General features: G+C 40.5%; 1 protein-coding gene across 1 annotated transcript; it reads right to left on the minus strand.

Annotated features, from left to right (window-relative positions):
* Positions 1-36935: 36935 nt before the first annotated feature.
* SLC22A7 (solute carrier family 22 member 7) lies at positions 36936-55626 on the minus strand. Its single transcript, XM_032216071.1, has 10 exons — positions 55252-55626; positions 50999-51102; positions 49079-49233; positions 47669-47837; positions 44703-44826; positions 43105-43220; positions 42791-43005; positions 40616-40724; positions 39601-39807; positions 36936-37005 (listed from the first exon to the last, which is right to left on the minus strand). Exons 1-10 carry the CDS (start codon positions 55624-55626, stop codon positions 36936-36938), a joined length of 1644 nt encoding a protein of 547 aa, XP_032071962.1.
* Positions 55627-63401: the final 7775 nt, after the last annotated feature.

The raw sequence follows: 63401 nt of genomic DNA on the forward strand, positions 1-63401 counted from the left end.
TTAAATATGTCAGCAGTGTGCAACAGCTGCCAAAAAAGCCAACACAGTTCTAGGCTACATAGACAGAGAGGTAGAATCAAGATCATGTGAAGTGTTAATACCACTTTATAATGCCTTGGTAAGGCCACACTTGGAATACTGCATTCAGTTTTGGTCACCACGATGTAGAAAAGATGTGGAGACTCTAGAAAGAGTGCAGAGAAGAGCAACAAAGATGATTAGGGGACTGGAGACTAAAACATATGAAGAACGGTTGCAGGAACTGGGTATGTCTAGTTTAATGAAAAGAAGGACTAGGGGAGACATGATAGCAGTGTTCCAATATCTCAAGGGTTGCCACAAAGAAGAGGGAGTCAAACTATTTTCCAGGGCACCTGAGGGTAGAACTAATCAAGGAGAGAAGCAACTTAGAGTTGAGGAGAAATTTACTGACAGTTAGAACAATTAATCAGTGGAACAGCTTGCCTCCAGAAGTTGTGAATGCCCAAACACTGTAAGTCTTTAAGAAGATGTTGGATAGCCATTTGTCTGAAATGGTATAGGGTTTCCTGCCTAGGCAGGGGGTTGGACTAGAAGACCTCCAAGATCCCTTCCAACTCTGTTATTGTATTGTATTGTATTGTACTGATACTATGCTACTAATTTAATGGTACAACCAAAATTATATTTTATTATGCTCTAATTGATCACATATGCATTTCCTTCTATACTTTAATTCAATAGATTCACATAGAAATGCAACGTTTTCTTTTCCAACCAAAATGCATACAAACTTTCAAGTGCTCCAGAACACCTTGTTAGGCTTTCAGATTTTATACCATCAACTAATTAAAAATTCAGGAGAAAGAAAGTTAACAGACTCTTCTGATGCATATTCTTTAGTCCTAATCTAGGTAATATGTAATGGATAAGAAAACTTCAAAAATACATTTATTTTTGGTTTATTGGTTAGACTATAGCATTTATGAAAATGCTAGACTAGAAGACGCACAAGTTAGAAATAATACTCCTGGGGAAAATATTAAGAATGTGCTGAAAATATCTTTAGTGGCTGGAAGTGAACCAAAGTTTTGTTAATGGTAAAAGAGGATGTTCAAAAGCAATTCTGATGCTTTAAAAAATGTCAGTGGCTGGAAGTGAGGAAACCTTAACTTTTGTTGAAGGTAAAAGAGGAGTGTTCAAAATGCTTAATGCTCTAATGCTTAATATTTTTTTAAAAATAAACTACCAATCCAGTGCAAATTATTGGAAGTACTACAGACTTTATCCTCCTGGGGTCAAACGTCTACAAGAATGGTTACTGTAACCTTGAAATAAAGTGATGTCTCTTTCTTGGGAGGACAACTATGACAAATCTGGACAAACAGTTAAATCATAGAGACGTCATTTTGACAACACAGGTATGTATTTCAAGGTCACAGTCATACTATCTCAGAATATGGCTGAAACATCCGAAAGACTGGATGAAGAAAAATTGATGTCTGTGAACTGGAGAAAATTGCTGAGAGTATCCTGGATTATAAGAATAAGAAAATATTGCACAATACAGGTAGTCCTCCCTTAACAAAGTAATTGGGGGAGCAGAATTTTCCTTGCTAATTGATGAGGTCATAAAGTGCAATGTCACATGACTATGCTGCTTAGTAACAGAGCTGTGGTGGCCCTGTGGTTAATATGCAGTATTGCAGGCTAACTCTGCCCAGTGCCAGGAGTTTGATCCTGACCGGCTCAAAGTTGACTCAGCTTTCCACCCTTCCAAGGTCAGTAAAATGAGGACCCAGACTGATGGGGTTAATATGCTGACTCTGTCAAAGTACTATGAAGCAGTATACAAATCCAAATGCTATTGCTATTGCTACAGTAGTTCCAGCAGTCCCTGGTTATTGTCATTAAGTGAATCCAGTGGTAGGATCCTTTTTTTTTTACTACCAGTTCTGTGGGCTTGGCTTGGTGGGCGTGGTAGGGGAAGGATATTATAAAATCTCCATTTCCTCCCGATCAGCTGGGACTCAGAAGGCAGAGAATAGATGGTGGCGGAGTCAGTCAGAGGTGGTATTTACTGGTTCTCCAAACTACTCAAAATTTGTGCTACCGCTTCTCCAGAACTGGTCAGAACCTGCTGAATACCACCTCTGAGTGAATTGCTATAGATCATTAAGCAAAACCTCACATGATTGTGACTTACAACTTTCTGCCAGTTTCACCATTGATTTTGCTTGTGAGCAGGAAAGATCGTAAATCATAATCCCATGACTCTGGGGCACTGCACTGGTTGGAAATATCCAGATGACAATCATGTGACCAGAAGGGCATTGTGAAGGTAGAACCTTGAGGACTAGTTGGATGTATCACTCATGCAACATCATTATAAATTTGAACAATCACTGGACAAGTAGTCATTAACTGAAGACACTTGCACTACAGTAAATAAAAACAGAAGGTTCACTGAAAGCACTAATAAGGAAGATAAGCCTTAATATTTGGGATACAATGTGGAAGCGAGTGTCGTTAGAGAAGACCCTTTTGATACTTGGCAAAGCATGAGCTTTTAAAAACTCAAGTCAAAGAAACATTTACTGATCACTGCTATGGGAAACTCCTGTTCATCAAATCACAAAAGACAGAACTGATTAAACATGAACAAATGTAGAAATCCAAATTTGTTGGGGGAATAAACCCCAAACATCTTCTTTTTCCGCTCTTTTCACACATAAGCATTTTCTGCAAAGCCTAGCTGCTAATGCAATATTCACAGCCAGATGTCATTCACTTTGACGCTTTTGGCATAACCTGCATGCGGCTCAATTCCACATTTTTACTTCTTTGTATCATTCTTCACAGTTCAGGGTGAGTTCCTTTTTCCCCCTCTATCCTAGGCAATATTCCTTTAAAAGTTTTATTTCATATTTTAGCTCTGGGGCTCTTGTCCAATTAATGAGAGTGTTCCTCTCAGCCCTTTGAGCTTCTTTAGTTCTTTACAAGCATTGTCAGCAGTCTTTTTTTTTTCTTGACATGATTTGTATAGAATCTCAGAGGAGGGTTTTTTTTTTAATGGTGTCAGATCTCAAGCTTCTCAAATATTAAAGGATTGGAAGTCCATTGGGATTTCATTTAGATAAGAATGAACACAATTTTGATTCCCTTCTAAAGCAAGTTGTCCATTCTGAAAGAGGCTCTGCAGATATGCAGGTGCCTTTCTCTTTGCTGGAAATCAATCCTACATATGCTTTTGCTCTTTTCAGCTTTTCTGATGCAAGAATGGGAATTTGCGCCCCAAGAACATCCGTGCCCATTCGCTAATTTTGGCATGGTCCTCTGCCAATGTTACATTCTGGTCAGGTGAGGAGGGAGGACATGGAGGAAGAAGATAGGCAGAGTGAAGATATGAGCAGGGAGTTGATGCAGACAGGGCAATGGAGAGAAGAGAGAAGCTTTCTCTGTGGGTTATCAGTATAGATCTCTGGCAGCAGAGGAAGAAGCTGGAGAGTAAAGCAAAATGGATAAAGAACTTGGGGAGGGTAGAAGCCCCTTGAAGAGGCCTCTTCCTAAAACCCACTCTTCTTCCTACTTTCTAGGAAGCCCCCATTCTCACTTGGCTCTTGCTCAACCCATAAGCGGCCATCAATTATATGAGGATATATTGCCTTAACCGAATAGGGCAGTCCTACTGGTTGGCAAGAATTGACCACAACAAGCAGATTATGGTAAACCAGAGCAATGCAGAGTAAACCCATCAAATGCAAGGGGCATTCATTGGTGACTAATGGTTTTCCATTTTTGATCCTAAAGATTCTTAAACAATATTATCTTGCATCCAAATCTGAATGCCACATTCTGGAACTGTTCACAGTGAAATAAAACAAGCAGAGGGAAGATCCAAGCCCTATATATGAGGCCAAAAGAGTTTTTGCTAACTACTAGAAAGATGGCCTAATGAATTTTCAACTGATAATTCCAGTGTGATATTATAGGGATGTGTTGTCTCAGTGGCTAAGACACTGAGCTTGTCTATCAGAAAGTTTGGCGGTTCAAAACCCTAGTGCCGCGTAATGGAATGAGCTCCCGTTATTTGTCCCAGCTTCTGCCAACCTAGCAGTTCAAAAGCAGGTAAAAATGCAAGTAGAAAAATAGGAACCACCTTTGGTGGGAAAGTAACAGCGTTCTGTGCACCTTCACCGTTTAGTCATGCCGGTCACATGACCACGGAGACGTCCTCGGACAGCGCTGGCTCTTTGGCTTTGAAACGGAGATGAATACTGTCCCCTAGTGTCAGGAACAACTAGCACATATATGCGAGGGGAACCTTTACCTATAGAAGTGAAGGTATTGTACTGGCACCAGGGAGACTTAAGATCTACTCCATCCTCAACCACAGAAGTGGTTTTGGCCATTCTCTCTCTCTCTCCCTCTCCCTCCCTCCCTCCCTCCCTCCCCCATCAGCCTAATGGTTATTTTAGAGAAAATGTGAGGGGGTGATATTGATATAATTTGGTTAAATGTTTTTATTAATTAATTAATTAATTAATTATTAAACAAATTTATATAGATGTGCAACTCATACATAGACGGTGACTTATAAATTTGAAAATCCACTGCATAATAAAAATATATAAATCCTAAGTTCCTTTATCTCTTTCCTGCCATCTTGTGATCAACTGGAATTTTGCAGCCAAAGTATGACAGCTTAGCGACCTGAGAATCTAAACAGGGTTCAGAAAAAGTGGCTGTGTGTGTGGAAATACAATACTTAATTATGCATGATTGTACATCTGCATGATTATTAACATCATTTGAATATTTAATGCCCTGCATAATGTAACTACAGATGGACTGATTAAAATAAAATTGATTAAAAATGAGCCCATATTTAAAAACATGCAGCCACATTTCTGCTGCACCGCCTATTGCAAAATTCATTTAGGTCCAGCTTTGTATGCAGAATCATATTGAGATGGAGCAATTTGTTGTCTTAGGTTACAAACCAAAACATTTCAATTTAATTCAATAATGTTTGTTTCTACACAGATATCTCTTAAGATTTCCTAAAAGAATCCTTGGAACAAACAGTTCACCCCAAAAAGCTGCTCTTCCTGTAAGCCTTTCAACTACTTGCAATTATTTGCAAATAATTACAGTATATCTTACATGAATACAAAAAGAGTTTTCTTGGTGACATTTGAACTTTGAGCTATGCCTACATGAGAAGTAATGGCATCAGAAGAAGGAAAGGCAGATATGAAAGTATTTCGTAAAACCAGATCACTCAAGAAAACTTTGGCAGACTACATCTGGATGCCCAGGCCTACAATTGCATTAAAAGTTAAAAAACAATAATAAATCTTGTCCAAAATGAAGAGTGGACAAAGGGAATAAAGCCTAAACACAAGTCTTTTGCTAGTGATTTCATCAGAATTAAGAACATGAACGATATTTGGCATGATAGTAATTCCAAATAAATTGGCATTGGAAACCTCCACGATTCCTGCTCTAAGGTTTATAAAGGCAGAGATGAGAAAACTATGGGAATATAGGACTGTGCTGAGTAAGATTATCAGTTATGCTTCCACCTATCCATTACTTGAGTGACTCCACTCATAATCAAACACATTTTTAGGCACAGATGCATAGGTGGTACTCAGCCGGTTCTGACCAGTTCCAAGCAGGTAGTGGACATCGTCAGTGCCCCCCCCCAACCAGGCTCTATGCCATCCTATTTAGACACATTTCTAAGCCACGTGCATGATCAAAGCACATGCACAGAAGACCGAGCTCACCTTGGCGAACCAGTAGGGAATGTAAGTGAATACCATTCCTACACAGATGTTTGTGAAGAACGGCCTAAACACATTGATCCCAATGCAAATAGATTTCGAGAGCAGCTTGGAGTTGCATCTCCAAGAGAAGCATATGTCCAGAGATATTTTACAACATGTGCCATTTCCTGAAATGTTTTATGAAGAATAGTACATGTTTCTTCATCCCAATCAGCATGCCCATTGACCTTGTTGACTAGGAATGATAAGATTTGTAATCCAGTAATTATGAACTGACAATTGCATGCAGGGCCTCAGAAAGTGGAAGGTGAATTTCCAGTGAGTCCAAGTCTTTCACCATCACTGCACTCACCAGCTGTCATCTAACTGGGATTGATTGTAAAAAGAAAAGAAAAGCACAGCTTCCCTACAAGCAGGAGGAGCCTTGGTGGTGGAGTGGTTAGAATGCAGTATTGCAGGCTAATTCAGCTCACTGCCAGGAGTTTGATCCTCACCGGCTGAAGGTTGACTCCACCTTCTATCCTTCTGAGGTCGGTAAAATGAGGAGCCAGATTGTTGAGGGCAATATGCTGATTCTGTAAACTGCTTAGAGAGGGCTGTGAAGCACCACAGAGCAGTATATAACTCTAAGTGCTATTGCTATTGTTATTACGAAGCAGAATTTTGTGTGCAACTGAAAGCACCCTGGAACTAATAGCACATCTACCTTAGTATTAACTGCTCATCAAAAAAAGAACAATCCTTGGGAAGAGTTTTTTTAAACTCTTAAAACATTGACTGACATTGTAAAACTGGAATAATGTAATGGAAACACTGCAGTTGGTAACCTGAAGTATGTTAATGTTTTATGGCTGACTGAAAATCAAGGGGAAAGTCAAGAAATATAACACTTCCCCCTCACATCCCCAGTTGTAGAAATAGGAGGTAGCTTAGTTGGGTATTAAGCTCCCTTCTGTACTGATGACTTGGGCAGCCAGAGTCCATAAGCATCTCTTGAAAAAACACTGTAGTTTTTTTTAAATTAAGTGACATTTTAGGAATCTTAGCATTGGGGAAACAAGCCTCCCTGCTGCTATCTTGGCTTTTTTTAAAAAATGAATAAGAGGAGGGGAGTTTGACATGAAATACGAGTACCTTATAGAATTTAGGAGGAGGATCAAGCCAGTCCTTGAGAGACAATAGCTGGTGGGTGGGATGGATATATTTCTAGTTCAGAAGCATGTTACAAATCAAGACAAAAATCACTAAAAACTGGGCCTGCCTTTGTGTAAGAGAGTAATTGGTAAATGTGATTTGTCACCTGAAAAGCCATAAGAAGCACCCTGGGAGGTGGGAGTGGGTGCTTCTGGTGCAGTGTATTTAAGCCTAATTGCTGGAAAGCGAAAGACAAGTAGATGGGAGAGGTGGATCAGGAGAGCATTCTGATGAGAGTGATGTCTTCACTAACTCGGTGGTGCAATGCAGTAAGCTGGGTGGGTAAAATGCTCCGTCTGGATATAAACTGCAAAGAACGAGGGCTGTCAGAAATAGCTGCATAGAAATGCTGGGGGAGAGAGAGAGAGACAGAGACAAAGACAGACAGACAGCTGGCAAGAGAAACTTTGCTGGGTGGAAATAGCTGTCTTCCTGTGGGAAATTCTTGATACTGAAGTTCAATTCATTGTTGCTTTTCATTGTCACAACATTTCGGTTTCATTTTTCTTTTGTATGCAAATCAGGCTTTCTCAAAGAGAAAAAAAAAAAGGGCATGCACCAAGCTCTTGTCTTGCTCCTCCGTGTAGCATGACTGCAGAATGACTCTCCTTTGATCGAGACAGTTTCCTTTTTCTCTTTCAGCCTCCCCAACTGGCAGCATTGTTCAGAGAATATTTAAATATGCTTTAGGTGGGGGTCTCCCTAGAGGCAGATTCTGAAGAGCCAAGACGATACTTTTGACTGCAAGGCATCATTCTGGATGCTGATGAGCAAAGTGCCTTTGTCTGGCTGGAAGATAAAATCCCTTTTTCTGCCAGTAGAAAGCTGCTGCAATTGTGTTCTACAATAGTCCAGAGCTAACTATTGAATGTATTGCAAAAACATCTAGTCTAATCATTGTGGCGATCACAGTATAGATTGGCCATCCCACCCCCATCCCCCAACTGTTCCACAGACCAGTAAAATCAGAAGCACAGAGGGTCCCTGAGGCTCACTAGCAGATTTCCCTTCTTATTGCTCCTTGGGGCCTTTTTCTCACAATGAACAGCGCTGCAGCAGGAATGAATAGATCACCCAGGACACTTTATACCAGATGCCATTTGGGCAGGGTTTAGAGTGGGATGCCAATGGTTTACCACCAGCACCCAGCCCAAGCATTTCAGCAGAGGTTCCTGTTGGTTCCTGTTGCTTCCTCTCAATTTTCTTCATTTTCTGGCCTGTCACTTTAAACAGTTTCAAGCTCCCTCCCCCCTCTCCCCATTTAATGAGCAAACATCATTGTAGGTCAGGAGGATGTGATAGGAAAGACTTGGCTTAAGTTAAACCACATTTAGCTGCTCAGCACTGCATAAAGCTGTGCTGCATAGCCCAAGAACAGAGCCCTGCCAGAGTAGGAGGGAGCCCTCTAGAGCAGTATTTCTCAACTTCAGCAACTTTAAGATCTGCAAACTTCAAGTCTCAAAATTCCCTAGTAATCAAGAAGAGATCAACTCTCCCCTGGCTGGTGGAGGAATTCTGGAATTTGAAGTCCACTCAAACAAAAGTTTCCAAGGCTGAGAAACACTGACTTATGGTCATTTAACATATGATTCATTTTAAAAAAAAATTTTAATTTAGACTATTCATTCTTGTAAGCTATCTAAACAACTTCTTCACTCCATATGTACCAGTGGTGGGTTTCAAAAATTGTTCGAACCTACTCTGTGGGTGTGGCCTCCTTTGTGGGAGTGGCTTGCTGTCCATGTGACTGGATGGGAGTGGCTTGCCGCCCATGTGACCGGATATGAAAATGCCGACGACACTTGTCAGAACCACCTTAAATTATCTCACACTGGCATGCATAAGAATGTGATGTAAACTTGTTTTTTAAAAGGCATCTTTGGTTTGCGTTAAAACAACTTCAACACACGCAATGTTCTGATTGCACCACAAACGTAGTAGTCGTCCTTACCTTTCACAGAGGCACTGAGTTTTATAAATATGAGCATGATAGTATAGAAGAATCATATCCAAGGATCTGTGGTGGGTTTCAAAAATTTTTGGAACCTCTTCTGTAGGTGTGGCCTGCTTTCCGGGTCCACTGGTGTAACCTCTTCTAACCGGTTCGGTAAATTTGATGAACCGGTTCTACCGAATAGGTGCGAACTGGTAGGAACCCAGCTCTGATATGTACCCCTTTTCAATCCTTCTTTTAAAAGAATCATTAGTCCTCTCACTGTCCCCTCTGTGGTGACCTTATGTAGTCCAGTTTAAATCTGTGGAATAGATAAGACAATGGAGGTAGTCTACAATCTATGACTACAATTGAGACCAGAATCTTGGTTGTTGAGTGAGGCAGTCATTAAGTGAGGTGTCCCATGAACACTCACTCGATAATCTCAATCCTAGCACTCCCATTGTCATTGTTAAGCAAAAATCATTGGTCACTAAGCAAGCAGAGTCGTAGGTTTGGTGCCCTGGTGGAAGAGGCCCAATGCGAGCTATGTGCAAGTTGCTGGGTGCTCATGGAGCCCACTCACCTTTGGCTGTTTTTCTCCCACTACTGATGAACGAGTTCTGTTCCCCAAGCTGCCTCAACTGTTCTCCATTCTGACATTTGGATGTCAGACTCCTTCAGCAAGTTCTGACCAGTTCTGGAGAACTGGTAGCGGAAATTTTGAGTACTTCAGAGAATTGGTAAATACTACCTTTGACTGGCCCCGTCCCCATTTATTCTCAGCCTTCCAAGTCCCAGCTGATCAGGAGGACATGGGGATTTTGCGGTATCCTTCCCCTGCCACACCCACCAAGCCATGCCACACCCACAGAACCGGTAGTAAAAAAAATTGAATCCCACCACTGTTTAGAAGCCTCGTTCTGCCAATCTCATATGCCATTCTTTCTCCAAATCACAAGCAGAGTGAAGCTTTCAAACCGTTGCAAGAATTGGATGCTAGCATGGAGAATGCTGTGCTAATGTGTCCGCAGTGGGAGAAAATTGGCTGAAGGTGAGCAGTTTGAGTTGCGACCTCAACTGAGGTTGTAAGTGCAGGCAGACTGCCAAATGCCTAATTTTTAGTCCCAGGATTGCTAAAGCTACTTTTATTATAAAATTACAGGAGCAGAATCTTGAAAGTCTTGACACTTCCCCAATCATGTCTAAGATGCTTCCTCAGATTACAACTTGGGCTCAAATTTCTTTTGTCTAGCTGTTGCCTTGGTTGCAGCTCATTCTCCTGTCCTACTCAAGGTTATTGCAATTGCCCATTATATCAGATATTATGCAAATCTATTCCTTTTTATTTTTAATATTTTTATAGTATTACCACCCAACTGTTTCTACATACTGCAGCTCTTTAGCAGAACTAATTTTTCTGCATCTATAAAGTGCGTAGAAATATGCAGATGCTTTTAAAATGCTTTATATACTTTTAAAGATTATTGGCATTTGATAACCCAAATTTATTTATTTATTTATTAGACTTATATACCGCTTCATAGGGCTTTCAGCCCTCTCTAAGCGGTTTACAATTTTTTTAGCAAATTGAGTCAGCAACTTGCCCCCACAGTCCGGGTCCTCATTTCACCCACCTCGGAAGGATGGAAGGCTGAGTCGACCTTGAGCCGGTGAGATTTGAACCGCTGAACTGCAGATCACAGTCAGCTAAAGTGGCCTGCAGTACTGCACCCTAACCACTGCGCCACCTCGGCTCTTTTTTGACAATATGACAATAAGCCAAATAATAATCCTGGAAGCAGCAAACTGAATAGGGTGGGATGGTTGATAGGACCCATAAGCAATAAGTATCTCACAGTGATTAGGCTCAAATTAAATATAATGGACTCTCGGGAGTTATTTCTTGTATCCTGTAGCATCTCCAAAGTATCATAACATACATGTAATAAGAATATTAATATGCATATACCGGTAATAAGTAACACTTTAACCTTAAAGGTTTGGGAGCCTACAAAGTCATATTAGACATGGGATTGGACTTTCAGAAGAAGGACCCCAATAGTGTACCAATTCCCTGTCCCAAATTCTGTTGGCCTTGTAAGTGATGCTGAAAATATAGGCAGCAACAAACTGAAGGTCATCCTGATGAGGAAAAGCACAGCTGCTCAGAGCCCATATCATCATTAGTACTACTCACAGACTATTTGGACTGTTGCCCAACTTAGAGAAATTGGAGAGACCTGCATGAAGACCAAGGATGAAAGCTAGGGGACAAATAAATGTTCTGGAAGAAATTCTGCCACTTAAAATTTAGTCATCAAGCTTAAGGATTATTCCATGAACACCACAGTTGTATCGTCAGAGACAAAACTACTTAAACGTACTGCGACCCCGCTTTCATTAGTAATAGTGTCAATAAATATTTTCAATATTATATGGATTATTCAAGTTTAGCTAATCGGTTTACGGTTTATTAGGATTTGTATGCCGCCCACTCTCGAGAGACTCAGGGCGGCTTACAGGTAAAACGGGGAGGGGGGACATATAAAAAATTAAAAAGAACAGACATTAAAATTGCACAACATTCATAAAGCTTAGAGTGGGGCTGGATAAATCAACAGCCCCAGGCCTGCCCGAACAGCCAGGTCTTAATCGCTTTGCAGAAGGCCGGAAGAGTAGTAAGGGTCCGGATCTCCACGGGGAGATTGTTCCATAGGGCCGGAGCAGCTACAGAGAAGGCCCTCCCCTGGGGAGTCGCCAGCCGACATTGACCGGCAGATGGAATCTGGAGGAGGCCTAGTCTGTGTGATCTTATTGGTCTCTGGGAGGTAAATGGCAGGAGGCGGTCTCTCAGGTAGCCAGGTCCTAAACCATGCAGGGCTTTAAAAGTAACGACTAGCACCTTGAAACATGTCCGGAGACCAATAGGAAGCCAGTGCAGTTCGCGGAGGATAGGTGTAACGTGGGTGTACCTAGGTACCCCCACTATCGCTTGCACGGCTGCATTCTGGACCAACTGAAGTCTTTGAACACTCTTCAAGGGCAGCCCCATGTAGAGCGTGTTACAGTAATCCAGTCTTTGAGTCCTTTTTCAATATACAAGTGACTCCATATACAGTAAAACCTGGCCTTTCTGTGATGCCACTTGTGCCATTCTGCCTTTGGACATCTCCTTAGAGACCACACCTCTTTTACTTTCTTTCATTCAATCAGTTTCTTTTATTTAAAGGCAAAATAGCATTTCACAAGGCAAAATAGTAGCTTCTCACTTTACTTTTTATATGCAGCGCATCCTATCAGACTCTAGCATCTTCAGCTATTGAACCAAAGGTAACATGACTGGAAGACTTTCAGCTTTACTTCAGAAGAGCCATAAGGGGTCAGAGCAGGCAGGGTAGGCTAGAAACATTCAGTTTAAGAACTTTTGCTCACTTGCACCAATCTATGACTCGAACTTACTGTGTGTTTGTGTGTTTGTGTGTGTGTGTGTGTGTGTGTGCGTGCGTGCGTGCGTGTGTGCGTGCTCTGGCTTCACCATGTTGCTTTTAAACATTTCCTGGACCATAAATGAGACAGCTGTAAAAAGGTAAAGGTTCCCCTTGCATATACGTGCTACTCCTTCCTGACTCTAGAGGGCGGCGCTCATCTCCGTTTCAAAGCTAAAGAGCCAGCGCTGTCTGAAGATGTCTCCTTGGTCATTTGGCCAGCATGACTAAATATTGAAGGCGCACGGAACACTGTTACCTTCCCACCAAAGGTGGTCCCTATTTTTCTATTTGCATTTTTGTATGCTTTTGAACCGTCCCAGGTTGGCAGAAGCTGGGACAAGTAACGGGAGCTCGCTCCGTTACGCAGCACTAGGGATTTGAACCGCTGAACTGCCAACCATTCTGATCAACAAGCTCAGCCTCTTAGCCACTGAGCCACCTTGTACATCATCCTTAATTGTCAAGAGGTTAAAGTAATATTTTCCCACTCATTCTGACATCTTCCAAAAGTAGCCTCAGGGCATAAAAACCTATTAAATTTCATCATTCATTAAATTAGAGAAAAGTTAGGTGATTCCTGCTATTTGAAGCAGAGGCCATAGTGGCAGGCCAGAGAAGAGCAATTGAGGCTATACATCTCACATGAATCTAATTTTCAGTTATCTCAAGCATGGGTGGATACCTCTTTAACTCAGCAGCAGGAAATGCCCTAAATTCACCTTGTGTTCAATTGGCTGGCTCTACTATTTAAGTCTTAAATTAATACTGTTGACTCTGCAATTATTTATTCCCGCAGTAAATAAACATTGAGTGGGAAATAATCTCACCTCTTAAGAGATAATCAGGGATAAATTTGGCAACAAAATTCAGAATGGAGAAATGTATGAATCTGTCCACATACAGTTGAAAGCGCCAAAATTGAAAACATATACTAACTATGTAATCTCTATGCCCCATTCTAAATTGATAAATTTTTCATTGCATTGTTTTCAGCCCCCAATACCTTTACATTGTTTTAAAGCTGGTTCATGAGACCATCTTAAATCACTGCAGACTTCAGAATGCAGAGAACATCCCAATCTGGGCACTGAACCCACCCACTGCATCCAAGCATAAAAGAAAAAAGAAGAAGAAGCAGTTTGATGCTTTGCAGCTGCCTGGTATCTGCCAAAGAGAAGGGCAAAACAGATGGCACCTTTCTAATTTCACCCCAGCTCCTTTTGCCTTGAGTACTGTTTGCGATGGAACAGCCATAGCATCTAGAAAGAGTGAATATAATCCAGATTAATTTCAGTAGAGTTTTAATATGTAATCAACTAGGCAGTGTAAATGTGTTTAGCAATGTGCAAAAATGTAATTTCTAATCTGAGTGGTTGCTGTGATGGGGGATTTGGGAAGCAATCAAGCTATCTTTCCTCTTTTAAGGATTCATAAAAAGAATATTATATCAGCTGAACCGCAAAAACCAGAAGGTTGGGGGAGACAAAGTTCATGCTAATAGAAAAACAAATCATTTAAAGGCTTTGTATAATGTCTGTATAGTCCCCGTCACATAGCTTGGTGTATAATGAGTCAAGAAATCTTAGAACATCTTGTCTATCTTCAAGAGATGCCATGTCCTTATTTCCACTGAGTCTTACTCCCAGTTACTACATGACCAATATATTTAACAAAATCTATCTTAAATTGGATCTTACTTTTATTAAACTTAATATTTTTAGCATGCACTATTGCCATTATCTGATGCAAAATATGAGCATAGTCTTCTGGAGTCCACTGCAATAATCATATTATTGTCTGCTGTTATGTGCAATATATTGCATGCTCAATTTTTTCTCCTCTTCTCCTTCTCTTGTTGAAATAATTCAGCAGAAGACTTTAGCCCAAATAGAAGGCAATGGAAATAACAACTTCCCCAAGTACCATAATATATCCATCACCATGATCACTCTTTCACCTAATCTAAATTCACTTGCTAAGAGCTATCCATATCACACACATCTTTATTCATGCCAAATGATTCAAAATTTATTCATTTGTGGGAATGGTATAATGCTGTCTCTATATAGCCTTATTTAGATCACAAGAATCCAAATATATATTTAATTCATTTTTCTTTTTTGTAGTAATCAAGTTACTAACCCCGTTTGTGGGTCCTGTGACTAGATGTTACTCCTATTTTCTCCATCCAAAATAGTGTCTTTCAATCTATCCAATATAGCAAACTTTTCTGCACTCAGGCATAACAGGAGTAACTTTTGGATCAATGTGAATGTGGTAAGACCTTCAGAGTCACCTAACCCTTCAAACATATCAGATTAAACAGCTATCAGCTAATGCCAAATCAATGGTTTAGCTGTGTTCATCATACCAACCTGCTGAACAAGATGTTAAAATTTCCCAAGCTGTATTTCCCAATGTTGGAATTGAAACATTTGTTACATGAAACAGCAATCTTGTTTTCTTTGCATCTTGGCTTTTCAAATAATTCCTAAGGACTATATAACAGTTCCTCCATAAGCTACCAGGGAAACACTACTCATAATTAATCAGTTTAGTAGGGATTATTGCTGTTTCTTCCTCCAATTTTAAAACCAAACTCAACTTCTTCTACTTCAACTCATAGTTATTAGCGTTAACTTTAAGTTGAGTAACAAAATTTTCAACAGTATGTTGCAAGGCCCAAACAACCAGGTCCATACATGAAGCCTTAGAAATGATTGATGTATTGCTCAAGCTTATACTCAGGAATCTTCTCAGGCTAATGATTTGCATGTGGGTAAAACTGAATAAGGGCCAATAGCATTCAAGGGAGGCTTGGACTTATTGAATTAAGAAATTAAACACACTGCAACATATTCTAATGCAGTATTGCTCCTATTTGGAAACTCATGTTATCATCCTACAATGTTCCTTATTTTGGATTTCTTCAAGGGGTAAACCTACTTTGCTGTCTATTGGGAGGGAACATTAGGGCCAAGTGGTTGGGTTTTTGTGCTCTGTTAAACATCACATTTATAGGAAATAATAAAGTTATAGAAAATTTTTAAAAGATGAAGAAAAACAAAGAACAAGGGGAAAATGTGGTGGGAAAAAGAGAGAGTGAGAAATTCCAATGTTGAAAAGCAGCATACATCAGCAGTCTACTGCTGTAAATCAGATGTAGATTTGTTCTTTTAGTAGCATGTAACAATTATTTTGGCCATTTTCTTGTACAAACAATCTACAATTCTTGGCAAACATTTCAGGTACCAGGGACATAGCCAAAAAGAACATGTGCAGCCCTGAAAAGCAATAATTACCCTGGAGTCACATGAACAGTTCTGTGGATTTCAGCTCCAAATACTATGTCAATCCTAGAATAAAACTAATCCATATAAGCTTATTCCAAATTCCAAACCATGGTTCCAAAAATCCAGCCCAAATCTAGGTTCTCATGTGGTTAAAATGCACGGCTCCTTTTGTAGTATACCTGACAGCTCTGTGCTAGGAAAAACAAAGTATGATGGTAATTTCCAGTAGTCTAATCACTCAAGTAGCAAATCTGAGATGAGAACAGTGAATGAGACATATGCATTGTTCTTGCACATGTTTAGATGGAAATTGCATAGCCTCTATCTTGGAAGAGTCATTATCCTGCTTGGGAGAAAAACAACATTTTTCCTGCTATTTTTTTACAGGACAAGTCCTGTCCAAAGCAGCAACATGACCAAGGTAGCCAAAGATATGGCTAAGAGGTCAATATTTGAACCCAAAGCAAAATTCAGATATGGTTTTCTTTCAGGGGTTCAGACTAAAATATATCTGCCTCTCTCTTTAATTTTGGCTGATCTCATCAAGTCTTGGGAAATTCAAAGAAAACAAATCAAACCTGCAAAATGCAAAAGAACATTATTCCAGTTGTCCATATTTCATGATTACCTGATTCATCTTTGAGACTAGGGGATATTTTTGGTCCAAAACTAAATATCCAGTTATTGGGCCAACAGCATCAGAGAGGAGTCACCAAAGAGTTGTGTATACAAAAGGGGGTGAGATTCGCATCTCAATACTGTGCCCGTCACCTTGCCTTTTGTAATCTCCCTCCCACCAGATGCCCCTGAACCAGAACCGAGGGGAAAAAACATTCACTTAGAATTAAGAAAATACCTACTCATATAAATGTAAAGGTAAAGGTTCCCCTTACACATATGTGCTAGTCGTTTCCGACTCTAGGGGGCAGTTCTCATCTATGTTTAAAAGCTGAAGAACCATCCCTGTCCATAGACGTCTCCATGGTCATGTGGATGGCATGACTAAATGCCAAAGAGACACGGAACGTTGATACCTTCCCACCAAAGTGGTCCCTATTTTTCTACTTGCATTTTTACATGCTTTCAAACTGCTACATAGGTTGGCAGAAGCTGGGACAAGTAATGGGAGCTCACTCCGTTACATGACACTAGGGATTCAAACTTCTGAACTGCTGACTTTCTGATCGACAAGCTCAGTGTCTTAGCCATTGAGCCACTGTGTCTCACATACACATACCAAAATGTGGCAGGATAATTTTTTCATTCATTCTCAGTTCCTCTATATATGGTGCATACAGTAAATATCCTAACTTAGGATAAATGTTTTGTTTTGCTTTGCTTTGCTTTGCTTCTGGTAGTCAAAAATCTTGACTCTAGTATCCCTACATGTAAAATAAAACCCAGCCTAATTTCTGTCCAGTTCCAACATACCATAAAAAAGCCAAACAAATAATAATACTAATAATACTTAGTGAGTATTATTTCATTACAGAAAAAAGCAGAAGATATCAGAAATATATAATATTGTAAGAATGACAGCAAGGGAGAAATTAATCTTGTATTGAGTTTAATGTATAATTACCTAGTTGTCAATATTCAAATCTATACATGATCTGGAAATTTCTATTTATAAAATTATACTCAAGGACTGGGAATCTCCATAGAGACTCAAGGACTAACTACTACTACTGTATATTTGCCTGAAAGGAAAATTATCTGAACTCAAAGAAATTCTCCCCATACAGGAAACATTATATGCGAAAAAGGCCTTGTGTGCCTCCAATATTTATTGATTGGATTTCTATAGTATAGCCACCCATCTCAACAAGATACAAGTTCTCTGTGAATTTCAGAATGCATTCCCACAGTATAATTAAAATTTGGAAAAATAGTCTTTCTTCAAACAATAAAACTCATCAGCCACCCACTGGCTGTCCTTTTCCCCAACTAAGTCACTCAAAGACCTGTAAAGGAGTATACTGGAGTAAAAAGTAAATTGCCTCCCTTTCTTGTCCCAATTTCTGCAATCAAGTTGCTTTAACACAGTCTTCTCCAAGACTTGAAGGTCTCCAGATAGTTGTTGGGATTGAAAGTCTCAGGATTCCAAGGCAAGCTGCCATCAAATCCATCCAGTTGTAATTTATTCAGTAAATTGTGGTAAACAATCTATGCGGAGGTGATGTTCTATATATTGGACCCATTCGCCCGAACCAGTAGTGGAAATCACATTTGGCCCCACCCACCCCGGCTCTATGGCATCCCACTTAGGCCCTTTTTTAAACCAAAAGTGCATGCGCGGAAGGCTGAGTGCATGCGTGGAATTGGCAAATGTGAGTGAAGCACACACTTGTGTGTATTCACATTTACAAACCAATAGGGAAGCTAAGTAAATACCACCCCTGAATCTATGGCTAAGCAGCAACGTGCATGGACTCAATTTGACAAGATGCTGTTAAAGACTAAGAGTAACAACGAAAGAACAAAATGCTGAATTTTTTAGAGTATAAGACGAACCTTTTTCCCCCCAAAAAGAGGCTGAAAATTTGTGTGCGTCTTATACACTGAATACAGCATTATTTGCCTCCCGAAACCCCACCCCCTTCACCCAAATGGCCGTGCATAGCCTTTAGGAGGTTTTCAGAGTGCTGCTGGGTGCTGGGGAGGGCAGAAATGAACGCAAAACGGGCCTTTTTTGCTCAATTTTGCCCCCCTTCCCCCAGGAGCACTCTATAAGCCTCCTAAAGGCTATGTATGCCCTTTTTGGGACAAAAAATGTTCCCGTTTTCACAAAAAACTGGCCATTTTTTGCTTATTTTTGCCCACCCCCACCCTCAGGAGCACTCTACAAGCCTCCTAAAGGCTATTCATGACCCCTTTTTTTGGAAAAAAAAATGGGGCCGTTTTCATGGAAAACGGGCCATTTTTGGGAGGTCTGCAGAGTGCAAAAACTTTTTTTTTTTAAATTGCCTCTTCAAAATCTTGGTGCGTCTTATACTCCAGTGCGTCTTATACTCTGAAAAATACGGTACATAAAAGCATAGTAAGAGCTCTCTTAAATGAGACAGAGGCTTATCTTATTTTCTCCACTGCCCTAGTTATCCAGTAGAAGGTATGATGACATTACAAGTATGACATCAACTCACAAATGATGCTGTTAATTGCGGGAAGCAACATTAGGCCAAGAAGGAAGGAATAGTAGAACAACATGTTATTGAATTAAGTTAAAACTATGATGAAGAGGACAATATAGAAGCCAAAGCAAGGAAAAGAATATAATGTTATGATGGTTATGCATATGTTCCAAATTCAGGGTATATAAAATGTCTTCCTCTCAGATGATCAGGGCCGAGCATTCAGTATTCTACACTGATGCTTTCATAGGCATGAAGCATCCTATAGTTGAATTCCTTCACTGAGCAGATTTATTGATTCAGTTGCCTAAATAGTTCATTTCACTTTATAAATCTATGGTTCTGTATTATAGACCAGGAAATTGTTATTATATTTTTATTTCCTAGCTGGGATTAACTTTTATTTAAATGTATCAAGACCAGTAAGAACAAATTGCACTACTTATTATAAGTTCTGTAAGAGCTGTGTTGATTTCACGAAAACATACATCCAAACCCGTGCAGTATTTGTTCTCGTAATACCCAACAAAAGAGAAAATGGAGCTGGAAGAAAAGGAAGGAAGTAAAAATCACAAGAGTGATAGTAGAAGAAATAATACAGGTCATAAATGAAACATTTTTATAGGGTAGCTAAATCTCTGAAGAGAATGAATAGAAAGAGGGTGTATGAGGAAAGGATGTAAAATCTGTTGGCAACAGATAGAAAAGAATTCTGTCTCCAAGTGCCACAAAAGTGTGTGAGATTAGGAAATTTGCAAAAGGGTTATTGGTGAAATGATAAAATGAGTTGTTGAAGAGGAAGAATATATAAGGTATATAGGCACTTGCAAAGCCTGGTTAAGATTAAAAGCCGTAGAGAAAATGCAGACTGGTCTTCACAAAAGAAAATGGGGTTTTTTGGGAAGTGAGTGAAAATGATTTTAAAAGAAACCTTCAGCAGAGTGAATGGAAGTCAGAATAAAAGTGATAAAGATTTGAGTTTAAAGTGAAGTGAGAATTTCTGGCTAGAGAAATCTCTAGGGCTTCCTATGTGTACATTGCAGAAATTAAAAAATGGCCTTTCTGCTCCTTTCAACTCAGGAGACAGAGGCCATTTCCTCACTAGTGATTTATGACTCTTTCTAGCGTCATCCAACCATTGTTGCACTGATATAACAGTAATGAAGGCAGACTTTACATTGCTCAACAATAGCTGGATGACGCTTTAGAAGATACAGTAAGGAAATGACCGGAGAATAGAGATGGCATTCCTTGTAGTGTCAGGCCAATGGTGGGAAGGTGTCATCCGCCGACAAAGGAAGCTGATTTCCTCTGCTTTAGCTGTGCAAGCCCTTAGGATTACTAGCATTTATAGTCACGCAGGAGATACAGTCAGCCAAATTAATTATTCCAATAGAATCCACTAAACTAAAAACAGAATGACAACAAGGAAAAACTTGTCCTTCCTGGTTCTTTTTTTTTCCCACTTCCGCTTTTGTCTGAAACTGCAGAAGACCAAATTAGCTGTCACCGAGTTACTAAATTTAAAACGTTTGCCACAGCTTTCAGGGTTATTCTCTCTGCCTGTGTTGTCTCACTTGGCAATTCGTTCTTTTTAATCACATTGTGTGATAAGATGACAATTGCAGGCAGAGATCCAAGACCTGCAGAGCAAGCTGACTCACCCTGAAATTATTACAATTTCAGGACCTTCCTTTCTGCCAGCTTTAAGCCACCTTCCTAATTTTCTGATTCTTGATTATATGGGTAATAATAATAAAACAATCATTATTGTAGTGGTGTGACTGTACCACCATGATTAAGGATGAATCAGTTTTCATTTTAACTAGTCAGAGTAGCTCCATGTATGGCGCTCTGTGTGTGTGTGTGTGTGTACACTTTAAGTGATATATTTTGATGGGCAGAGGTGGGTTGCTCCCAGTTTAGCCCAGTTCGGCTGAACTAGCAGTGGAATTCAGGCCTGGGTCGCAGAACCTGCAGCGACCCAGGCCTGCCACACTCCCAAACTAGTTCCCTTGCCACTAACAGGGCCACCATCACTTTGATTTTTAGTGACTGTGCATATGCACGTCACCATAAATTGTTCTGTGCATGTGCAAAGAACAATTTACATTGAACAGCGTATGTTCACAGGTTGCAAACCGGTAGTAAAACCAGCAGCAACCCATCCCTATTGTCCGGGGTGTGTGTGTGTGTGGAGGAACTGTCCTGCACAGTACATTGTCTGCATCACAGGAGATAATAAACATGTTTGTTTCCAGAAAGATTGCCCACCGAGGATCACAACAGATGACTATAATGTCACTAGAATAGGCAGGTTTCCATGGCCTCACCACCTCATCACTCTGTTAATAGATACATTACACCTATTGAAAGTTTAGCATATCTATATTCCTTCTCTGTTGAAAAGCAGGGAAAACCACATCATTTTTATTCAGCTGTTTGTGTCAAATTTTGGCTGCATTATTGAGGATTAGGGAATGTTGGAGCCTGCAGAAAAAGCATGGATAAGTTACATACAGTTTGTGGTCCACAGTTAGTAGATCTACTCAGAAGATTTACCGGTAGTTCACTGGAGTCATTGCTAGATAAATAGTTGTAGAATGTGTAACTTTTATCTGTAAATTAATCCCATTGAACTAGGTAAGACTTAACTCCAAATAGACATGCACAAGATTGAATAGAAAGTTATGTAAAAGTCAAAAGAAATTATATAATAAATCCAATTAACAATTGGAGTTATTGCAAAAACTATATATCCTTGACTGTTTTTCCACAAAAAATTAATCCAATGTTAGGGAAATCTTACTAAAGATGGTATAATGCATCAATTTGATTATAATCTTGCCAATACAATCTAAAACCTCCGTGCAATTTTAGCAGTCTGTACTACCACCTATGGATTGTTTTCCTGGTCATTTGTTGATAATTTCCTGAAATAAGTTTAAAAGGAATTTAATAAGATTCATAAAGTTCAAATCTAAAATTATTCTCCTAGCATTTTTATAGTAAAAGAATTTGTTGCGTCTAATGTAAAGGTTAAATATATGTTATGGATGAGATTCCTTTATTATTAAACGAAGTGCTGTATTCTTTAGATGTAAATTGGTGGTGATTGATAGGAATGAAATGGCTGGACTCGATTCATGTGAAAGCAAGTTGAAACTTGTGATCAATCTTTTTACAAAATGCATTAAGAAATAAAAGGGTTTCATAAGTCCATAAAATCTTCTAGCTACCCATTCTGAACCAATTTATCCCATGCTTCTAATTATAATAATACAAAAATAGAAGAAAGTTAGAAAGCCAAAAACTTATACCACCTTCTCAAAACTTTTAAATAGAGTTTTAACTATGGATTTAAGGTAGAAGTGGTTAATTTCTTACTGTAAAGAGGAAATGGGATCGTTTTGACTGCTAAAAAAAATTAATCCAACTCAATCTGTATCCATCAAACTCTTTGTTTTTCTAACGTTATGAAATAATTGAAAATAAGGTTAAGGTTTGGTAAGTCTAAAGTGCTCTCTTGCTTGCTGACGAAGTCATAGCAAAATTTCAGAGGGCTTGAGTGGCTTTAAGCTCAAGGTTAAGCTTAAGACTCTGAGACACAAGACAGAATAATTAGGAATCTTTATTGTTGGGCAGTTTTGGCATAACTAATATGTCAATTTATCTCCATTTATGTCCCACAACTTTTATTGTGCTTTTGTTGATCGGTTGCTTTGCTGATTTTGCTGCAACAAACTGAGCTAGTTCTGCTTCTTTGGACTCAGTTAAAGAAGAGAACATTCCATTATGTCTTAGTATATCAAATAAACCCTTTACACTTTTTTAACAGAACAGCAAGATATTCCACACAGCTAGAACTATCATAGCACATATTCATAGAAAATGTGAACATCTGAGCTGCTGTAATAGGAATGATTCATTGGCTGGTTGATCTGTGGCAACATTTGTTAACTCGTTTGAAATGTGGGGTTCTTGGTGCTCTCTGTGGTTTTCTTGCAAACATTTCATTACCAAACTAGGCAACATCTTCAGTGCAGTGATCTATGTTCTAATACAAAGGTAAAATGACTATAGTAAGGCTGCCTATCAGTGCCATCTCTGCTATCATATTTTGAGGCTTCTGATCAAAGACTTGTATCATGTAGTGTTCAGCAGCAGGAAATGCAGCTCTCTTGAATTCCATGCTACAAAGAATATGGATCTTCATATTCAGACAGAAGTCCTTTTAATGATTGCATGAGTCATCTATAAATGTGAGTGGGGTTGAAGCCTTTATCCCCCTTCCTTCTGTCGTATATGGACATGTTGCAGGACCAGAACTTTTTGCAATGGTCTATTCATCTCAGGAGATAACTAGCCAGACCTATAACAAAATGCTCGCTGTTGAAATGAATTCTTAGCTACCGGTATTCAATTTGTCTAGCTTTCAACTCATGAAGTCCATACTGATAATTTCACACAAACAAAAATGAACAAAATGCTTCCAGAACTGTACTATTATTGAATACCGTGGATCACTGGATGCATGACATAGATGATAGATGATGATGAGAGATGATGATGAGAGATGATGATGATGATAAATGATAGGTAGGTAGGTAGGTAGGTAGGTAGGTAGGTAGGTAGAGATAGATAGATAGATAGATAGATAGATAGATAGATAGATAGATGATAGATAGATAGATAGATAACTGTTTCCCCTGAAATAAGACCCACCCCCCAAAAAGCCTTCTGTTTTTACACGCATGCACTCAAATTAAGCCCTACCCCCCCCAAAAAAATAGCCCTAATTAAGGGCCCATCCACCCCAGAGCTCTGGATGAATCCAGAGCTCTGTTATCAGCTACAGAGAGCTTCCTGGAAGGCATCTGTAGCTGATAAAAGAGCTCCTTTACAATCTGTATGAAAAAAAGAAGCCAGGGGGCAATGTGCATGTCAATCCAGACCCCATTTCTCAGCTGCAGGGGGCTTTCAGGAAGGCTCTGGTGGCAAAACAGAGGCCAGGGGTGATGCATGAGAGCAGCAGTGACCACAGAAGAAGTGGGCCAGCCGAGGGCTCCACTGGGAATATTGGTGCCTCTGCCATGAAGTGGGTCAATAATTACAAACACACACACACCCTGAAAATAAACCCTAGCCATTTGGGGGGAGGTCAAAAGAAAATAAGACTTGGCCTTATTTTCAGGAAAACATGGTGGATGGATGGATGGATGGATGGATGGATGGATGGATGGATGGATGGATGGATGGATGGATGGGTGGATGGATGGATGGGTGGGTGGATGGATGGGTGGATGCATGGATGGATGCATGGATGCATGGACGGATGGATGATAAATAGATACGGTAGGTAGGTAGGTAGATAGACAGACAGACAGACAGACAGATAATATAGATGTAGATTTAGAAAATAGAAAACTGTTAAAAAGCATATCCAAAAGTGCCAATATTGTTAATCTAAAATTATTTTAAAAAGTAATAATGAAAAGTAACCTAATCACCCAAGGCAACAGATGCTAAAGGACCACAGTTGTTGTTTTTGAACTTTTTGGCACTTTCTCTCTTTTGAAGAGACAAAGTAAAAATGTAAGATATGACCAGGCTGATGCTGAGGGAGGGTTCAAATGTGTCATCAGTTTTGAATTCCTTCATACCCACAAGATCTAAGTTCAACCCACCTTGAATTTCATTGAATCTTATCTACCATCAATTTGCCTTAACCATTAGTAGCTCAGATTCTTGTAGACAGTATTAGCATACAATAAACCTATATTCATTTGAATTGCCTGGACTCCTGATTTCCTCAGCTTGACTGAAAATGTCATACCATCATCCCGCCTCCCAGGTGTTATTTGGTGCCAGATACTGCCCCTCCATTACTCCTGTAACTGTGAACAAAGATCTTGTTCCAGGCTTTACATATATTTAGGTTTGCTCTATTTTCATTTAGCCCATATTTTTAACAACACTCACAGCAACTTGGCAGAAGCATCAATTAATAGATCTCTGTAATCATAAATAGGGATATTTCCCCTCACTGTAGCAATGGAATGATGAAAATATGTTCTTTGATCTCATTTCTTTAGCGAAAGAGAAAAATGGTGAAACAAGCAAGCAAGCAGAAGATTATACTTTCTGACTTAAAGGAAAAAATATGTTTGGGGGGAAAATCTGCCTGATAATATTGCTTTTTGATTTAGAAATCCTTTGCCTTAATCCTGGGAATTACACTGACATCATGCAGCGGCATTCATATAATACAATTATTGAATTCATTCATTTTCAGTGTGCCATGAACTAACCAAGTCAGCTTGGTCTATCCAATGTATTAAGCCACAAAAAAGAAATAAAACTGAATGATCACATTCAGTTCAACCCTGCAAAATTTCAGATGCGGCCGCTAGGTCTTTAAGTGGCCCAGATAAAGATTAGCGCTATACATACTTCCAAATCATTCAAAAGAAATGTTTTGGACCTCATATGAGTACAACAATACTTGAGTAACAGAATAATAGAGTAAAACAGTTAGAAGGGGGCTTGGAGGTCTTCTAGTCCAACCCTCTCCTTAAGCAAGAGACCCAATACCATTTCAAATGGTTATTCAATCTCTTCTTAAAAACTTCCAATGATGGAGCACTCACAACTTCTGAATGTCTACGGAGATTCTCAATCATTTCACTGTCAGGATATTTCTTCTTGTTCTATTCATTGAAACAGCCTGAATTTCTGGCCAAGCTGTGGAAAAAAAGAGAGAGATGGCTGCTTTCCTAAGTCAACTTCGGGCCTCCAGCAAGATGCTATAGTTATTCTGTCCCTTCTTATTCTGGCAAGCTAGCTTTATTTTAATTTTCTCTTCCACCAGAGACCAAGATTTTGATACAGCTCTTGGTCACAGGTAATTAATCTGCACCAGCAATGCACAAGAAACGTTGCATCTGCCGACAGGGCTCCCTTGCTGGAGCAGATTATTAGGCATGCCATTCACTTACTTTCTCTTAGCTCTGTAGACGAAAATACAGTACATGCTACATAATTTTTGATTAAGATGCCCAACAGCCAGGAGGGCTGTTTTGGGTTCAGCTGAGTAAAGGAGAAGTCAGGACTATGTAAAGTATTCTTTCTTTCTGTGGCCATTTTCAGCCTGCCCTCAGGCTTCCTTTTGAGGCATCACCAGGTTAAAAATATTCTCTTGGAAGGTATCATTGCCACACTGCTGCAGATGTCACTGACTTAGCACTTTCTGGAGGATCTATTAAAAGTAATGCCATTAATTACTTAGCATGTCATCGCAGGACTGCCTTCCAGTGGTTTCAAATGGCATATTCTCTGCTGCCCCAAATTAATCACCTCCTGGGTTAAACTGGAAGGGGAGGGAAAGGGGGAGAGAGACTTTCAGCAGACAAGCAATGAGATTTTGCCTGTCTGGAGCAGTCCAGAATCTGTTACCAGGCTGTGCAGCGCAGGTAGTCACCTGCAGGGAGAGACTCTCATTTGACAAAGAGAAGGAGATGGTGGGGATAGCTTTTTGGATTCCTCAGCTGCTGCCCTCTTATTGAAAGGAAAGATGTAGATAGGCGATTCAATGGTCACCTAATTTAGCCTGTTGCCTCAACAATCAGCTTGACCCACATTTTTGGTTGCCAGAGGTAACACACAAAATGGTGCTCTTTCTCTGGAGTCTAGCCTAAGTAGATGAAGTTTGAAGTTTGAAGTTTTATTTTATTTATATGCCGCCCTATTACCTATAGGGACTCAGGGCGGCAAACAACTCAAAACGGGAAAGGGAACATACAAATACAAAACAGGCATTTAAAATAACCAACAACCACACCTGTCGTGGTGTGGCTCCCATGTCTTGTAGGTGAATGCTAAATTAGGGTGATCAGATGGCACCTTCAAGCATACCAGAAACACAGGTTATTTTAGGGGTCCAAGATAGCTTATTTATCATGCCCAGCTTTGTCTCTTCAATAGAGAGGAACAGCCAAAAAATTGATGAGGATTGCCCTTGTTATCTATCAGTTACTATCTCAGCTGTCCCTTCATTTTTTGGATGTCTTCCTTTCCTTCCCTCCCTCCCTCCCTCCCTCTTTCTTTCTTTCTTTCTTTCTTTCTTTTTCTTTCATTTTCTTCTTTCCTCTTCCTTCCTTCCTTCTTCCTTCCTTCCTTCCTTCCTTCCTTTCTAAAATGTATAAGGGTGTCCATCTATCCAGCAAAGTGAATATGGAAAATACAACAACTATAAAACATACTAAAATACCCCCCGTCAAGATTCCCCTCATTAGAAGCCACAAAAGACAGCCTCTCCATATATCTACATAGCATAGCTCCAGAATACAGCTGGCACCAATGCCAAAAGGCCAGGAGAATCAGGGCTATCCAAAGGCTGTTCCATGAGGCAGGTGCCACCACAGAAAAGTCTACTATGGACATAGAATACATTTACTCTATGAGGTTCTTAAGAAGAAAGTAAATAACATAATCAGCTTTCCGGCATATTTCAGTGGGTTGGAGATTATCCTTGTGGTACCCATCTCTAAAGCCTATGTTGTTATTTCCTGGCTACCTTGAAAACACAAGTGCAAAAGTTAAGTCTGTGCACATGTGCATGTTGCTGCAGGAGCAGGCCTGTTTCCTCTTCCTTTCCTCTTTTACTGATACATGAATCAAAACCCTCCATCCTCCTCTTGCCCTTCTCACATGGTTTGATTCAGACAACCCCACTGCTACCAGCGTGTACATGTTTGGCTCTGCAAATATTTATCTGGGTTTCAAAATTGCAACCTGGAAAGCAGCACCTGGGATTGGCCACCAAGTCACCGGTCCAAAGTCAATTGCAGAAAATACGGCTTCCGCAACAGTGTGGTCAATGCCTGGAATGCACTACCTGACTCTGCGGTTTCTTCCCCAAACCCCTAAAACTTTAACCTTAGACTGTCTACTGTCAACCGCACCCCATTCCTAAAGGCCTGCAAGGAGCGTGCATGCGCACCAATGTGCCTACCGTCCCTGTCTTAATGTTCCTTTTTATTCCTATCCATTTCATGTATTCAAAATCATGTTTATACTTCTATGTGTTATCTAATACATGCTTGACGAAATGAATGAATAAATAAATGTGCAGAAAAGTTTTGAGCACAGAGGTCTCTCATTCGTGAATAAAAGTTGGGATTTTGCTCTCCTTGTCTGGGTGGCTGGTAAATGAGCTTATTTTCATTTTGGATTCACGGGGATTGGCTTAGTCCCTCTCTGAGGAAGTGGTGGGAAGTCTAAAGCTGTAGCTGGAAATGTCCTAACAGTTATACTGAGAAACAAGTGGGAGGCAGATACTCCAAAATAACTTGATTGCCCTAGAGCTAGGAAACAATACTTGGGCTGGCAAAGTACAAGGACAAAGAAAAGCAATTAAGTTGCACTTTGCTAAGCTTGTGGGGGGGAAAGGCTCTGGGACAGGAGGAGGCAGGGTGTATTTGTTGAAAAAGGTGAAGGCACAAGAGAGAAATCTTTTATGTCTACTTGAAGGAAGCATTGCTAGCATTCTAATGTTCCTGGTAGGACATAAACAAGCTCCACTTCTTTTCTTTTTAAAATGTTACAAAATGATTTGTGCCCGAAATGAACAGTTAATCAGTTAATGGATATTGCATAGGGCAGGGATGTCAAATTCGATTTCATTGAGGGCCGCATCAGGATTGTGTTTGACCTTGGGGGGGCGTGGCCAATGGGGGCATAGCCAGTTTGACGTAACTCATCTGTGGTGGCCCAAGCGCTCTTCCAGCAAAAACAGGCTCCCAATCTCCATTTTCAGCTGGGGCAGCTCTACGCCCCTACTGAGCTCCATTTTTGCTGGCAGAGGGTTGCAGGAGGCTGTTGCAGCTGAAAACGGAGATTGGAAGCCTGTTTGCACTGGCAGAGACACCATGGCAGTGGTGGGTTTCAAAAATTGTTCGAACCTACTCTGTGGGTGTGGTCTCCTTTGTGGGAGTGGCTTGCCACCCATGTGACGATGGGAGTGGCTTGCCACCCATGTGACTGGATATGAAGATGCCGACGACACTTGTCAGAACCACCTTAAATTACCTCACACACAGCACTGGCATGCATAAGAATATGATGTAAACTTGTTTTTTTAAAAGGCACCTTTGGTTTGCATTAAAACAACTTCAACACACGCACTGTTCTGATTGCACCACAAATGCAATAGTCATCCTTACCTTTCCCAGAGGCACTGAGTTTTATAAATATGAGCATGATAGTGTAGAATAATCATATCCAAGGACCAGTGATGGGTTTCAAAAATTTTTGGAACCTCTTCTGTAGGTGTGGCTTGCTTTCCGGGTCGACTGGTGGAACCTCTTCTAACCGGTTTGGTAGATTTGACAAACTGGTTCTACCGAATAGGTGCAAACTGGTAGGAACCCACCTCTGCACCATTGGTTGGTTCTTTGCTGTTTCTAGAGTGGCCCTGTGGGCCATGAATTTGACACTCCTGACATAGGGAAAATCTCCTTGTATGAGAGGATTAAAAGGCCAGTACAAAACCATTGGAACATTCTCCTTGGAAGGGCCTCTTACAGCATCTCCTTTCTGCTGAAAGAAGCATTTGTCCTCTGCAGATGGAATGTCATTTCCACTTTCTAGGGCCATAGAATGCCACACTCTCCGTTTTGAGAGGTTTGCATAATTTCAGTGTCAGCTAATTCATACGTATGGATGCCAGTTGGGGAAGAATGACATGGAAAAGACCTTGAATAGGAGAGCTGTATGTCTGTTGCTGAGATTATTGCCAGATGCTCACAGCTGGCCAACATCCTCCTCCCTTCTCAGTGTCATTTTTCCCCAACTAGTCTGGGCAGCCTTCAAGTAGAAAACAGTCTTTGGGGGAAGTAGCCACATGACCTCCTGCCTTCAACTCTTTAAAGAAAGAAAATGTAGAAATTGCTCTAAATTTGTGATGGCGAACCTATGGCATGTGTGCCACAGGTGGCACGCGGTGCCCTCTCTGTGGGCACACGAGCTGTCATTCCAGGTTAGCTCCGCCGCACATGCACCCGTGCCTCCCGCCAGCCAGCTGGTCGTCGGGTTTCTGCCATGCATGCGTGGGGGCAGGGCACGTGCTGGGGCACATGTGCATGTGCAGGGGTTGGGGTGCATGCGGGGGGGGGCACACACGCATTGCATTTTGGGAGTTCGGATGCGCGAGTGCCTGCACTTTGACACTCGATCCGGAAAAGATTAGCCATCACTACTCTAAATCAAACTGAACTCCTGGCAATAGTAGTATTTCTGAGCAAAAATACAGAAATCATTTCTCTTTGACATCTTCCAAGATGTTTTTTTTCATCATCCTAATCTAGTTAAGAACCCTGGTTTATGGTTTGGTTTATTAAACTTGTATGCCGCCCTATTCCCCGGGGGGACTCAGGGCGGCTAACAAACTCATAGGGGAGGGGGTAATACAAAAACCAACAAGACAAAACAATTACAAAAAACAGATTAAAACTCTTCAACAGCCACAACAATTCGAGTGGGGTTGGGAACTCATCAGCCCCAGGCCTGCCGGAACAGCCAGGTCTTAACGGCTTTGCGGAAAGCCTGAAGGGTGGTGAGGGTCCGAATCTCCACGGGGAGATCGTTCCAGAGGGCCGGAGCAGCCACAGAGAAGGCCCTCCCCCTGAGATTTTCTGCTGCTCCTCTACCCAAGTACCTAACCTGGTTCATCATCATTCTATGTCCAAGCTGCAGGAGTTTCTGGGAATAATACTGGAGCTTTCTCGCTTTTAGTTTCTTCATATAATCAACAATGTATTGTTTCTTTAAATAGGAATTTGTGATATCATAGGGAAGCAAGGGAATCCACCTACCTTGTAAGAATTCAGGCACATGTACACAGTTTGCCAGTTGTTTTAATATTTATTCAAGTGTAGATTTTTGCTGCCCTCTGCTGGGTAGTACTTGTGAAGATCACAGCCGAAGTGATTTATTATTAGCGCTCTAAAAGACAGCAGTGGGATTCCTTCTTAAGGACTGTACAGCTAAGGCTATAATTCTCATTATAAGATTTGGTTTTCTCTTTCTTAAAAGAGAAAAGTGAGTAGGTTGCGTCTAACATCCCTAATGTAAGCAAATAGTTGTAACCAGCCTACTCTTATGAATGGAAAATGAAAACATGCAATTTAAAAGGTTCAAGTTATAGAAAGCCACTTAAAATGCAACTCTCTATGGTGTACCTTCATGCTCTAGCATGCTAAAAATTCCACAGTTCCCCAATATAATTAAATGGAGATAAATCAGAATAAATTAACTTTCAGACCTCCAATCAGGAGACACAGAAGCAGAGCCTTAATTTGAAAGACAAATTAAAGGATTTTTGTGACCACTTGAAGAGAGATAGACATCCTATATCCCAAATAACATTCTGGACTTCCCCATTTATCTGACTCATATAAGATATTTCATATTATGATATGTTGCTTTACCTGTTCTGTATGTGTGTCATGGCCTGATCTCAAGATGCCTCCACAAACTTTAAAATCCTGAGCTTTTTATATTATACTTCAGACTTGTAGATTCATAAAACATATGCCCAAAATTCATACCAGTTCGTTCAATCCCAAGATTCCTTCATCAATATCCCATTCCACCTTCCTTTCTGCTCCACACTCCATTCACCCCAAACCGCAATTCAAATGAATCTTAGTCCCCGCTTTCCTCACAGAAAACACTCCGTGCGCAGTTTGGATTTAAACTCAAATAAGTCTTGTAAAAGTCCCGTATCAATACACAACTTTACCATTTCATACCAAACAGAAATCCTAAAGTTTTAATCAGTCCAAAAGCTTAGAAAGTATTTTAAAAACGTCGCTGGGTCTGTATTCTTTACTCTTCTGTCCTTCCGGAAAGAAAAGGCAACCCTCTGCCTTATAACCACGTGTCCCGCTGCTTTGTAGATATAACTGAATCCTCAGTTTCCGCTCTTCTGCCTCTCCAGTAGGGGGAGAGCAACTCCCTCCTTCTTGTAGTCAAATGAGTTGCTGCTTGTCTTTCCTTCACCTTGTCCTTCCGCGTTTCCGGGTGAGTCAGGAAGCCCCGCCTTCAGAATTTTATAATAAAAGTCCCGAGCTTCCGAAACAGAATTAATACGAAATCTTTGATTTTCAAATGTAACTGTAATTCCAACTGGAGCCTCCCATTTATACTTTATTTGACGATTTCTGAGTTCTTGGGTTAAGAAAGTATAACTTCTCCTTGCGTGGAGCATCTGAAGCGGAATATCTTTAAAGACGAACAAATCGTGGTTCTCAATTCGGAGCCTGCTTTTATAAAACTTTCGTAAAATCGCATTTCTGGATTCTCTTGTGAAAAAATGTATAATTATGTCTCTTGGAAGCTGTCGTTGCTCCGCCACATGCGAATTCTGGCGATAGATTTTTCGAATATTCCAATCAAAATTAAGTCCTGGGCCTCCCACCAGTTGGCTGAAAGCTTCTACAAAAGTCTGTTTCAAACTCTCTCCTTTCCTTTCAGGCAATCCTCTAACTCGTAATGCAAACGCCTTTGTATTATAATTTATCATTGTAAGTTGTGTTTGATTATTAATAATCTCTTGTTGTAAAGCTTGAATATTAGAAGACAAATCAAGATTAGCCCTCTCCAAAGATTCCAATTTCGTCTCCATTTCTTCAACATAATCTGTTAAAGTAGACGTGACTTCAAACACATTCGCATTCATCTGGGCAATTTTGGCATGTATTTTATCGCATAAATCCAACACAAATTCTTGAATTTCTTTTCTAAAGTCATTAATTATTTGAAAGAGAAGCTCCTGTGTCACGAAATCTCCAGTAGATGGCGTAGGAGACAAAGGCAGCGATTTGGTAGCAAGTTCTTTAGGCACAAGGGGGGAGGGTTTTTTTTGCCTGTTTAGACTTGGGAGGCATTATAGATAAAATCTGAGAATAGACAGATAAACAGTGTCTTCAGCTGGCCAGTTCTCAATAAATTATTTGTGGACTTTGCTCATTAATGAGTAGCGGTCTCCGGGGAAATAAAGCCAGTTAATTACGTCATCAATCACCAACACAGTAAAAACGCCATTTTGTGTCCCAATTGCGCAGAAAAGTTCAAAGGAAAAACAAGGCTGGTGTTTAGATAGTTAAAAAAAAACACACACATCACAGAGGTGTGACCCGCTCGTATTATCTTAAAAGCAATTTGTCATTGTCCTGAGTGCGGGGGAGGCTGTCTAGGGCTGCAAAAAGGCAGCTGTAAAGAAATGGCTGGAGATGAAAGCTCGGCTACGTTGGATCATTCTCTGTTCGCAGCCCAAAAAAAAAAGAAGAGGGCTGTGAACTACGAATAAATCCTAACACCTGAGCTTCTGCCTGTCCCTTTCTGCCAGAAAGGGATGATATCTATTGATCTTAATTAGATATACAGACCAGATCTTTAAGAGGGGCTTCGTTGAGCTCCTCGGCGACAGGCTCCTCCCACAGGAAGGACCAGGAAGAGGCATCTCATACAACAGCCTAGCTCTGTAGGTTCAGTAGAAACCCATACGCTCAACAGAAACACACAGTCTGAACCTCACAAATGGCTGTGCTCATCTGGTTTAAGATAGCAAGAACTCAAAATCATAAATTCAGTCCAGGTTTTATACACACAGAAATAAGATGCAGGGCAAACAGTCTTCAAAGGAGAAGATAAGAGAAGTATTAGAAGACAAACTGAGCCAGATTTCCAGGAAAAAAGTGTTGGCAGCTGGCTTTAACAGAGTAATCTACAAGGCCATTCTAGACTGATATATAGTATACTTATTCACCAGAAAAATCTCTCAGCGTATTTCCCACTGAGTTGGACAAATAGTGTAACTTTCATTGGCATCAGTGAAAGTCCCTGCATGTGAGTCACTTCATATTCTTTCTACCTGGCCTTCAGCCAGTAAAAGAGGCAGTCACGCTGCAGGCATATAAGCAGGGTGACAAGGAGGATCAAACACTAGCAAAGATCAAAGGAATGTTAGGTGGAAGCACAATGAGGAGGGAAACAGTAACATGTAGGCCTCAGGGTTAATTTGATCTATAGATTAATGGGCTGAGGAACCTGACATTTCAGGAATACAGAAATAATGGCAGCAAGACTTTCTAATCCTTTTTCTACAGGAATACCTCCTATCAGTTACAATCAGCAAAATATATCTTCTCACAAAACATTTAAGCCTCCTTAGTCTCCTCAAGTTGATCCTTCAGGACTCTTGGTACTTCTCGGTTCTGATCTGCTTCTGGCACATATTTCAATGGTGGAAAGAGGCAGCTCAACTGTTGTTTTGAAGTAGTATTTGTTTGTTCCATTTATCCGTCAACTGAGAAGAAAACGAAAACTTCGGCAATTCTTTTCCCATTCTGGATGTCATATGGTGGATCAATTTCTCCTCCCATCTACAAATAAATTGCCAAAATTTCATAAGATACCTGCTGAGAATCTTTATACCTTATGAGAATGCTGAAACTGAAGGAGGTGTGTTATTCCTGCTGTCCAGTTTAATAAGAGAAAAGGTTAAATCACATACCAATCCCAGAGTATTCAAAATAGTCTCCTTCTCAAAGTATGTGTAAGTAATAGAATATTTGGACATTTGTAAGGTGTGTGTGTGTGTGTTTGTGTCTTTGTGTGTGTAAATGTGGTTAAAGAGTTATTGGGATTTAATTGAAATAAGTAAGTAAATTGGGAATCCCAAAGGTGCTTTTTCATGAGGCAACTGAACTTTCTTGGGTTTTTTTTTAAAGACATTTTACTTCTCATTCAAGAAGCTTCTATAGCTCTGATAGGATAGTGGGGAATGGAAGGCTTCCACTATCGTGTCAGAGCCGAAGAAGCTTCTTGGATGAGAGGTGAAACGTCTTCAAAAAACATCAAGAAAGTCCAGTTGCCTCCTGAAAAAAAGCACCTGCATATGTTCTCTAGATGGCTGCTCCTGAAGAGGAAACCACGGGATAGTGGGTTTCTGTGAGTTTAAGTACTGAGAGATAACAGGATCAGTCATCTATGTAACAAAATTTCAATTTCAATTTACTTTATTTGTATGCCGCCCTTTTCCCTGAGGGGACTCAGGGCGGCTCACAGTTCAAGAACTCAAAATTCAATGGTGAAAAGAGTAAGGTTCTACATTTAGGCAACAAAAACGAAATGCACAGATACAGTATAGGTGGTACCTTGCTCAATAGTAGTAACTGTGAGAAGGATCTTGGAATCCTAGTGGACAACCATTTAAATATGAGCCAGCAGTGTGCAGCAGCTGCCCAAAAAGCCAACACAGTTCTAGGCTACATAAACAGGGATAGAATCAAGATCATGTTAAGTGTTAATACCACTTTATAATGCCTTGGTAAGGCCACACTTGGAATACTGCATTCAGTTTTGGTCACCACGATGTAGAAAAGATGTGGAGACTCTAGAAAGAGTGCAGAGAAGAGCAACAAAGATGATTAGGGGACTGGAGACTAAAACATGAAGAACGGTTGCAGGAACTGGGTATGTCTAGTTTAATAGAAAGAAGGACTATGAGAGACATGATAGCAGTGTTCCAATATCTCAGGGGTTGCCACAAAGAGGGAATCAAGCTATTCTCCAAAGCACCTGAGGGTAGAACAAGAAGCAATGGGTGGAAACTAATCAAGGAGAGAAGCAACTTAGAACTGAGGAGAAATTTCCTGACAGAACAATTAATCGGTGGAACAGCTTGCCTCCACAAGTTGTGAATACCCCAACACTGGAAGTCTGTAAGAAGATGTTTGATAGCCATTTGTCTAAAATGGTATAAGGTTTCTGCCTAGGCAGGGGGTTGGACTAGAAGACCTCCAAGATCCTTTCCTACTCTGCTATTGAATTATTGTATCTAGCTGGCAACACTAAAGGGACACTAAGTTAACAAATCTCATTTTCTTTTGGATCACTTTTGGAAATTGCTCATTAACTACTTTTATGTTATTAGAGACCTTTGGAATGACAAGTTGGAAAATTCTGGGTGAATCTGCCTTTAATCCCCAATGGAAGAAAATTTTAATCATAAGCTTAAGAATGTAAAGAATCTGAAATAAACAGGAAAATGCAGATTAAGATTTTGATCTTAGAAAGTTATACAGTAAACGGACTCGGGATCCAGATAAAATTGAAATATTGAATCTTTTACAATAAAATGTTGAAATTAATTTTTTTAAACCAGCTTTTTGTAGGAAATAGATTCTGTTTTGGTTTTAAAAGGCATTTTGTGCAACAAAATGGAGGATGTTAGGTCTGACTGACTATTTGTATGGTATGGATGAATAATAAGGGAACATCCTACATAACTTTATTGGATACTTTGTTTTTATTTATTATTTATGTATTAATTTGTTATATTCATTAGTTATTTATTTTTATGACCATCATTCCCAAAGGCCCTGGTCTTCTTGTTGAAGTGTGGACTGGATATTGCTAAGTTCCCATCTCTCCTGGAGAATTCCAGTTGGAAGAGATTTATGACAGTAAAGCATCTGATCTGGAGATTCAAGATCCACCAAATCAGTGGTGGGATTCAGCTGGTTCACACCAGTTGTTAAATTAACAGGTTGTAAAATTAACCAGTTGTTAAATTACCCATGCACCCCCACTATCAAGGTAGATCCTGGGGGCTGCACTGCGCTGTGCTGCAATGGAGAAATAGGCAATGGAGCGGCCAGTGCAAGGGAAGTAGAAGGCCGCTTTCCCTCCTCCTTCCCTTGTGCCAGCCACTCCGTTGCCCATTTCTCCATTGTAGCGCAGCGCCCAGGATCCACTATGATTGGGGGGGGGGAATTTAACAACCAGTTTCATGGGAGGCTCATTCCATGTGTGACGGAGTGGAAGACAGGGATGGATCAGGCCTCCCACGACAGCCAACCTGACCCTGGGTGAACCAGTTGTTAAATGATTTGAATTGCACCACTGCACCAAACCTTTGTTTGCCTGCTAAGGAATCATACAAAAAAAAAGCTCAACTATTCAGCTTATTGTAGTGTAAAAATTAGGACCTTCAAACTAATGTTGCTACTTTGCCTCTTTTTGCAGCTTCACTTACCTAACCACTCAGCAGGTCAATTGTGTGATAATTGGAGAGGTGCAACTTCAGGTGCATCTCCATGCAGGTGTTTCTTCCCTTTTGAACTATAATTAAAGAAGGGAAGGGGGAAGATTGATGCTGTTTGAAAAAAAATGATTGAAGGAAAAAAGCAAAGGCAGAGTCCCAGAAAGTTTATCCCATAAGGAATATTCCAAAAGAAATAAGTTGGTGTATTTCAGATACCTCTGACCCTACAGCCAGATGGTGCATTATGGGCATCTATATAAACACCCAACACATTCTTATACTTTATCAGGAACTATTCATATAGTTATATAGTTTAGTCCAGTAAACTACTACAAAACTTTGGAATTGGGTGCCAATAAATAATGCTCAGGATTTTCTTTCTGATAGTAATATTTGTTAGGATTATTAATATTAGGTCCTCTTAGATCAGTGATGGCGAACCTATGACACGCGTGTCAGTGCTGACACGCGTAGCCATTTCGGGTGACATGCACATGCTCCCCAAACTTGTTTCAGCGGCAGCTCTCAGCCTGGGCGGCAGCGTCACGCAGGCCGTGGAAGGAGGAGGAGGAGGAGGAGGAGGGAACCAACCAAAGAGAGGTTTTTACCGGGTCTGCGCCCCACAGCCAGGATCGTCCTTGCGCCTCAAGCCGCGTTTCTTCCTGCAAAGCCCTTCGGGCAACCCGAGAGTTCCGCTTGACGCCAGAAGGGCTTTGCAGGAAGAAACGCGGCTTGAGGCGCCAGGACGGTCCTGGCTGTGGGGCGCAGACTCGGTAAAAGCTCTCTTTGGTTCCCTCCTCCTCCCCCTCCTTCCCTCCTCCTCCCCCTCCTTCCACAGCCTGTGTGACGCTGCCGCCCAGGCTGAGAGCTGCCGCTGCCGCTGCTGCACAACTGAGGGAGGGAGAGGGAAAGCAGAGGTAGCCTCAAATTCCACCGTTGGGACAGGGGAAAGGGCTTGTCCCTCAAGAGTGGGGGGGATAGAGGTGGGAAGAAGGGGCCCGGCCTGTCCCCAGCGCCCCCCACAGACGGATTACGGATCGAACGCTTCTCTCTCTGCAGCCTTTTTCTGCAAGTCCCAGCTACTCAGCGGGGCGTCATCATTTCCGGGGGTTGCAGTTTTCCAGCTCAGATATCAGGATCCGCCGGGATTAAGTGGGAGAAAACGCCGCTGGCCGAGCGGAACAAACACATCCAAAGGTTAATCTTATTTTACGAAAACACAACTTCCAAAAGTCGATCGTGGCCTCCGTCAAGAAGCCCTTCCCCCACCCACCCCCACCCACCCCCACCCATTCTGGGGTCTTGGTGTCCCTCGGCTAAGATCCACCCCGGAAAGCAGAACGGGGGCAGCCCTCCTGTAATTCTGGCTGGGTTAAAGAGCAGGGATGGAGGAGCCATATCACACCTTCATTCAAAGGGTGGGGAGGGGGAGGCCCGATAAAGTCCCTCCCTTGGGGTGTCTGAAGTCCCAGCTGAAGCAGCCGAAGGAAAAAGGATAAGCATCCCTCGCTGCCCAATGGCGCTTGGGGTAACCCCGCTGGGCAGAGCCAGTCGAGGCTCATCCTGCAAATGAGGGTTTCCTTTGGGGAGGGCCAGGTGGTTTCAAGCACCCCAAACAGCCAATCTCTCTCTCTCCGTCCCCCTTCCTTTGCTCCTGGGGCTGCAGAACTTTCCATGGGCTCAACAGTAATTGAGTAAAATTCTAAGCCACTGCAGTAGCTGCTTTTTGGTTTTATTTTTTTTAATATTTATCAGTCTCTCTTTTAGTTGAAGAGTTGAAGTCCACAAGGCTTAAAGCTGTCAGGTTTGAAGACCCCTGGGGTTTTTTTCCTAAAGGGTTAGGGGTGCAAGGTTCTTGTAACTTGACAGCTTTAAGACTTGCACGCTTCAATGCCAGAGTTTCTGAGCCAACATTTTGGTTGCTAAGCAGGACCGTTGGTAAGTGATACTGATAATAATATCAAGGGCAACATACGAAATCGACTGATGAACAAAGAAGTTACTAAGCAGCTATGTTAAATAATTTGTTTTTGGTTTATTAAATACAATTATATTGCAATTATATATTTTTGTATTTTAAACTATAAATTGCGCAAAATTATGTTTTTGTCGAAGTGACACAACGCGAGTTATGCTCGATTTTTTGCCGATTTTTGACACACCACGCCAAAAAGGTTGCCCATCACTGTCTTAGATGGACAAATGGAAAGTAATCTAAATTTAGAACTTCACTAAAATATCTGATTCCTACCATCTCCAATGCTAACCTTTATGTTTAAGTTTAATAGACTTTAACTTCCTTAACCCGTAACCACAGAGAGTTTTCCAAAATGTTAGGCAAACCCCTAGTTTTAGAAATGGACCATTCTGGCTGTGAATAGCTTTTGTTTTCCCACCAATAAGAGTGTATGCAGCATCAATAGAACCAATTCGGGTGTATGTCCGGCCGAGTTACTGCCTACTTGTCCGAACCGGTCCAAACCGGGAGGAACCCACCTCTGTTTCTGTGCGTAAAACACATTTTATGTAAATATGCTTATGACTCTTCAAATAAGCTTTTTAAAAAAAGAAAAATCCATAAACTGATGGAAAAAACCTAAGCTCTGCTATAAAAATGTGAAAGTTTTAGCAAGTCATACAGTCTCCTAATTTTTGGGGAATACCATTCACACCTTTGTTTTTCAATGTCATCTATCGTTTCTGGCAGGCGGATGCCTCGGGTCTCCGGGAGAAAGAAGGCTGATGAACCACACAGCACTGCCATGGCAAAAGAGGCCGTTTGGGGCAGAGGCTTCCATATGCTATCCAACAGGAAGACAAGCGGAGCCACACATGCCCCTAGACGGGCCATGAAGGAGCAGTATCCTTGTCCACTCTGTCTAGAAGCAAAGGCAAAGAGCAATCAAAAAGAGGTTGAAAGCTGAATTCAAGGGACACACTTGACAGGCTGGCTTTAAGTTCACATCTGCATCCTTCTTTTTTGTCTATTAAGAACACAGTACACATTATAAGAGGAGCAAGCTAATGAGAAGAACGTAAACACATCCTTATATTAAGAGATTTGATAATGTACTCAATCCAAAGGCATACACAGTTACTCACTGAAGCATTTTTATGCCACCATTAAGTAAAAACAATTGAATTCAATCATTAAGCGATTTCTGTTTCAATTAAAAATAATAGTTGTGAAAGAAAGGTTTTTTTTAATTGATTAGGTGATTATTCAGCCCTTCAGTTTAAGACCCCAAATGGCCTTGCATGATCTTAAATGAGGAAAAGCAATTTTTTAAAAAGTATTGAAGGGAGCGGATGCACACACCAGGATCTAAGATTGTAGGAAATACCGCGTTTCCCTGAAAATAAGACTGGGTCTTATTTTCTTTTGGCCTCTGAAATAAGCACTTGGCTTTATTTTTGGGGAGGTCTTATTATTTTTGAGGTGCAGGAGGCAGAGAGCATGGTCACCTCATGGCTGCTGCTGTGCTGCAATATTTTTGAGGAGGGCTTATTTTGGGAGGGCTTATTTTAGCGCATGCGCTCAAAAGCCCAAGTGGGCTTATTATCCAGGGAGGTCTTATTTTCAGGGAAACAGGGTAGCAGTAGCTCTTTCCAGTCAGACCAAGTTATTTTTGATCCATCATTTGACAATGCAATCAATTATTCCTCTCGAAAGCATCTCTTTCTTACCTAAGAACGGTGGGGTACAGTTCTGAAGAATACAGGAAGACTATAGTGAAGGCAGCTTCAGAAAATCCTTTGCCAATGGTGGCAATCACTGAACGCAAAGTCCCCTGAGCTGGGATGAGGAACAGGGTACAGTTGACATCTTGGGAAGAGCACGAGTTCATACTATGTCATTACCACCAATGTTTAACTGACCCTAGCGCTTGTTGCCTGAGAAGACAGAAATGGGGCCCAGCACACTACAACCAACTTGGCAACTTTAAGACATACTGTATGGACTTCAACTCCTAAAACTGCTGGCTGAGAAATACTTGGAGTTGAAGTCCACATGTCTTAGTTGCCAAGTTTAAGAAATGCATTGTAGCACATAGTGCTACAATGTTCATCCTATGAGAGCAGTTATAGATATAGACCAGCCATTTGCTTGCTTCACCACATCAATAACCCTTTAGAGCCTGAGGCTGGGAGGATTGCCTTTGTTGTGTGGGCTGCATTTTCAAGGCTCAAAAGCTGAGATGAGTGAAAGCTTTCACCCCAATAATCTGGACACAACTGAGCTCAGCGTGGACTGAGAACAACTAAGAGAGGTTTTAATATATCCTGTAAACCTACCTTAAAAGTCACTATCCTCACATGGATAATATGTGGCAAAATATAAATATAGCATGAGAAATCTTTTAAAAAGTATTTTGCTTTCATTTAAAATTTCAGCAAAGTCACTCAAACCTTCCCATCTGATCTGATGATCTACAAAAGACACTGAGTTTAAAGGTAATGAGTGATGTGGATGCTGTCAGTAAATGCGAAATAAATCACTTTTTCAAAATCAATACTAATTGTATTTGATTGAGAATTACCTGAGATAATAGCAATAGCAGTTAGACTTATATACCGCTTCATAGGGCTTTCAGCCCTCTCTAAGCGGTTTACAGAGTCAGCATATCGCCCCCACAGTCTGGGTCCTCATTTCACCCACATCGGAAGGATGGAAGGCTGAGTCAACCTTGAGCCGGTGAGATTAGAACCGCTGAACTGCAGATAACAGTCAGCTGAAGTGGCCTGCAGTACTGCACCCTAACCACTGCGCCACCTCGGCTCTTTGTTATTGCTATTGCTACATGAGATAAATAAGCAAATACAAGTAATAAGATTGCTTTTTACATTCAGATTGAATAAATGTTTGACTAAATTCCAGAGGTTTGTCTGACCTGCTATATTTATATTAATATTACGTGAGCAGTTTATAGACCTGAAATAAAAAGATAAAATCAGAAATAAATAGCTAACTTAAAACCATGACTATTCTCCCCTTTACCCCCACCCTCCTCATCCCAGTTTAGACCCTATGTTATGTCTTTTAATAAAATATGTTAGTTGAAGAAGATGCTGCCACGTAGCAGAAGTGGCATTCAACCGGTTCTCTCCAATGGGCAAACTGGTAGCAGTGGCTGCAGGAGGCTCCACCCACCCACCCTGACATAACGAGCGAGCACTGCCCATGCACAGAAGGCGGTGCGCATGCGCAGACGAGGCACATGCACTCGCATTTGCAAATTGGTAGGGAAGGTAAGTAAATCCCACCTCTGCCACGTAGTCTTGATTTTTTATTACTCCAGACAGTTTAAAGCCTGATTTCTTCCATATTTCTTGTTCAGAATTCAGGAAAGACTCTTCCTACTGAGATGCACCAGGCCAGGCAACTTTACAGCTTCAGATTTTGGAATTACCACCCTCATCCTATTCCACTCTCAGTGACAGTATGGAATAATGCAGTGAGTTTACTGTATCCAGCTAAAAATATATAAAAGGCAATAGTTTGCCTACCCTAAAATCAATAAATTTGAAATTGATAGGCAGTTTCAGTTTCAAAGGCCCTCCCTTTGTACACAGTTTCTTATTTGTCTCAATTGCATCTGGTACCTTTCAGATATTGTGTCCAGAATTGGAGGTCATCTTGTTGGGGATAGTTGCTCTCTTGAGTAAAAATTTGTTTGGGGAAATTAATTTCATTAATATTTATTCAATCACCCCTGCTGGAGTAATGAGTCCCCAGATATGTGAGAGACCTCAGCAACTTTAAATTGTTGTCAGGGGTATTCTGAGAATTGAAGTTCATGCTGAATTTGAGAAACATGTGGGAGGGGGGAGGGAAAGATGAGACTAACTAAAACTACTTACATGTTGGGACAATAATGTTGATTCCAATAGATAACCCACTTAGGATGAGGGCCCAGGCTTGGCTTTGCCTTCGTCCAACTCGATTTACCATAACAAAAACAAGGAGCTTGGCAGGAATCTCAATGAGCCCAAAGATAAACTGGGTCAAATACATTCCCAGGCCAAAACCAGAGATGTCCATGCTCATGATATAATAGGAAAAAGCTGCTCCAAACCTGAAGAGTAAAGAGATGAAAAGATGTACAAAGATACCCCAGAATCAGACCCCATCAGGACAAAAAAATGTCCAAGAGAACTCAGGGAGTGTGCCTCACCAGACTGCTGCCAGGCAAAAGGAAATCCTTCTCAGTATTGGTGTTCGGAAAAGACTGATGTAGGAATAGTTCCCATCTGATTTCTGGCTTATCACTGCTGCAGTCTTGAGTAAATTCTGAGAAAGGGAAGTTGAGTTTTAGAGCAGCCACTTATGAAATAAGTATTTTATGAAATAAAATAACCAAGAAATAAGAACAGAAATGTATAATCACAAAACAAAAACACACTAAAATGCATTTGCAAAATTATTTGTAGAGCTATAAATCTACTTACTTGATAGTTTCAAGTAGTTTCAAATACTTGGGAATATAATACATCATCCAAATGGGGAAGATAATGTTTTGTAGAACTGTGTGCTTGCTCAGTTTGTTGTTCGTGGTTGGACTTCAATCAATTTTCTACTAGTGTTTTCTCTTTAAACCAAATTTGGACTCTTTAAATGAAGGACACACATAAATCGAAGATTGACTGCCATACAGAGAAAGCACACTCCTGCCATTGATCTCATGTGCTTTAGTTCTTTAATTTGGGAAACCTATGTAAATTGGGTTCATCCTGGGCCATGATTTATTGAATAAACCCAACTATTTGAATTCATCAACACATTCAGCCATCTACAGCAGCTGCCCCCCAACCTTTGTAGCTTGGTGGGCTGGCACAAGGGAGCCATGTGAGTGGCAGGCTCATGCAGTGCGTACCACTCCATTTGTGCGAGTGGCGGGCACTTGAGTAGAGAGTGCTTGTGCTTGCACGCAGAGGATGCTTGCGCATGAAACTCCATTCACATGAATGGAGCTTTGCACAAGCCCAAGCACCATCCACTTGGACAAGTGGAGTTTTGTGTGCAAGTGCCATTGCCCTCCGTTCACACAAGTGGAGATTTGTGCATGCGCATGCTTGCCCGCTGCTTGCCTAGGGGACCTTCACATGTGTGCTTGCCCATTTCTCCTGCAACCCAGTTTCAAACAGGCCGTGGCCAGTAGTGGGCCACATCCCCGGTTTGGGGGCTCCTGATCCACAGTTTAGAAACCGCAGTGTTTGGGGTCACCGAAGAATGCAAAATCAAAATCAAAAACATGTGATGTAGCATGAGGTATGAAGCCAGTTCCAAAGGCGGGATGGGATTCTATCTCCTTCAGGGATATTCAGAGATTGCAACAGTGAAACCAAGAAGTTGGTCTCAGGTCACCTCAAGGGCAAATGACAGCTAACCATTTGGGAAAGTTGTTCTGTGCAATGTGGGTTATTTATATGTAATGAGAAAGGATATAATGACATGTGGCCCCTTTTTCCTTGTTAAAAGCTGATGATAGCTAAATGCAGGGGTGGGCTGCTGTGGATTCACAAGGGTTCAGGAGAACCTCTAGCTAAGATTCTGTGTGGTTTGGAGAATCCCCAAATCCCACTCCTGGCTGGCCCCGCCCACCCACCCTCACCTCCCAGGAGTCTCCACGCGGCCCATTTTGGATGCAGGTAAGTGCAGGGCACAGAGGTAGTATTTACTGGTTCTCCAAACTACTCAAAATTTCCGCTTCCAGTTCTCCAGAACAGATCAGAACCCGCTGAATACCATCTCTGTTCTGATGTCTTGACATACCTCAGGATTTATTTTGTGAGCAAATTCTTTCTTTCTGTTCATCTTGGCACATCTCTTTAAATGTCTGTGAGCTTCTTTCAGCTTCCCTTTAATTAACAACCATCTGGCAGATTCTGAGAGCCACCTATTAAAGGGAAGGATGGGGGGGAAAGATCATAATCTCTGCCTGTAACCAGCAGCTCAACATACTAGTTGGGGAATTCTGGGAGTTGAAATCCACACATCTTAAAGTTGCCATGTTTGAAAAACACTGATCCAGCTAAAACTCCTTGAGCTGTATGACTATGTCATCCGCATCATGAATATGATGGGCAGGTATGGAGGTGACCAAAGTACTCAGTTACATGCATTGTCTTGTTTTAATCATAGCAACTTTATCAAAGCTTCCCATAAATCTGAAAATGTGCAGTCTGGATGTTTTCTTGCTCATCTAAACAAAACTTTTCATATGTTTTCTAAAGAACCTTGCTTCTAAATCATGTTTGTGAGGACAAGCTATTTGTGGATGTTATATAGCTTTCTTCTGGCTTATTTAAAATAATAGAAGCATCCTGAGCTCGATAGAGAGAGATCTTCATGGAATCATAGGGTTGGAAGGGACCCTGAAGATCTTCAAGTTTAATCCCCTGCCCAATGCAGGAACCATCAGGCCATGCTAGTCAGATGATTACTCAACCTTTGATTGAAAATCTTCAGTGATGGAGCATTCATAGATCCAAGAGGCAGGCTGTCCTATTTAATAGCTTCTATAATCAGGGCATTCCTGATTTCAAGGTTGGATTTCTCTCTGTAAACCTTCTACTCATTGGTTCTTTTCCTACCCTCAGCTACTAGAGAGAATAAATCCACCCCTTTTTCTCTATGATAGAGAATATTGGAAAACAGTTATTACACCTCCTTCCTGAATAATACCCAGTTCCTTTAACTGTTGTTCTTTGGATTTAGCTTCCAAGCCTGTTATTATTTTTATTGCTCTTTCTCTCCATTTTTTTCAGTTTCTTGGCATTCTTCTTGTGTTATTATAACCAAAACCAGACACAGTATTCCAGGTAGAGTCTGAGCAGTGTAGCACAGAGGGGAACAATTCCTTCCTGTGATGTTAACATTATAACTCTATTGATGCAGCCAAAGTTTACTTTGAGTCTCTACGGCTGGACTCACCCTTAATCCTACTCAGATCTGTCTCACAAGGAATACTATTTTAAAGTAGGAGGAGAGATCAAGGATAGGTGATTAACGGTGATGATTTTTTAATGCTGAAACTTACCTTCTACTACATTAAGAGTAATGCAGTAGAGATTGAAAACAATCCTTTGTGGAATATGTATACTACTAATTCATTCTGCCACTCTTGGTTGAAACTTCAGCTTTCAATGCCACTGAATTACAAATTACTATGATTATTGCTGTTTTTTTGGAGCAAAATTCTTTGTGTGTAATTAGAGTGAAACCCCTAGCAGTTTAAGGCAATTGTAGTACTACCTTCAGGATCCAACAAAATCTGGCCTGTCTTATGCAGATTCTACCAGGTGAGTCTCAACCAACATGAAGTCCAAGGAATATGAGCGATATGCCTTCTCTCTAACTGTCCCCATACATGAATATTTTGTTTTCCATGATCTACAAAACTCAGAGCTTCCTAGTCTGTGCAGGGTAATGTTAAAGTGTTGAACCAGGAGGGTCCCGGGCATTAGTCCACCCTTTGCCATGGAAGCTCACTGGCTGACATTGAACCAGTCACTCATTCTCAACCTAACCAACTTCACAAGACAACTGTTAGAAGAAAATAAAAGTCTTATGCCACATTTGGACACAAATTCCTACCAAATAAAAATGCTATTATTATTGTTAGCCTTTCACAAATTGCTTAAAACCTAATTGTTCCTCCAAATATTTGGAATTTACTGGTTTGCAGATTGCCTAGTAGGTAGTTTTGATCTTGTGTGTTCCTGGCTTTTTCACATGCATGTTTCCTTATTTTTTATAAAGCACAAAAAGTTATGTAAAAACGAGAAGTGTAGTATACTCCATAGTGAATACGTGAATACAGATTTAAGCTTCTTCCTGTCTGTTCCTATAGGCTAGAGAACCTGACTGCATTAGTGTCTGTTTCCGAGACTTACATTTAGACTTAGAATAATTTTATTGTCTCTTTGAATGTACATTAATTGGCAGACATTAAAATGAATTTTTGTTGCATACAGCTCTCAAAAGGTCTCCACTTCCAATAGAAGAAAATAAGATGATGTTTATTTCGGGATCTCTGACCTGAATTTTGAAGCAAGATTATGTTAATCTTAATTTGAGGCTGATCCAAAAACATTAAATATGTAAACATATCTGAATATTTGGATATATTAAAGGGATGGATATGAACATTTCAATCACAGATATCTAAAGGGCTTCACAAAAGAAAATGTTCTTCTTACTTGTATGAGCAGTGCCTAATTCTTGTTCAACCAGATTATTTTTGTGTTCTTAGTCAACCATTATGGTGTTATCTTTTATTTAAAAATGCCAAACACTGGGTCATTAGCACTTGAGACAAGCTGCTAGATCACCCATTTCAGTTTATAGCAAACATGCTAGGCACAAATTAACATCTTTCTCTTAATATTTTAATTTTGGGGCTTTTCCAGATTGCAAGCCATGAGCCAAAGTTGGTGACTCCCTTTGGTGTACTTTGCTCCGACTTTCTGTGGAAGGTTTTTCTAGAGAGAAAACACCCCTTTCTTGCTCCTTTAACAATCCACACCTAAAAAATGGGTGGAGCTTCAATTGCTTCAACCTTGACTTTTTGAGCACATCCCTGATGTTGCCCCTTTCATAGAAACAAAGTTTCTTCTGATTAGCTGCCTTCAACTTTGTATTTCCAAAGTCCCACCCGTAAAAGCACTATGAGTCCTTTCACCACCATTTTGCTTTTACTAGTTTAGGAGTTTTTGAGAAATAACATTTTTACCCACCATGTGGAGATGATGCCCACTATACACGGAAGAGAGGTGGTGAGAAGCAGCCAGTGCCAATCCCGCACGAAATAGGCAATCAGAGCAAGAAGCATATTTCCAAAACTCCAGAAGAGACTGGTTATAACCGCCGATATGGTGCGATGTTGTATATCCACCCATTCCATGCCTAGAAGATAGAAAAAGTGCTCAATAGGCCCATCTGCACAGAGGTCTCCCTTTTATTGGAAAAGGAGGACAGATCTAGAGATTGCAGCACAAAAGATACATTTTATAGCCCTTCATCTTAGCCTTTGATTCTCCGGGAACTGAGGAGTCCTTTGTCCTTCTCAGATTTGCAGCTTTCTTGATCAGCTTGCTTTTAATCTCTTGCACTTCTTTCCTTGATGGTTGTTTTCATTGCTGGTTTATCTTGCAATCAGCTTATAATTTGATTTCAGATTTTGGTTTAAATCAAGAATTGGCAATTTTTAGGGCCAGTGAGTACATTTGAAACACTATGCGCTTCACTTTTTTTTTTTTTTTTTTAGAATTTACAGCTATTAAGAAAAAACTCATATATTATCTCATCACCTTTCACTGCGAAAGGTCAAAACTTGGACTCACACTTAAAGGATCCAGAGCTTTTGTGTATTTGCTCGGCTTAGGACTGCATCACACTGTTTTTCACTCATAGATTTCAGTTTGTAAGGATACCATATATCTGCAGGGTATGGTAGGGATTGCTATCAAAGCTCACTTATTTTTATGTGCAATCATACCCGCTATCTTTGACCATATGCTGCAGACCAGGGGTGGGTTCCGGAAGTCACTACTGCCAGTTTGCTCATGGGTGCGCTATAGCAATAGCAATAGCAATAGCAGTTAGACTTATATACCGCTTCATAGGGCTTTCAGCCCTCTCTAAGAGTCAGCATATTGCCCCCAACAACAATCCGGGTCCTCATTTTACCCACCTCGAAAGGATGGAAGGCTGAGTCAACCCTAAGCCAGTGAGATTTGAACAGCCGAACTGCAGAACTGAAGTCAGCTGAAGTAGCCTGCAGTGCTGTGCCACCTCGGCTCTGAACAATAAAAATTGTTCTCTACATGCACAGAAGCAAAAAACAACATGGCGGTGCCTACAGTACTGCCTGAACAACCAGTTCGGGGGTGTAGCAGGCCTGCCGGTTCCAGCGCCCTAGGTCGCCAAACCAGTTTGGTTGGACCATTCTGAACTGGTAGGAACCCACCACTGCTGCAGACACCTCTGATCCATAACTACATATAATTCACTTGATCCTTTCCTCTTTCCACAAGAAGCATGCAGAAAAGTTCATGTTTCATATCCACGAACTCCTTTGCACAATGGATTCCTATTTATCCAAAGCTACTTTTTAACGTCCCACCTTGGCCTTCTTTTTGGCTTACCCAGAGGTATCACAATGATGGAGAGTCCACAGATAGAGATTCCTGTCAGAGTCCGTGTCACTGCAAACATACTATAGGAAACTGAGGCAGAACTCAATACCCCAAAGATGAGCGTGCCCAAGTAGGACACCAGGAGCATTCTCTTCCGACCAAACCTGAGGCACCGTAGAAAGAAACATTATTGCTGTAACCAAGGAGGCAACTTGCAACCCTACCAAAGGTCATAAGAGTTGCAAATTGCCTTTTCAGAGAAATTGGCTAATAGTTCACTTTTTATCTAGGCAAGTAAAGAGTTGCTCAAGGAGCAGAATCATCACTAGACAACAAGCTTCATATAATAATAATATTTATCATGGGGGACAAAGCAATATCTTGTACTTTCAAGAACTCTGTTTTCACCTGCCCAAGAACAAAAATGGAACCCAGAAATTATTTTGGAGCAGTTACTAAGTTCCTGTAGAATTCTTACATAAGTGGAAATATATGCCAGGGGTGGTCTGCTGAGGGTTCACAGGGGTTTGGGAGAACCTCTAGCTAAGATGCTGTGCAATTCGGAGAACCCCAAAATCCCACTCCTGGCAGGCTCCGCCGACCTCACCCCTCCCAGGAGTCCATACGCGGCCCATTTTGGATGCAGTTAAGTGCAGGGCGCACACAGAGGCTCAGGTAGGGCAAAAAATGGACCTATCAGAAGTTCGAGAAGGCCACCTCCAGAAGGCCTCCAGAGCCTGGGGAGGCTGTTTTCGTCCTCCGAGAGGCTCAAAGAAAGCCTTCAGAGCCCGGGGAAGGCAAAAATGCCCCCCTGTAATACAGGAGGCTGACTAGGCCACTCCCACCATGACCACACCCACCCAGCAACTGGAGAGAACCCCTTGCTAAAATTTTTGAAGCCCGCCCCTGATATATGCATTACATTTGAATAAATGGAAATAAATAAATACATGTGGAAGGGTATTACCATTTTAATTTGTTCTTGATTTATTTTGTATTTACTGTGCCATTACATCTGTGCTAGTCTTTTCATGCAACCTAAGTAATTGGTCCTTCATAGGTATTGTTGAGGACAAATGGGAGCTTGTTCCCAAGATGAAAAATTGGAAGCTAAGGTCTTCATGATTCTGCCCCCATAAAAGTATGGGATAAAATGTTAAGCACATACCGAGAGACAGGATGTACCCAGATGTGCTTTCTGTGGATACAAAAATCATTTAGGACTATAACATTTTTTACTATGGGGGAGTATATTTTGGCCTGCTGCTTACAAAAGAATAATATGGATATATAGATGCCTTTGAGTCAGTCTTGATGCCTGGTGACTTGCGAGTCTAGGACAATTTGCCACAAGCAACTCGCCAAGGAACAATTCACCATGAGACAAGAGTCACACTAATATGGAAGAAATGGTGGAATAGAACAACTAAAGAAAAGATGCAAAAGGAGGGACAAAATGAAATGCGAAAGCCAAAAATTAAAACATGTTTTCATTAATTTAAATAATTAAAGTGAATTGTTGAATTGTCCCACAGCGAGTTGGCCCGTGGCGAGTTGGTGGCACCGACTTCTCCCACTGCAGGCTAGACTATTCCCTGCAGTTTCCTTGACAAGATTTCAGAAACTATTTTCCTTTGCATGCTTCCTAAAGCTGAGAGAGAAAGTAACTAGCCCAAGGTCAGTCCAGTGGCTTTGATTCTCCGTCACGTTGCCATCGCGTGACATTTTGTGATGTTTTCCCCCTTCGTGGAGCTGGGGTGGGCGTGGCCTATACCTGATGCATCTGGATTGCGGGCCACCAGTTTGACACCCCTTTTCCAGACAGTTGGATTCTCACATTGATGCAATTTTTATTGCCTGGACATGAACTGTTGCAACATCCTCAAATGCCCACATAGATAAAATAATGGAAGAATGAAACCATATTACCTGTCAGACAAGTCTCCAAAGATCACAGCACCAAACATCACCCCAAAGAAGAAGAGGGTAGCAGTTGCTTGGTTCAAGCTTTTATGCTCACAGACCAGATCCCACTGGAAAATAGGCAGTCATTTCATGATTTCCTTTTTCAGGAGCCCAGTAAGTTTCATGTTCATGATAATTACAGAAGTTTTAAAATATTTTAAATTTATGGATTCCAACTTTGGCTTGGATCCTAAGGTACCATTCTGGTGGTGGATGTTATTATGCCATAATGAAATCCCAATATCACCAGGGCTGGCCCTACCATTAACCAAAGCGAATGGAAGTTGTTGGGCAAAAAAATGGAGCATGCAGGTGCCAGTCACATATATTCTGGCCTTTCCTGCATCCCTAAAGTAAACTACTGCCTTCAGTTGTTGTGGAAGATGATGCTCCATAGTCTGTGATGAAGAAACATTCACTGTTAGTTAAACATTCAACTACTGTGACTTTTCTGCATAGAATGAGAAGGAGGCACCGTGTTCTTAGTTGGCTCAGAATCCAAGAGCTTAGGCTACCCCTGCATTCACCTTGACAACACTTGAACACTAATCCCTCATTATATTTGCACAAGTGGGAGAACAATGAAGATCCCTGTATAGCAGTACTGCAGTTAAATAATTTTAAATCAGGGAATTATCAAAGAGTCACAACTTACAGAATATACGAAACCACTTTTACAGAAATCACCACATTTTATTAGAGATTAAATTCGCAGTCTAGTTCCAATCGTGGTTGGTAGAGTAGGCAGAAGAAGCCTACTTTCCCTCCACATGTTAAACCAAGGTGATGACCCTTCTTTAACTACTATCCAAACACCATAACATTTATCCAAATTAATAATAAATATAATATGATATGATATAATACTCTTTATTAGATTCAAAATAACTTTTTGCCAATGTCTTGATTTTTAGCATGAGGGGAGGAGTCAGCACTCAGCCTATTTGTAGAGATGCCAGTGCAGGCATTTTAAATTTGAGTGAATTTATTTTCCATAAAGCTTCTAAGATGCATCAGATAATTTTATAGGAAGGAAGTTTACTGTGCAATGATAAACCATTAACTCTCTAACACTTAAGGAACTTAATTGAAGTGTTAAGTAAATGAGGCATTAAATCCGCTAGGCAGTGTAAGTGTTAATATTTGAAATGGGCAACCAATTCAGCCCACTAGAGAATCCATGGAGAACAGATTCCTCAAAGAGTGTGAGTTATGTCTGCTAACCACCTTGCTGGTGGTACAGAGATGCTAGCAGGGGAAACCTATTGTAGATACACTGTGCTGATTGACTACCTTGAAGCATCTGTTTGGTTACTGTAAGAAACAAAACACTAGACTAAATCAACTTTTGCTCTGCATCGACAAATTGCATGCTCCATTTCTTTGGCAATCTGTTCCCCGTGGATCTTTAGTGGGCTGAATTTGGCATTTTTCTAATTATGGGATAGAAACCAATAGACCATTTCAGATTCTTGTTGCTTCAGTGGGAATGGGTGACTGACAAATCAACAGGAAAAAGAAAACACAATGGAATTAGCTGGTGGAGATAATAGGAGGGAAAGAGCAGCAGGTATGAAATTTACTCTCTTAGAATGTCATGGAAGAATTATTGTTTACTACAAATGAAGAACAAATGCACTACACAAAAAGGTTTTCATGCCCATCCCACAAGCTGTTGTCCGATCTCAGAATAAATTGTGTTCTCATGACAAACTAAGCTCATAGTTAATCAGTGGTAGGTTTCAAAAAATTTTAGAACCTCTTTTGTAGGTGTGACCTGCTTTGTGGGAGTGGCTTGACAGCCATGTTACCAGGTGGGAGTGGCTTGCCAGCCACATGACCGAGTGGAAGTGGCTTGACAGTCATGTGACTGGGTGGGCATGGCCAACTTGTAAGATGTGGTGAAACTCACTTGACAACGCTCTTGCTTAGCAACCAAAATGTTGGCTCAGAAACTCTGGCATTTGAAGCATGCAAGTCTTAAAGCTGTCAAGTTACAAGATCCTTGCACCCCTAACCCTTTAGAAAAAAAACCCAGGGGTGTTCAAACTTGACAGCTTTAAGACTTGTGGACTTCAACTCCCAGAATTCCTCCTCTCGCTCTTCTTGATGATGTGCCAATGGGCAGGGGGATGGAGCTGGAACCGGTTCTAAACGACATTGTAGATTTGTAGAACCTTTTCTATAGAAGAGGTTAGAATTGTCAGGAACCCACCTTTGTAGTTAATTGACATATGGTCTACTGAATTAACCTAACTTCCTGGGCTCACCAAATGCATTGCCATAAATCACTTTCAATGATGTACCTACATTAGAAGACTGGGACATACGAGCCGCAGTATACAAGTGAATTCTTATTGTTCAAAGAATTGAAACTGTAATTCCACCCTCCCCCCTCCCCCCTATAATCCCCCCTCCCTAACCCCCTTACGGCTTCGCAGGTCCCATACCCGGCATAATTCTTTAACAAGCATTTGAGTATAATAAGGCCAGCTAACTTTAAAATTAAAAAAATAAAATAAAAGTAAAGCCAAAGAAAAAAAAAGAGAATAGTAAAAAATACAAAATAAAAAAACACACACACACACACAAAAAGAAAGGAGAAACAAGAAGGGTCAATAAACCCACTACGTTAACACAGCTTCCCATTATCTGTAAATCTTAAACAATGTAGCTCATTCCAAATTTCGGTTATTTTACTACTTGCAGGGTTTCAAACTGTATTAGAGCCAGGTAAGTTGATCAATTAGGATTCCCCAACTAAAAGTCTCATTGCTTTGTCTATCTATTCAGACCTTTAATTTATCTCTTTTTTATCCGAATATCCAAACCTTTCTATAAAACCATTAAACTCAAGTACTTCTTTCATTTTTCATTTCCAACACCTCCCTTTCTATCCTTACCCACCTCCACATGTAAATTTTTTTACCTTCCACCCTGCCTTTATCCATATCCACATATATATTTTATCCGCATCCATTGCTCCTCCCATATTTACTCCACTTTCCTTTTTTTCTTTTTTTCTTTTTCTCTTTTATTTAAAAAAAAAAAAAAAAAACAAACTGAAATGTATGGATACACCAAAGCGAGGAGAAGAGGGAAAGAGGAGGGAGAAGTAAAGAGGGAGTGAGAGGGAATGTAAGGAGGGTGAGATGGAGGGAGGGGGAGATGTCTGAGGGGGAAGGGAAGTAGAAGAGGGGAATGCTGGAGGGGTGAAATGAAAGTTGGAGGGGGAGAAGAGAGGGTGTATGGGGGAATGAAGTGTCATGTTGGGTTTTTTTTTTTTTTCTCGTTTTTTTTTACGCACAGTATATAAGTGATTGTATAAAATGAAAATAAAGAAGACTGGGACATACATTTTCTATAAAATAAATGAATTAAGTGAACCACAATTGCTGGTTTCATGTTAACATTGTTGACTAGTTTATGGTTTTGTGTGTCATGTGAACACAGCCGTTAAGTTGTTTGGCAAAAGTGAAACATTTTCAGTGAACACAAAGGAAGCATATCCCCTCACCCCACTTTAAACACATACAGGCATTCAAAATTTTATGGGAAAAATATCATATCATAACAGAACATAAAAGCACATTCAACAGCACCTGGGCATAAGGGCTTGCCCAAAAGACATGACCAGCCTATTAAAAGGACCCAAACTGCAATGGTATTTATGCTAGGAAAAGTATATACAAAAATTCTATGTATTAGGTGAAAAGGCACATGGATATGCATAAATTTTCATAAACTGAGGTTGACTGATGACAAATAAATTTAAGATTGGTGAAATGAGAAACTGAGCAAGAGTGAACATTGTATATTCCTTATGCATGACAGTTACATATACCAGAAGTAACATGATTGGAATTACATCTTCTGGGGAATAGAAAAAAATCAGACAGGATCCTGCTTTTAAGTAGCTAACAATTTCAGTCAAGTAAATTAACAGAGAGATACGAGGCAATGGATATGATTAGTGCAACCTTGCATGTTCAGCTAGAAATAAGAATTAAATGAATGAGAAATTCCAATATATGATTACACAGGTGATTATCTAAGAAGACTACATAAATTCCCCACATAAACTGCTCTAACCAAAGATCTTGGAAAAAGCGAGGAGAGGAATAACATAACAATCATTTTCTCTCTCATCCCTTAATATTTCATTCTCTTTTTTTATGATGGGTTTTCAGATAATCAAAACTAATTTGAAGTTTTACCTGAGTGACTATTGTGGAAATGAATTGGGACTGATCATAGGTCCATCCATACTGGCAGCTCTGGACAGATACATTGGTCAATTCAAGAGAGGAGTTAAGCAGTAGATGAAACTGAGGTTCAGAAAACATCTCACAGGAGCTGAAGGCTCCATTAAAATCCCTTGGAATGTTGATGATCAGCACCTCTTCTTTAGTAAGATTGGCAAATTGTTGCTGATGTGGGATGGCACAGTGATGTTCTGGGATGGCTGCTAGGAAGTTATGCAGCAGGAAATGCAAGGGGAGCAAGACTCTTGGGATGCAGAGCAGAAGCAGTATTAAGATCTGGAATTGCCCAAAACCTCCGACTTCCCCCAGGAGCTCTTCAAAGTTCATATTTGTCAAGTCACTTGTTTGCTACTAAGAGCTGAGATGCCGGAGAAGAAAAATCCTGCTGATGTTGGGCTCTATATGAACTAGATGCCATGACTTTTTGCAAAGTCTTTGTGGACTTTGAGATGTAGAATATGCCTTCCCCCCCCTTAGCAGGAACTATGCCAAAGGTTTATTCACAGTGAGAACTGGATGGGGTCAGAATCAGTTAAGTCATAATTACTGAGACATGAAAGAAAGAAATCTAAAAGAAAAAATAAGGACAGGAAGCTAGACGATAGGAAAATATTTAACACAATGAGTATTATTGATTGACTAATAATCTTTAATGCTGCCAGAAATCATGCATGGACATACAGTATATTCTTCTCTCTCTCCTTATCTGTAAAATTAAATACTAGCCCAGGCACACAGGCTACCATACTTTCCCTATGACCAAGAATTTTCTTTGGGAGCATCTCACTGTTTTTGTTGACTTAGACAGAAATGCACAGAAGACAGAAGGGAGATGTAATCAAACACATTGGAAAGACAAAAGCTTGTAAACCAAAGCATAGGAATAGATCAATTCTCTAAAGATACACTTGCCGGTCAGTTCAAATATTTTAATGGAACATAGATAATATCCCCAAACTAAATTGTAAACTAACTGATCATAGTTTAATGTAACAGGTTGTGCAAACTTGACCCAGCTATTTATTGTTCAATTTTCAACTCAGAAAGCTGAGTTAATTAAGTAAACTAGGGTCATTGACCTTGTTAAGCATGTCATGAGAACACAGCCAAATGCTGTGTACTTTAGTCCTTATGTATTATACAAATACTTCTTATGAAAAGAAATTGAGCTCAAAGGGAAAAAAATTAAACTCAGGATACCCAAAAGTCATGTGATCAAAATTCAGATGCTTGGCAACTGATATGTATTTATGACAATTGCAGTGTCCCAAAGTCATGAGATCATCTTTTGTGACCTTCCGACAAGCAAAGTTAAAGGGGAAGCCAGATTCAGTTAACAACCCTATTACTAACGTAATAATTGCAGTGATTCACTTAACAACTGTGGCAAAAAGGTCATAAGATGGGGCAAAACTCACTTAACAACTGCTTATCAAGAAAAAATTTGGCTTCACTTGTGACTGTAAGTTGAGGAATACCTGTAATCATTTTTATTCCCATTTATGACTCAAGGTTCTTGTGGCTCATCCAATAACTTTAAGGAAGTTCTAATCATATGGAATAATTATTGATGAGGGGTTTGGGGAATTAGGACCAATGTATAGGCTACAGTGGCACATGTAAGCTGGCTGTCTAATTAAGTATAGACAGTATATCTAATTCATTTCTAAATAAGACTCACTGAAGTAGATCTTGATTTCCTAAAAGCAATTCACAGCTATGGGTTCCTTGTACAGCTCTTTAAAGTGCTGATATCATAGGCAACATGCAATAAGTAAACAGCTGGTTCCCTATTTGGGAGTAGTGGTGGTTTACTGGGTGATGTCTAGTTGGGGGTGCAGCTGTTGTTTGAGTTTACAGTAGAGGTTGAAGACCCCATACTCAAAGAGAGCAACAAATTGGACTCACAGAGCGAATAGTGGATGGAGCACTAGCATTCAGCCCTATCATCTATAATTAGGTTTATATGCCCTTGTTGGAATTCCTCTGGGATCAATCATATCTATAATTACATATACAAAATGTATTTATTTACTTTTTAAATGTTTTTTTTTCCAGAAACAGTGGACTATTACCTAAGTAAGTACAGTTTGATAACCAAAGGAATCCTTTCCCCTTTATACAACATTTAATTCAGAGGTGTTAACTTATGTTGCTGAAGTTCCATGATCATTGGTACGGAATGGTGGTAAAGCAAAATGCATAACTTTCCATGTTCTGCTCTAGAGGAAGAGTGGTAACTTGTGGCATTTCAGATATGGCTGCCTACAATTCCCAGCATTCCTCATCTTTCTGAGAGAATTTTAAATCCTAAGAGTAAAATAATGTAATGAGGGAATACTTCTGGGTCCCGGGCACAAAGGAGCAATAAATGTTGCTCACTAGAGTGATCCACCTGTTAGGGCCTACGGTTGACAATGGAACGTAACATCACAAAGTAGAAGCGTAAAGAAGGCAGGGAGAAAAGAGCAGAGTCTTCTTATTGTCATTTGAGCTACAATCATTTTTTCCAGTTCAGACGTCTTGGAACAAGCCAACAGTGACTTCTTGTGGCTAAATGAACTCATCACAAGTCACATCAAGTGATGGCTATCTGTAATAGAAATGTTATCATTTAGGCATGTATATGTAAACAGACTTTTTTGGGGCCACCTAATGAGAAGGAAGGACTCAATGGAGAAGAGCCCAATGCTGGGAAAGATTGAGGGCAAAAGGAGAAGGGGATGACAGAGGATGAAGTAACTGGATGGAGTCACTGAAGCAGTAGGCGTGAGTTTAAATGGACTCCAGGGGATGGTAGAGGAATGGGGGAATGTTGTCCATGGGCTTATGATGGGTCGGACATAACTTCACAACTAACAACAACATGTAAAAAGAAAGTATGCACAATCCAGCTTTTTGAGCTGGCTGCTGAAGTTATTTGTGCTTCTAGTATAGAGCTGAGAAGATTTAAAGCATTGGGCCCAGTGGAGGTGAGGCACAACTGTTACCATAAATACATCTCTATTATTTACTCTTTTTTAAAAGTTGCATCCAGTCTTTATTTAAACATCACTTGTTTATCTTTAATTTAAAAGCTTAGCTAAGGAAAAAGTTCAAAGAATCCAACTTCCACCGTCATTTTTATATTGAGTCTGGATTATAGAGTTTAAGAATACTTGCAAAAACTATAATTAGAAGAATGCACATACTTTTGATCTTCATTGTTCCTATGACCTTTCACTTTGTGGAGGAAAAAAATATGAAGTATTGTTTCTTACCTATTTGGATAACATGCTCACATTGGACTATATTAAAAAAATGTTTCATTCTTTCTTTTGTTTTGCTTTAAGGTAATAACGAGAACCTAACAAGAAATTTGGAAGCTCTATCCCTGATTTGTGGAAAAAAATGCATAAATTTGGGTGCTCTACCCAATGCAAATTATAGGGAGCTGGGTCCAAAAACAGCCTGATTCAGAAAGATTGCTTGTTAAATGAGAAAGACACCAGTGTAAAGGAAACATAACTTTTCTACTTGAATGGAGATTAGATCTTAACTATCTGCCCCTACATCTATGGATGTGGCCACTCCACTTTGCATCAGCCTCGAAAGATACTATTTCCCCCCGAAAATAAGACAGGGTCTTATTTTCTTTTTACCCACAAAATATGGCTTGGGCCTTATTATGAGGGGAGGGTTTATTGTTTTGGGGTTGCCGGGTGGATGCTCTCTTGTGAGCGGGCTCCCAAAGAGCCAGGCACAGCCTCATGGGCGAATGGCTGTGTTGCACTGGGCATACTTTCTATGGTTGTGGGCCAGCTGCTGTCAGAGCGTACAACCATAGAGTGTACACCCAGAGCTGCCACTGCCAGATGACTCGAGAGCTGGGCCAGGGCATCGTGAGGCTGGGAGGCGCGTAAGCGAGAACGGAACAGCCGCCCGCGTAACCCCCCTGTGCCCGGCTGGAAAGGGGTTTTGCCGGGTGGCTGCTCGTGAGCGTGGTGGCTTCATGGCTGCTGTGTTGCGCTGCTATGACAGTGCAACACAGCCATTCACCCATGAGGCTGTGCCTGGGTCTTTGGGAGCCCGCTCACAAGAGAGCAGCCGCCCGGCAACCCCCCTCTTCAGCTGGGCAGAGCCGCTCACCAACCTAGCGGTATCCCAAAGGCGCCAAGCAACGTGATCACCTTTGCCTCCCCCCCGGATCCCACAGCTTGGCACCTTCGGGATACCACTAGGTTGGTGAGTGGCATCTGCCTGGCTGGAGATGTGGGGTTGTCCAGAGGGGTTATTTGCGGGGAAGGGCTTATATTTTTGCCCATCAGAAAAATGTTGCATGGCCTTATTATCAGGACATGTCGTAATTTTGGGGAAACACGGTAACTACATCTGTTGGGTGGGGGGAAAAACCTGCAAAATTTTCAAGAACAAGCAAGGATAATCTCCATTTTATATGGAGACAGAAAAAGACATTGCATGGAGATATTGACAGTCTGCATGTAACCATAAATGGGTTGGTTCTTTGTTAAGATATCATTTCATAATGAGATAATGCAGTTCCTAGGATCTGGTTGAGGTCCTGATCCATAGATATGGAAATAGTAGTGTAGGCTATATTGTCATTGTATATCATGTATACAATGAAATTGGTTTGATGGCACTTTGATTCGATTGACAGGTGCTTTTCTGCTGTGAACATATCCATCCAGAAGTCTGGGTAGTGGGCCAGCTTACCACAGAAGTAAATACTCACCTGTCAGACAGACAGCCGCAAAGAAGAGATTTGTCAGTTAGGCCACTTATGCCCTAGTATCTGCCTGGTAATTTCAATAGTCCAGGTTCCTTCAATGCCGCCTATCAAGACCCAGAGTCAAGCTTTCTCTGAGGCAGCACCTGCCCTTTGAAATGGGGTTCCCCCGAGATTCAAACAACCTACTGTCATTCTGAAGAGGCCTAAGATGTGGTTCTTTGCCTAACCTTTTGTGAGGGAGTGCAAGATCCCTTGCTTGATTCCATCCAGTCTGTTCCTCTTGCCATATTTTATCCACCCACCTCTTTGTGCTTTATTATAACTTGTTTTGACTGGTCTGAGTCAGAGTTGCTGGGAGACAAGTGGCATATAAATATATTGTTTTTACTATTAACATTATTATGCAAGAAGGGAGCAGCAGCTTGATTCAACACCAGATCCCCTGTAGTAGAACCAATCAAATAAGGGTCAGTATGACTTTCACATGGATTAAACCACAGCTTTTGGCCTAACTTGTTTAAAGAGTAGCAGGAGTTACCAAAAATGATTAACAAAAATAAGCAACGAGATATAAAACTTTACCAACCACCTTTGAGTTGAATATATTGCAAACTTACCTTTCAAGATCATTCAGGTCAGGGAAACAAATTCCATAAATTTGACTGAAAATCTGTTTTGAGATACAGTAAAAATCTGGCAAGCCTGATGGTTTCTCCTCCTTTCCCTTTTATAACCCAAGAAGTTACGGCAGAATCAGATTGAGTTTGTTGTGCATTTCTTATTTCTCGAGTGTAAATCATTTTTTTTTGGGGGGGGGGGAAATGTACTATGTAGTTTCTGCAAGATCATTTCTGTATTTCTCTAGACATTCAGAAATCCCAAGGAGGTTAGAGCAGACTATTCCTAGTGCCAGAACTTCATTTGGTAAACAAATGGATGGGTTTGTTGGGATATTTGACATCCTTGGAGGCAAATGCTTCATGTCCCATGTGCTTGGTTCTTTTGCTCCGAAAGTTGGACTTCGTGACTGAGTACTTGCTTGGTCATAATGATCAGAGCACTTCCACATAAAAATTCTGCACCTGTTTGAAAGTGTGGCAGGTGGGCCCGAGGGTCCTAATTTAATATCAAATCTTCAATTGATTGGCCTTTATTTGCTTCTATCCATGTTGTAATATATGTTTCCTGCAACAAAATCAGATCCAGACCCCAGTGACATCCAGTTAGCCTTGCAGCTTCATGACATTTTGTGCGTGTTTGTTAGTACACTTTGTGCGTGTTTGTTAATTGTCTGTGGAGAAATAAAGCCATCTCTTGTCACACCACAAGTTCTCTTGAGTTCTGAGTTTTGGGGCCTGTAAGAAAAATTCCTCTTTGATGTCTTGCAGCCCTCCTTCCATAGCAACTATATCTTTCCCTTCATGTCTTTTGGTGTGGGGAGAGAGAGTGAGTTGCCTTTTTTGTTGCTGCATCAGGACTGGAAGCTGATCAAAATATCACCACAAATTGTCAGTACGAACAAATCGTATCATCAGGATCACCCGAAAACTGTATTAGAGAATTTGGGAGTGAAACAAGTGAGCATAAGAACACATACACTATGGAAAAGCAAGATGAGGGGTCTTCTTGTTTCTTGAAAGACAGAATGAATGTTTGTTAGTTAGTGTTAAAGGATCAAGCCACTACAGACAAGTTTAAGCTGGATCCTGAAGGATTCAGGAAACCATAGACCACAAATACTTTCTTAAATATATTGATGATTATTGTAAGATAAAATATTGAAGTTTAACATTTTATTTGTAATTGGTCTTCCAATCAGTTGCACTCTTTTTGACACATATTCTTTCCTTTTCTGTAAATCCCCAGAATAATTGAGGAGTTAGAGGCCTTGAAATTGAATTAAATATATAAACATACTTAAAGCAAATGACTTGGAATTCTATACACTAAGGAAACTAAAAAAAGGGTAAACATTTTAATATGCTTGGAGTAAAACAATTCAACTTCTCTTCAAAAATGTGGAGGTTATTTCTTTTATATCTATTCCTGAAATATAAATTGTACATTTATTGCAAGTATTGGCAATAATTGATATAGTGATGAAATTGCTATTAAATTATGTCAAAACTGCAAATTAAAATCCCACCCTTGTTCACAGGCTGCATAGTTTGACCATGGGATACATCACTTCTCCATTCTGTTTTCACTTTTGCTCAAATGGGAATTTCTCACAATCCTGCAGTTCAGGAAGAAATGTTTGAGATGCATTCATCTTTCTTTCTCGAATTCTTCATGGGTGACATTAACCAAATCTGAATTTCAGACTGAGAATATGGATTAAAATTGGAGAGTTCAAATTTCCATTCTGCTTTGACATGCAGTGATTTCACACCACACTAAGTTATGCTAAAATAAAGTTGAGTATTTTGTGGTTATGTGTTTTAGGAACTTAGCCATTGTTGCATTATATAGGCCTTCACATTAGGCCACAATAGAATACTAAGTGAAAAATGATTGTGTTATGTCAACTTTGGTTTAGGGTTTAGCACAGAGTTTCAACCCAGCAATTGTGTGTAATTTTGGACAAGTAACAATATTTTATCTTGATCTTTTCCTCTGAATTTCTAAGATGATCAAATAATAAAAAAAGATCACACTCAATACCTTTTGCTCATTGTAAAAATGTTTAAATACAAGTGCAAATAAAAATGTGTTTGACAGCTGGATCAGAACTCAGCACGAGAGCACCTGTCCCCACCATGTTTGTTATATACTAAAAGATTAAAATTGGGTAGAATCCTGCCAGTGGGAGAACCCAGAGGAAAACAGATGAGGGGGCATACCAATGGTTTCTTTTACATATGCTTTGAATTCTTTTTCCTTTTCCATTTGCTTCTTTGCAGCAGAAGAAACTTTCAGCGGCTTTTATAATAGCTTTCAAAAATACCATTTATAATTTTCATAGCCAAATATATTATTTCTGCATTGTTGTCAGCACTAGCATATCCTTAGTTAGAAAATATAGTTTTGAGACCTTATAAGAAATGCTTGCTTTGTTTCCTTTTTGAATACTACGGTTTTTAAAATGATATGCTTTTCCTTCTTGCAGTTTAGAAAATTATACCCATAACATGAGCAGGATGGACATGATAGGTTCATCCATCAGAGTTAGCTGGCAGGAAAGAAAAACAGTATGCGGCAAAATAGACATGTTATTTCAAAATCTTGCTGAAATGGCAAACTTGAGAAAGTCATTGTACTTAAACTTCATTTTCCATCATATGTAGCAGAGTTATTTATTTAGTAGTAGAATCATCATTTCTACATTGGCAAAAAAGTGGCATAAAATCTGTACACTAAATGCTAATAC

This window comes from Thamnophis elegans, chromosome 4, assembly GCF_009769535.1.
Source record: "Thamnophis elegans isolate rThaEle1 chromosome 4, rThaEle1.pri, whole genome shotgun sequence".
Taxonomy (NCBI): domain Eukaryota; kingdom Metazoa; phylum Chordata; class Lepidosauria; order Squamata; family Colubridae; genus Thamnophis; species Thamnophis elegans.

Excerpts from the sequence above, each read along its gene's own strand:
- SLC22A7 (XM_032216071.1), bottom strand. The coding sequence starts at position 55,626 with ATGAACTTTGAAGAGCTCCTGGGGGAAGTCGGAGGTTTTGGGCAATTC. Across the intron at positions 43,006-43,104 it reads TTTTGCCTGGCAGCAGTCTG|GTTTGGAGCAGCTTTTTCCT; the intron begins GTGAGGCACACT and ends TTTACTCTTCAG. Across the intron at positions 39,808-40,615 it reads CTGTACCCCACCGTTCTTAG|ACAGAGTGGACAAGGATACT; the intron begins GTAAGAAAGAGA and ends CTTTGCTTCTAG.